This window comes from Nicotiana tabacum, chromosome 7, assembly GCF_000715075.1.
Source record: "Nicotiana tabacum cultivar K326 chromosome 7, ASM71507v2, whole genome shotgun sequence".
In the NCBI taxonomy this organism is placed as follows: Eukaryota; Viridiplantae; Streptophyta; class Magnoliopsida; order Solanales; family Solanaceae; genus Nicotiana; species Nicotiana tabacum.
Window position 1 is genome coordinate 97661782 of NC_134086.1, and position 72089 is coordinate 97733870.

The 72089-nt window shown below is 38.1% G+C and overlaps 1 protein-coding gene across 1 annotated transcript; it reads left to right on the forward strand.

Moving 5' to 3' along the window:
- Positions 1-45225: 45225 nt before the first annotated feature.
- LOC107763046 (uncharacterized) lies at positions 45226-46247 on the forward strand. The gene has a single exon (XM_016581467.2). It carries the CDS (start codon positions 45368-45370, stop codon positions 46085-46087), a length of 720 nt encoding a protein of 239 aa, XP_016436953.1. The 5' UTR covers positions 45226-45367; the 3' UTR covers positions 46088-46247.
- Positions 46248-72089: the final 25842 nt, after the last annotated feature.

The following is a 72089-nucleotide window of genomic DNA, read 5'->3' on the forward strand; positions in this document are numbered from 1 at the left end:
ACATTAAACCAAGTAGGCCCCATTTGCAAGTACAAGCTAATTTCCCCAATAGTGGACCTTTGGGAACCGTCAAAAGCTTTGACGTTGATGGCCTCGTCCTTGATCTCATGTAGCCCCTTTCCCAATGTTCTGAGTGTTACCAACAGAAAAATATTAAGGTTGGAACCTCCATCAATCAGGATCCTAGTGATAAAATAATCTTCGCATTGCACGATGATGTGCAATGCTTTATTGTGACTCAACCCTTCTGGTGGCAGCTCATCTTCATGAAAAGTGATCTTGTGACTTTCCAATACCTTCCATACCATGTTTTTCATTTCTCCTCCGGTGATTTTGCTTGGTACATATGCCTCACTCAGCATCTTCTTATATGCATCGGAACTTGGCAGCAAAGCTAGGATAGAAATATGTGCCAGTGTTTTGTTCAGCTGATCAATGACTGAGTATTACTTGTCTTGTATCTTTCTCCAGAGATCATCGAGCCCGGTTTTAGTGATGGTCGGCCGACCAAAGGCCTACATACTCGACTCAGCTAAATGCTCCGGAGTATAAACCCTGCTGGTTCTTGTCAAACCATGTGCCGCAACTGTTTCCCCGAAATTAGCTTTCCCTTTCCTTCTTGCCTCGGTTGTGTAATCCCAAGGTATGGCATTTGTATGGAACGGTGTTACGGCCGACATTTCTACTGGAATGGGCACCTATAATCCGAATGGATCATGTATGTTGGAGGGTAAAACCGCAACTTCAAACAGTGCGGGTGCGTTTGATGGAGACCCAAACTCGACCTCAATTGGTGTTGGTGTCTTTGCAGGGGGTGGTGCTTCAAACTCAAGTGGTACAGACATGTTTACCTTGGCATCCCTAGAAGGTTGAGTATGGACTACAATCTGATTAAGGGTGACTATTGGCTTTTTTGGTTCGTCACCTTCTGTGATTAAACCGATCGATCCTTTATCCTCTATTTCAATCATGGGAACACCTCCACCCTTATGGTTCGATAGAGGGTTGTTGACAACATTCAGAGTAGGCTCCTTTTCCACACTTCTCTTGTTATCAATCAAAGTCTGGATCTTGACTTTCAAAGAGCGGCATTCATCAATGGTATGCCTTTTATGCTGGAATGGTATGCATAGGATTTATTTGGATTGACCCATTGAGAAGGGTTTTCAGGGGTTATAGAATGTATAGGGGTGATATAACCAGGAGCTTTGAGCCTTTCGTATAGATGGTCAATTGGCTCAGCAATGGCGGTATACTATTTGGGGGGTCTGTGGTCAAAATTTGGTCGAGGTCTTGAAAGGTTTTAACGTGTGGGAGGTGATTGATAGTGGGATGGCTGAGCATTGTAGGCTTGGTAGACATGTGCGGGTTGGGAATATCTGGGTGAAGTAGGTTGATATGTAGGAGGTGGGGATGATTGATAAGTGGGCGGTAGAGTTTGGTAAGAGGGTGAGGGTGCTTGGTAATTCAGGGTAGGCTGATATGTGAGTGGAGGTATCGGATAGGCTTGGTATTTGATAGCGGATTTGGCTCTTTGTGCAACCATTATGGCACCTATGTCCCTTTTCTTGGACGTACCGATAGACTATAAAGCCTTATTAGTAGCTTGAAAAGCATCAAAGGTTGTAACCATACCACTTTTGATGCCTTCCTCGATCCTTTCCCCTTGATTGATGATGTCGGAAAATTTCTAGCTCTCAATCAACATCATCCTTTCATAGTACTGCGGGTCTTGAGCCCGGACGAAAAACTTGTTTATTTGTTCTTCTTCTAAAGCCGATCTAACCTTAGCAGCTTCTGATCTCCAATGAATAGCGTACTCGTAGAATGCTTTCGTGGTCTTCTTCTTTAAATTCTAGATGTAAAACACATCTAGTGCATTTTCTGTGTTGAACCTGAACCTGTCCATAAAGTCGGATGTCATACTCACCCAGTTCGACCATTTCTTTGGGTCTTGGCTAATATACCAAGACAGAGCATCTCCTCTCAGACTCCTCATGAAAAGCTTCATGCGAATCCTTTCGTCTTTCCCTACTCCGACCAACTTGTCGCAGTATGTTCTCAAGTGGACTCTCGGATCCCTTGTAGCATCAAACATCTCGAACTTAGGAAGTTTGTACCCCTCGGGTAGTTTGACATCCGGTTGTATGCAAAGATCTTCGTAGTTCAACCCTTTTAATCCCCTTACTTCCTTTGACACCCTAAATTCGACTAGTCAATTTCTTGAGTTTTGCAGCCAGGTTCCTGATGAGTGAGTCTTTATCATCAGACTTGGGTGTGCTTGAGATGGGTTGGGTAGAGTGTGGCATGGTTTCCACGTAGATGGGGGTATTATGATGAGCGTGGAAATGGTCATTTGTGGAATTCAAAGGTTCAGGGATGAGCAGTGTAGTATTGTTGGATGTGTGGCAAGTATTGCAGTGGTGGTGAGGAGCGAGATGGTTTTGTGGTTTTGGGATGTTTTGGGGAGCTGTGGGGTTCTAAGCGTTTTGAAAATTGATAGCTGGAGTGGTGAGGGAAAATGACAAGTTTTCCAGATTCCGAACCTGATCAAGTTCCTCCTGAAATTTCAACAGTTTCTACTCGAGTTGGGACGCACTTTCTTTGGAGACCTGAGCACCATGAGTGACCTCTACCCATTCAGTTGAGTTTTCCTTTCTGGTGTTGTTCAAATCTTCCATCTTTTCTTTGTTCCTACTTCTGATAGGACTAGGAGGAGGAGTGGTTGGAGGGCCCTTTGATCTTGTGGAATATGATGACGATGCCAGAGTGCACGAACTAACCTTTGGGGACGGGAATAAATAAACAAAAAGTAAAAAAAAAAAAGTAACAAGTCAGTGAGGATTATAAGAAAATGTTGCGATATTTAAACACATAGTGCAAGAATGTAAATCGTGTCCTATTTATGAACTTCTTTGTGCTCGATGTAGGCCTAGTGATAAGTTGATTTGGAGAACTTAGAATGCTAAATGCCTTATTTTATTGATAAAAAGTAGACGAATTCCAAATCGACACTAAATAAATAAGAAATGAAAATCACTAATGGCCATGGGCCTTATTACATTTCTTAAAGCAAAAGAACAAGCTCCTATCTACTTTGTCCCAGAAGGACCTTCCTCAGGTTGAATGCTCTCGTTGATCAGATCCTCCAGTTCGCATAGGTTCACCAGTAAACATGCCTTTGATAGGTATTCTCCTTCATTTCCCTCGGCGATCTAGTAGTCGGTGACTCTCCTCCTCACTTTTCCTTCCAATTCTAGTAGACCGTACTCTAGATATTTCAACTTTTCGCTAGATTTGGCGGCTCTCTTTCCACTCGTTGATTTGGTTTTTTGATGGAAGACTCCTCCACCAGTCTAGCAAGAGTTAGGGGATTCTAGCCATACCAAAACTGGGCACCTCGTGCCTCATTTTCTGCAAAACAAAAGGGTTAGGCCTTTACCCCTACTAGACTCGACTATTTAATATCAACAATTAGCATAAACGCATCTAGTTCTCCAAATAAATGCATAGAACGTGATGATGTCCGTTTGGGTTTTAGGGAAACCCAGTGGACTTTGGACAATACTATCTTAAAGGATCATTATGTGGACAACGTAACTGACCCGGCTAGGTTTGACCATGATACATGCACAGTTAAGGGGGAAAGACACGGAACCGTCGACTACACCGTTAATAGACTGGTTTTACCGCAAATATGCCTTTTCCGGATTTAGGGGGTGATAATATTGGAAGAGCGTAACCACTCATTATAAGCGTTGCTATGGTATTTTGTTTGGCACGAGTGGAATATGACGTTGAGCATGATTATGCAATAACTAAAGCAGATTGTCACATATTTGCACGTTAGGAAAGCAGTAAATACAACAGTTTTTCATAACTTAAAGCGGTAGTAAAGGAAAGCAGTAAAGGAAAGTAATAAAGGGAAGAAACAAAAAGACAAGTCAGTTTTGCATTCGAAAAGGAAATTGAATCTTAAAAGAAATAAACAAATAAGTGCGCATAAAGAAGCATAAATTCACAATAATAGTCTGAAATGGTAAAAACCTAAAAGTCCCAAGCAGAGTCGCCACGCTGTCGCGCCCCCTTTTTCTCGCGAAACTGGGTTTATGACATTTGGGAGGACAACTCGTTCCCTTTCGGGAATTGGGTTTGAATTGAATAGTCGCCATCTAATGATTTAAGTGCATTAGGACACTAAGAAAGGTCTGATCTGAACAACCAGAGATTGGGTAAGGGCTTGAAATTATCCCAAGGGGAAGGTGTTAGGCACCCCTCAGGATGCACTAGTATGGTTCCCGGCCAGAAAATTATTGTGAATTTAAGCGCAAACAACACGTAGGCGAATAAGACTTCAAATAAGAGGGGATTTTGCACATGAGGGTTACAAGTAAGAAAACTAAAAGAGTTGACTTTGAAGAAACAGTTTAAAAGGTTTAAAAGGAAGAAACAAAAGAAAGGAGGGGGTCCTAGGTTTATTAATAATATGGATCACCCCACACAACATCTGGTAATCACTCCTCAGTGAAGAGCTACACGTGATGTTACCGCGTGGTCATCATATCCATATCTACCCTTCCCGCCCTGTTTAAGGTATTAAAGCGCGGAATAGTCTCGTTTACTTATTGCATGCTATTACCCACCCCAATCCTATCAGTACCGGAGGCATTTGAGACTACTTATCCTAAAGGGGAGGGATATTGGGCTTACTTGTGGTTTCAAAAGGTAAAAATACTAAGGCGGCAAACAAAACATATATATCAAGTATGGGGAAGAATATAAACAAATGAAAAATCTCAAACAGACCTCCTTTAAACAAAGAAAGCAAGCAAATAACATGACTTACACATACTATTTAGGGCCTGATTAAACTTAAGGGTTGAGGCAGTTTGATTTATCACATAATTTAGATAAGAAACCCGAATCAGGACTACCAGCTGGTTGTTGTTAATAACAAAAGATTCAATTTATAATCTTTTACCCTATGGCTTGCCTAAGTGTTATATGAAAACCCTATAGGCGTGATATCTATAGACTTCAAGAACAAGGGATATGAGATGATTACATACTGATTTAAGAGAATGTGTTAGTTATTAAAGAAGGGTGAGTTTTAGCAAACGATCATAAGTTCTGCAACTGGTAATGCATCATTATTGTCGGTTTTAGACTTATAGGTGAGTGAAACAGTTCAGACTAGATTAATAGCTCTTATAGGCATGCTTTCTAGGCGTTGTTGATTTAAACACTTTCATAGACATAGCAAAGTGCAGAAATCCTATAGGCATGGCATCTAGGTGCTGAATTTCGTTTAAAGCCTATGAACATGATATCTAATTGCGGTTGATTATTTAAGACCTATAAACATGTTTTCCTAATGAGGAATGCATATGCAAGATTCAGAAAGAACCTATAGGCAGGATATCTATATGATATGCAGAAATTCAGAAATTCTTATAGGTAGGATATCTATATGATATGCAGAAATTCAGAAATAACCTATAGGCATGGTATCTATATGGTAATGCAAGATTCCTATAGACATGGTATGAGAATGCAGAAATTCTTAGAGACATGGTATCTATATGAGAATGCAAGATTCCTATAGACATGGTGTTTATATGAGAATGCAGGAATTCATAAACTCTTATAGGCAGGTTCTCTACCCTTTTTTGCATACATAGTTACCCCTCCCTTTTCACTAGCTTTCCCCGAGAGTTTTATTACAAAGTTATTACATCCCAGAAAGAGTAAAGTAAAAAAAAATACAATTAGAAAAAGTACAACCAAGGAGAGCATGATTCAGACTTCTTGTTTGAAGTATGAAGTAAACCAACTCCAAGAGATCTTATTTCAAAACCTTTCTCTGATTTGGATGTGTCAGAGTTCCCTAAGAGCCTCATATGGACTCCGGGCAATTCTCACAACCAAATACATTATAGATGAAGACATAGTATAGTGTGGAAGGGCCAGCCCCCAAATGTCCAAGTTCAGAGGGAAATCAAGTTCCTAAGGCAAGGCTGACAAGCGAGGGCAGAACTTAGAGACTAAGAGAAGGTGCAAGTGCAGAATTCTGAAAGGGGGGAAGGGAAACAGTTTACATTAATACACATAGGGGTATAAGGAATGGGGAGGTGGTAAATAGGAAAAGACATGCTAGTGGGCATACCCTGCAATGGGAAATGCTGGCACACCCATAAGCCTGTTAGAACACATTGTTTAGAGGTTAGGATCCTCTAAGGGATCAAGTTCAATCCATAGACAATAACTTGCATATTGCCATGTTTTAAACTGTAACTCAAAGCACATAAAGGGAAATAAGGGCGATGATTCATAGCAGAAACAGGCAGTAGGACATAAGCATACTAATTTAAATGTTGAACTCTACAGAAAGTAGTAAAGTAGACATGGATACAAAGACTGTAAATAAACACATTGTTGTAGTGCTGAAGCTTAAATGAGGACATATCAGTTTCAAAGAAAACAAACAAAGAAAAGTAGTAGGTCTTGTAAACAGGCCACAATGCAGACAAGAAGAGAAAGTTATTGTAAGAGAGTATGAGTTCAGAAGGATTTTGATGTCCTCTTTTTGAAAAGGGTCGTGCCTTTGATAGTGTGAAAATCATGAAGAAATAAGGTAAGAAAATAGTCAAGGAACTGATTGTCAATCAATTACACAAGATATCCTTTAATTAATGGATTCAGATTCAAATAGGTAAAAACAATTTAAAGAAAGAAAAATGAATAAGCACTTTGTGCACAGCATGCAATTAAAGGTAAATACATAAAGGTTATTTAAGGACAGAATTTCTGAAATACGCGGTTGCGCAAACAAGGCAAGAAAATCAATTAACAGCCAGTAAATCAAAGGTCAATGATCTTGTATGAATGAACCGAGTCAAAAAGATGGGAAAGGTTTTTTATCTTAAGGGAAATCAGCAAACAATGGAAAGGGAATCAATCATACCTATTTAGAAGGAATTTGAATCATTCACGAGTTGAAAGCCTTTTTAGAGAAAGATTCATCAAATATAAAGAGCACACAAACACATTGAGTTGGAAGAAAATGTTGTGACATTGCAAAAATCAATAAAAAATCCAGTGAAGAAAGAGTTTTAGAAGAGTTTAGCCAAAGGTCAGAATCATATGCAAACACGGATGTCCAAACGAGGTTTAGAGACTCGAAGTTGGTCCAAAAGAGTTAGGGGTTCTAAAATAAAAACCCTAGTTCAATTAAATCACATAATCAAACTTGGCAGAACCCCCGAATTCTAGGGTTTTCACCTTGAATCAAGTACATAGATGAGAAGGCATGTAATCGAAAAAGGCTCAGAGGTTTCAGTTCTATGAAACCTCTTGCATGTTTCTTTCAGCAGTAGAAACTCATAGCAGAATTCAAAGAAAAATAGAGTAGAAGAAGATAATACGAAACATAATAGAGAAGACTGATAAGAACAGTAGAAGAAGCATGCTAAGAAATTTTAGAAGAAACTTTAAACAGAGCTCAGTAAAAGGAAACTTAAGAACTTAGTAAGAAAATACAGTAGCAAAAACATATAAGAACACAGTAGAGAAAGCATACAGTAGAAGAGCATACGAGAACATAGTATAGGAAAATACAGCAGAAGAAGCACGTAAGAACATGGTAGAAGAAAATACAAGAACCCAGTAGAAGCAAATACACATAAAAGGAAAAAGAAAGTTAGAAAACACTTAAATACTTTCAGAAAACCCTAGATCGGAAAAGAAGAATTTTGAAAGTAGTTTTTTGAAATAAAAGTCAGGAAAACATTTAAGACCTTAAGGAAAGCATGGATCCGGAACAAATATAAGGGAATCGGAAAACCTCGAAGGGTTAGTGTTTCAGAAGAACCCTAGAAATGAGAAAGGCTTTAAAAAGTCACTGATCTGAGTCGGAGAGGTCAGGATCGGGCTCAAACAACCATGGTACGCCAGAGCAAGGCCGGAGATGGCCGTGGAACCTCAAATCCACAGAGGTCTGGGTACAAACCTTCAAGGTCAGGCCTTGAATCTTCAGAGATCAGGTGTGTAAGAGCAACAGGAGGTAGGTATAAGACTCTCATAGCCTTGGAAGCCATGGATTCTGGTGGCTTTCAGGGTGGAAGCGGTAAGAGGCGGCTAGGGTTCTAATAAGACTTGAGAGAATTTGAGAGAGTGGAGGGTTTCAAGGCGGATACTGGTGACAAAATGATTAGGGTTGGGGGGGTTTTGGCAAATTAAAAAGAAAAGGGAGAACATGAGTCGTTGATCTGTTAGATCAACGGCTAGGATTTAAAGGAGGGTTGTGTGGGTTATTTTTTAAAGGTTTTGGGTCGGGTAATTTTGGAATTGGGCTGGGCAATTGAAATTGAAATTGAGTTGGATTAGGGGTGTCAAATCTGGCCAAAATCGAAGTAAAAGCAGGTTAACATTTAAATAGCCATTTTTCCTTATTTATTTTATAAAAAATAGTAAAATAATTTCTGCAAAAAAAATTAAAGGTACTAAATTAATTAATAATATATAAATATTAGACTAAAAATATTGGAGCTAATTTTGTAGATATAAACGCAATTTAATCTTAAAGTAGGCTAATATTGCAATTATATGCAATTTAGCTTTTTTTTAAAATACTAGATAAATTTGTAAAAATGTGCAAAAATCTTACTAGCTATATTTTAGTATAAATATGAGAATCCAATAAATGAATTATGAAAATGCCAATTTTGGGAATACTTATTGGGTTTTTCTTGATAAAATAGGGCAATAAAATTGATTTTAAAATCTTTAAAAAATTGAAAACAATAATAGGACCTTGGGACATACTTATATATGTATATACATGCTATTTTGAAAGGTATTTTACAAATAAAAAATATAGGAAAAAATTAGGTATCAATAGCTGCCCCTCTTTACCCGAGAAGGATGAAAGAGTTGTCGGGTGAAGATATGATGGCCAATTTGACCGAACGGAATGGTTTGAAGAATTTTACCGAGCTCTGGCTCCTAAGCTACCTACATATCTCTGGTGTTACAAGAATCAGGCCATATGTAGTTCAGGATCCGTCGGCGGAATATGCCCATGGAGATTTTTCAAGACGGACACGATATTTGCGTTGGGATGGATGGTTAAAGTCTAATAGGGCAGCGGGAACTGGAGCAGGATTGCTCCTATTGAGACGGTCGTTGCTTGCCGGTTTACCTGCAAATAAGCAATACAAGTGTATATTGTGCGGAAATTTAAATGTGATGCAAGTTCCCGTTGGACCATGAATGTTGTCTTTGGACGTTTAGGATGACGTCCTCAAACCATGACGTCCTGGGCCATGAAGCGTATGATAAGGGATTCGCATGCCATGAAATGATGCTCTCGGGCTATGAGAATGATGCCTCCAAACTATGACGCCTTTGAATAATGATATGCAAAAGATAAAAGGGGTCCTCAAGCCAGGCATGGCGTTCTCGGGCTATGAAAATGGTGCCTCCAAACAATGATGCCTTTGGACAATTTTGGCGATCTTTCAGCCCATGGAATGCAGTAAGTGGTGATCTTTCAGCCCATGAAATGCAATAAGTGACGATCTTTCAGCCATACAAACATAAAATAAAGCAACAATATTTTAGCCATGCAAGTGTGAAGATGGCGATCTTTCAGCCATGGAATGCAGTAAGTGGCGATCTTTCAGCCCATGAAATACAATAAGTGGCGATCTTTCAGCCATGCAAGTGTAAATGAAGTGGCAATATTTCAGCCGATGCAAGGCGTAAATAAGGTGGCGATATTTCAGTCATGCAAGATGTAAATAAAGTGGCGATATTTCAGAAATGCAAGATGTAAATAAAGTGGCGATATTTCAGCCATGCAAGAAGTAAATGAAGTGGCGATCTTTCAGCCGATGCAGGATGTAAATGAAGTGGCGATATTTCAGCCATGCAAGATGTAAATGAAGGTGTATGTTCAGCAAAGGGAAGTCGTCCTTTGGACTAGCCTGATTGGGATCCCGGTAGTTGACACAGGCTCTTGACCTTCCCATCCTTCTTAGGCACCGGCACAATATTGGCTAACCATGTCGGATATTCTGCTACCCTGAAAACCTTAGCTTTGACCTGCTTAGTGACTTCTTCTTTGATCTTCAGACTCATATCAGTCTTGAACTTTCTGATCTTCTGCTTTACCGATGGACATGTCGGATCAGTTGGCAGTTTGTGGGCCATAATAGATGTACTCAAACCAGTCATGTCATAATATGACCAAGCGAATATGTCCTCGTGTTCTCTTAGAAATTCTGCGTACTCTTTCTTTTCTGACGGTAATAAGTGAATGTTGATTCGTGTTTCTTTGACATTTTCTGCATCTCCCAGGTTAACAATCTCAGTCTCGTCCAGGTTGGACTTTGGCCTATTCTCAAAGTTCTCGACTTCTTTAACAATCTCTTCTGGTATATCATCTTCCTCTGAATCTATGTCTGTTTGTTGCGTTGTCTCGTTTCATGTCACAGTCATTGGTTCATCAAGATAGGTAATAGTAATGCTATATAAATAAAGTAATGAGAAGAAATAATAAGAGTAAGATTTGTAAGGAAACCGAAATGCTTTGATAAATTTGATAACTGTTTTGAACATTGGAAGATCTTATTGCGAAAATTCAAAATGCAAAAGGAAAATCAAATAGTAAAAATAAAAGATAGTGCATGATGCTTTGTTCAGCCTTGCTATCCCGAGGCTTTCCAGGCTCTGGTGGTTCTGATGGTCCAATTGTTAAGCATGCTCCTCGACTTATGGCCTGTATGGAAGGGCCTTCCACCCCCTCCTCCTCGAGAACAACACAACAGTCCATATCATCGTCTTCTAGGAACAAATTCCTCTCTGCTTCCGGTGCTTCTTCTTCATCCGACCCATAGATAATATCGGCTGGCTGGAAAGTCTGCTCCAAATGTGGTATTGGCTACTCCAGCGGGTAGTATGGCACGCGCCATAGTAGCGACCAGTTGTTGAATTCCTCCCAAGTATACTCATATCCCAGACCGAAAATGGTGCCATGTTTCTTTAGTTTGATAGGCTTGGCTATTCCTTGGAGGTTATTGCCAAGTCCCTTGCCAGGTTCATATCCGCTCCAGTTCAATATGCTTTCAATTTTGTTGTCCCACCATTTGTCTTTGTCAACGGCGTTGACTCGCTCGATGTGGTGCTAGGTTTCCCCGCCTACCTTTCTTCTTTCTTCGATTGCTGGGATGGTTTGGCGACTGTATATGGGATTGCTACCGTTGTCGTGAATGATCACCTCTTGGTGATTCCACTCAAACTTCACTGCCTGATGTAGTGTTGATGCTACAGCCCCAGCGGCATGAATCCACGGCCATCCCAATAGCAAGTTGTAAGATGTTGGCACATCTATTACTTGGAAATCGATATCGAACCAAGTAGGCCCCATTTGCAAGCACAAGCTAATTTCCCCAATAGTGGACCTTTGGGAACCGTCGAAAGCTTTGATGTTGATGGCCCCATCCTTGATCTCATGTAGCCCCTTTCCCAATGTTCTGAGTGTTACCAATGGAAAAATATTAAGGCTGGACCCTCCATCAATCAGGATCCTAGTGATAAAATAATCTTCGCATTGCACGGTGATATGCAATGCTTTGTTGTGACTCAACCCTTCTGGTGGCAGCTCATCTTCATGAAAAGTGATCTTGTGACTTTCTAATACCTGCCCTACCATGTTTTCCATTTCTCCTCCGGTGATTTTTCTTGGTACATGTGCCTCACTCAGCACCTTCAACAAGGTATTCTTATGTGCATCGGAACTTTGCAGCAAAGCTAGGATAGAAATTTATGCCAGTGTTTGGTTCAGCTGAACAATGACTGAGTATTCCTTGGCTTGTATCTTTCTCCAGAGATCATCGAGCCTGGTTTTAGTGATGGTCGGCTGACCAGAGGCCTACTTACTTGACTCAGCTAAATGCTCCGGAGTATAAACCCTGTCGGTTCTTGTCATACCCTGTGCCGCAACTGTTTCCCCAAAATTGGCTTTCCCTTTCCTTCTCGCCTCGGCTGTGTAATCCCAAGGTATGGCATTTGTATGAAACGGTGTTATGACCGACATTGCTACTGGAATGGGCACGTTTACTCCGAATGGAGCATGAATTTTGGAGGGTAAAACCGCAACTTCAAACAGTGCTGGTGTGTTTGATGGAAACCCAAACTTGACCTAAATTGGTGTTGGCGTCTTTGTAGGGGGTGGTGCTTCAAACTCAAGTGGTACAGACATGTTTACCTCGGCATCCCTAGAAGGCTGAGTATGGACTACAATCTGATTAAGGGTGACTATTGGCTTTTTTGGTTTGTAACCTTCTGTGATTAAACCGATCGATCCTTTGGGATCCCAATCATCCTCTATTTCAATCATGTGAACATCTCCACCCTTATGGTCCGGCAGAGGGTTGTTGCCAACATTCGGAGTAGGCTCCTTTGCCATAATGATCTTATTATCAATCAAAGTCTGGATCTTGTCTTTCAAAGAGCGACATTCATCAATGGTATGCCTTTCATGCTGGAATGGTATGCACAAGATTTATTTGGATTAACCCATTGAGAAGGGTTTTCATGGGTTATAGAATGGATAGGGGTGATATAACCAGGAGCTTTGAGCCTTTCGTATAGCTGGTCAATTGGCTCAGCAATGGCGGTATACTATTTGGGGGGTCTGCGGTTGAAATTTGGTCGAGGTCTTGAAATGTTTTAACGTGTGGGAGGTGATTGATAGTGGGATGGCTGAGAATTGTAGGCTTGGTAGACATGTGTGGTTTGGGAATATCTGGGTGAAGTAGGTTGATATGTAGGAGGTGGGGATGATTGATAAGTGGGCGGTAGAGTTTGGTGAGAGGGTTAAGGTTCTTGGTAATTCGGGGTAGGCTGATATGTGAGTGGAGGTATCGGATAGGCTTGGTATTTGATAGGGGATTTGGCTCTTTGTGCAACCATTATGGCACCTACGTCCCTTTTCTTGGACGTACCACCAGACTGTAAAGCCTTATTGGTAGCTTGCAAAGCTTCAAAGGTAGTAACCATACAACTTTTGATGCCTTCCTCAATCCTTTCCCCTAGTTTGATGATGTTGGAAAATTTCTGGCTCTCAATCAACATCAGCCTTTCATAGTACTATGAGTCTTGAGTCCGGACGAAAAACTTGTTTATTTGTTCTTCTTCTAAAGCCGGTCTGACTTTAGCAGCTTCTGATCTCCAACGAGTAGCGTACTCGCAGAATGCTTCTGTGGTCTTCTTCTTTAAATTCTGGATGTAGAACACATCTGGCGCATTTTCTGTGTTGAACCTGAACCTGTCCATAAAGTTGGATGTCATACTCACCCAGTTCGACCATTTCTTTGGTTCTTGGCTAATGTACCAAGACAGAGCATATCCTCTCAGACTCCTCATGAAAAGCTTCATGCGAATCCTTTCGTCTTTCCCTACTCTGACCAACTTGTCGCAGTATGTTCTCAAGTGGACTCTCGGATCCCCTGTACCATCAAACATTTCTAACTTAGGTGGTTTGTACCCCTCGGGTAGTTTGACATCCGGTTGTATACAAAGATCTTCGTAGTTCAACCCTTTTAATCCCCTTACTTCCTTCGACACCCTGAATTCGACTAGTCAATTTCTTGAGTTCTACAACCAGGTTCCTGATGAGTGAGTCTTTATCATCAGACTTGGGTATGTTTGAGATGGGTTGGGTGGAGTGTGGCATGGTTTCCACGTAGATGGGGGTGTTATGATGAGCGTGGAAATGGTCATTTGTGGAATTCAAAGGTTCAGGGATGAGCAGTGGAGTATTGTTGGATGTGTGGCAAGTATTGCAGTGGTGGTGAGGAGCGGGATGGTTTTGTGGTTTTGGGATGTTTTTTGGATATGTGGGGTTCTGAGCGTTTGGAAAATTGATAGCTGGAGTGGTGAGCAAAAATGACAAATTTGCCAGATTCCGAACTTGATCAAGTTCCTCCTGAAATTTCAACAGTTTCTGCTCGAGTTGGGACGCACTTTGTTTGGAGACCTGAGCACCATGAGTGACCTCTACCCGTTCAGTTGTGTTTTCCTTTCTGGTGTTGTTCAAATCTTCCATCTTTTCTTTGTTCCTGCTTCTGATAGGACTAGGAGGAAGGGTGGGTGGATGGCCCTTTGATCTTGTGGAATATGATGACGATGCCAGATTGCACAAACTAACCTTTGGGATGGGAATAAATAAACAAAAAGTAAAAACAAAAAAGTAACAAGTCAGTGAGGATTATAAGAAAATGTTGCGATATTTAAACGCATAGTGGAAGAATGTAAATCGTGTCCTATTTGGGAACCTCTTTGTGCTCGAGGTAGGCCTAGTGATAAGTTGATTTGGAGAACTTAGAATGCTAAATGCCTCATTTTATTGATAAAAAGTAGACGAATCCCAAATCGACACTAAATAAACAAGAAATGAAAATCACTAATGGCCATGGGCCTTATTACATTTCTTAAAGCAAAAGAACAAGCTCCTATCTACTTTGTCCCGGAAGGACCTTCCTCAGGTTGAATGCTCTCGTTGATCAGATCCTCCAATTCGCATAGGTGCACCAGTAAACATGCCTTTGCTAGGAGTTCTCCTTCATTTCCCTCGGTGCTCTAGCAGTCGGTGATTCTCTTCCTCACTTTTCCTTCCAATTCCAGTAGACTGTACTCTAGATATTTCAACTTTTCGCTAGCTTTGGCGGCCCTCTCTTTCCACTTGTTGATTTGGTCATTTGATGGAAGACTTCTCCACCAGTCTAGCAAGAGTTAGGGTATGCTAGCCATACCAAAACTGGGCACCTCGTGCCTCATTTTCTGCAAAACAAAAGGGTTAGGCCCTTACCCCTACCAGACTCGTCAATTTAATATCAACAATCAGCATAAACGCATCTAGTTCTCCAAATAAATGCATAGAACATGATGATGTCCGTTTGGGTTTTAGGGAAACCTAGTGGACTTTGGACAATGCTATCTTAAAGGGTCATTATGTGGACAACATAACTGACCCGGCTAGGTTTGACCATGATACATGCACAGTTAAACAGAGTAAGGTTTCCATGGGGTTTTAGACTGGTACCCTTAAGCGGACAACTTAAGGGAGCACGTTAGGAAAGCAGTAAATACAACAGCTTTTCATAACTTAAAGTGGTAGTAAAGGAAAGCAGTAAAGGAAAGTAATAAAGGGAAGAAACAAAAAGACAAGTCAGTTTTGCAATCGAAAAGGAAATTGAATGCTTAAAAGAAATAAACAAATAAGTACGCATAAAGAAACATAAATTCACAATAATAGTCTGAAATGGTAAAAACCTAAAAGTCCCAAGCAGAGTCTCCACGCTGTCGCGCCCTCTTTTTCTCGCGAAATCGGGTTTATGACATTTGGGAGGACAACTCGTTCCCTTTCGGGAATTGGGTTTGAATTGAATAGTCGCCACCTAATGATTTAAGTGCATTAAGACACTAAGAAAGGTTTGATTTGAACAACCAGATATTGGGTAAGGTCTTGAAATTATCCCAAGAGGAAGGTATTAGGCACCCCTCTGGATGCACTAGTGTGGTTCCCGGCGAGACAATTATTGTGACTTTAAGCGCAAACAACACGTAGGCGAATAAGACTTCAAATAAGAGGGGATTTTGCACATGAGGGTTACAAGTAAGAAAACTAAAAGAGTTGACTTTGAAGAAACAGTTTAAAAGGTTTAAAAGGAAGAAACAAAAGAAAGGAGGGGGTCCTAGGTTTATTAATAATATGGATCACCCCACACAACATCTGGTAATCACTCCTCAGTGAGGGGCTACACGTGATGTTACCGTGTGGTCATCATATCCATATCTACCCTTCCCGCCCTGTTTAAGGTATTAAACTGCGGAATGGTCTAGTTTACTTATTGCATACTATTACCCACCCCAATCCTATCAGTCCCGGAGGCATTTGGGACTACTAATCCTAAAGGGGAGCGATATTGGGCTTACTTGTGAATTCAAAAGGTAAAAATACTGAGGTGACAAACAAAACATATATGGCAAGTATGGGGAAGCATATAAACAAATGAAAAGGCTCAAACAGACCTCCTTTAAACAAAGAAAGCAAGCAAATAGCATGACTTACACATACTCCTATAGGCAGGTTATCTACCCCTTTTTGCATACATAGTTACCCCTCCCTTTTCACTAGCCATCCCCGAGAGTTTTATTACAAAGTTATTACATCCCAGAAAGAGTAAAGTAAAGAAAAAATACAATCAGAAAAAGTACAGCCAATGAGAGCCTGATTCAGACTTCCTGTCTGAAGTATGAAGTAAACCAACTCCAAGAGATCTTATTTCAAAGCCTTTCTCCGATTTGGATGTGCTAGAGTTCCCTAAGAGCCTCATATGGACTCCGGGCAATGCTCACACCCAAATACATTATAGATGAAGACATAGTGCATTGTGGAAGGGCTAGCCCTCAAGTGTCCAAGTTCAGAGGGAACTCAAGGTCCCAAGGCAAGGCTCACAAGAGGGGGCAGAACTTAGAGACTAAGAGAGGGTGCAAGTGCAGAATTCTGAAAAGGGGGAAGGGAAACAATTTACATTAATACACATAGGGGTATAGGGAACGGGGAGGTGATAAATAGGAAAAGACAGGCTAGTGGGCATACCCTGCAATGGGAAATGCTGGCACACCCATAAGCCTGTTAGAACATATTGTTTAGAGGTTAGGATCCTCTAAGGGATCAAGTTCAATCCATAGACAATAACTTGCATATTGCCATGTTTTAAACTGTAACTCAAACCACATAAAGGGAAATAGGGGCGATGATTCATAGCAGAAACAAGCAGTAGGACATAAGCATACTAATTTAAATGTTGAACTCTACAGAAAGTAGTAAAGTAGACATGGATACAAAGACTGTAAATAAACACATTGTTGTGGTGCTGAAGCTTAAATCAGGACATATCAGTTTTAAAGGAAACAAACAAAGAAAAGTATTAGGTCTTGTAAACAGGCCACAATACAGACAAGAAGAGAAAGTTATTGTGAGAGAGTATGAGTTCAGGAGGATTCTGATGTCCTCTTTTTGAAAAAGGGTCGTGCCTTTTATAGTGTGAAAATCATGAAGAAATAAGGTAAGAAAATAGTCAAGGAACTGATTGTCAAACAATTACACAAGATTTCCCTTAATTAATGGATTCATATTCAAATAGGTAAAAACAATTTAAGGAAAGAAAAATGAATAAGCACTTTGTGCACAACATGCAATTAAAGGTAAATACATAAAGGTTATTTAAGGACAGAATTTTTGAAATATGTGGTTGCTCAAACAAGGCAAGAAAATCAGTTAACAAGCAGTAAATCAAAGGTCAGGGATCTTGTATGAATGAACCGAGTCAAAAAGATGGGAAAGGTTTTTTATCTTAAGGGAAATCAGCAAACAATGGAAAGGGAATCAATCAGACCTATTTAGAAGGAATTTGAATCAATCACGAGTTGAAAGCCTTTTTAGAGGAAGATTCATCACATATAAAGAGCACACAAACACATTGAGTTGAAAGAAAATGTTGTGCCATTGCAAAAATCAATAAAAAAAAATAAAGCGAAGAAAGAGTTTTAGAAGAGTTTAGCCAAAGGTCAGAATCATATGCAAACACAGATGTCCAAACTAGGTTCAGAGACTCGAAGTTGGTCCGAAAGAGTTAGGGGTTCTAAAATAAAAACCCTAGTTCAATTAAATCACATAATCAAACTTGGCAGAACCCCCGAATTCTAGGGTTTCCACCTTGAATCAAGTATAGAGATGAAAAGGCAAGTAATCGAAACAGGCTCAGAGGTTTCAGTTCTATGAAACCTCTTGCATATTTCTTTTAACAGTAGAAACTCATGATAACACAATGATATCAAGTAACACACAGAACATAGTAGCAGAATTCAAAGAAAATAAGAGTAGAAGAAGCTAATACGAAACATAATAGAGAAGAATGATAAGAATAGTAGAAGAAGCATGCTAAGAAATTTTAGAAGAATCTTTAAACAGAACTCAGTAAAAGGAACTTAATAAGCAAACTTAAGAACATAGTAAGAAAATACAGTAGGATAAACATATCAGAACACAATAGAGAAATCATGCAGTAGAGGAGCATACGAGAACATAGTATAGGAAAATACAGCAGAAGAAGGTAAGAACATGGTAGAAGAAAATACAAGAACCCAGTAGAAGCAAATACACATAAAAGGAAAAAGAAAGTTAGAAAACACTTAAATACTTTCAGAAAACCCTAGATCGGAAAAGAAAGATTTTGAAAGTAGTTTTTTGAAAGAAAAGTCAGGAAAACGTTTAAGACCTTAAGGAAAGCATGGATCCGGAACAGATCTAAGGGAATCGGAAAATCTCGAAGGGTTAGGGTTTCAGAAGAACCCTAGAAATGAGAAAGGCTTTGAAAAGTCACTGATCTGAGTCTGAGAGGTCAGGATCAGGCTCAAACAACCATGGTACGCTGGAGCAAGGCCAGAGATGGTCGTAGAACCTCGAATCGATAGAGGTCTAGGTACAAACCTTCAAGGTCAAGCCTTGAATCTTCAGAGATCAGGTGTGTAAGAGCAACAAGAGGTAGGTATAAGACTCTCACAGCCCTGGAAGCCATGGATTCTGGTGGCTTTCAGGGTGAAAGCGGTAAGAGGCGGTTATGGTTCTAAGAAGACTTGAGAGAGTTTGAGAGAGTGGAGGTTTCAAAGGCGGCTACTGGTGACAAAATGATTAGGCTTGGGGTGTTGGTAAATTAAAAAGGAAAGGGAGAACGTGAGTCATTGATCTGTTAGATCAAAGGCTGGGATTTAAAGGAGGGCCAAGTAGGTTATTTTTTCAAGGTTGTGGGTCGGGTAATTTTTGAATTGGGCTGGGCAATTGAAATTGTGTTGGAATAGGGGTGCCAAATCTGGCCAAAATCGAAGTAAAAACAGGCTAACATTTAAATAGCCATTTTCCCTTATTTATTTTATAAAAAATAGTAAAATAATTTCTGGAAACAAATTAAAGGTACTAAATTAATTAATAATATATAAATACTAGACTAAAAATACTGGAGCTAATTTTGTAATTATAAACGCAATTAAATCTTAAAGTAGACTAATATTGCAATTATATGCAATTTAGCTTCTTTTTTTAAAATACTAAATACATTTTTAAAAATGTGAAAAAATCATACTAGCTATATTTTAGTATAAATATGAGAATCCAATAAATGAATTACCAAAATGCCAATTTTGGGAACACTTATTGGGTTTTTCTTGATAAAATAGGGCAGTAAAACTGATTTTAAAATCATTAAAAATTTGAGAAAAATAACAGGACCTTGGGACATACTTATGTATGTAATACATGCTATTTTGAAAGGTATTTTATATATAAAAAATACCGGAAAAATTGGGTATCAACATCCCTAACACATATATGACAACTATAACTATCTCAACTCTTATCTGACTAATTCTCAAGGATTACGATGTCGTATCTGCGAGACTTAATTCCCTATGTTGGGGTTCACTAGGTTTATCTTAATTCTCAAAGATTATGATGTCGTAGCTTGCATGATCCGCTGATTTATCTGTATCCTCTTATATAGACATAACTAGGCCATTTCTGAATCAACTATTAACTATTTGTTGGTCCATGCTCATATTTATATTCTGCGTAATCTCTCTTGCGTTATGTCCTTTGTCTTAACTTACCTCTTTCACTGGCTCCTTATGTATCAAGTGTCAATTCACAGTTATTTATCAATAACATCCTAGTGGGGAACCCTTACCGCCTCTCCCCGGTATTGTGTTTGCATAATCTTCTGGAGTCGTAATATATCTGTTGGATCTGAATAAATGCAATATCATTTCTTTTGCCCTTTTTACCGCATACTTCTTTTACTATTCCATAGTTACTTGAACGACTTAACTCTGACTAAATACCATATCACACCATCTTCCACTCTTTAAGGGAGTAATAACACCATATCACACCATCTTCCACTCTTTAAGGGAGTAATAATACCATATCACACCATCTTCCACTCTTTAAGGGAGTAATAACGTTTAATGCTTTGAAGATTTACCAATAAAATATTTTACATGTTCATCTTCGGCATCTTTTCACGTCTTTACTGACTCTTACTTGCCTTGTTGTAACCCTTCTATGCCAAGGATATCTAAATTCCTTACGCACAATGGTGACACCTAGTGTAATTGGCACAGTTAGTCCCTTAAGCTTAACTATATTCATAGTGCTTGCTTTAGGGAAGCATACTCTTGAATGACCTTAAAAGGTTATTCTTCTGTTGTCCATCCTATTTTTACCAGAACACGGTCTCAGAAATTCTCATGATGCCAACTATTATCAAATCCTCTGGTCCATAATTCATGTTCGGTTTATCTTGTTTACTAGCCTATGCTTATTGTTATTACTCTGAGGGGGTCTAACTTAGCCTTCTGGTAATTACGTTGGAGTCGCCAACTCATTTTCTTAAAATAAGGATATAACTTCATGGATTATACTCTTTTATTGTCTCAAGGCTTGTCACCTATTGTAGTTTTCTTCACTTCACCATAGACTATGTCATCCTACTATATTTTGATTTACCGTTATCACTCATTTATCATACCTTACTCATAATGCTTCATTTATTCTCTCCTTATTCTCCTGCTAATATTTTGATCTATCACATTATTCTGAAAACTTCAACAAAACATTGTTTCACTCTTAGCTCATCTGGCTCAATCCACCATTTTGGGTTACTCTAACCCAAGCTGGATCCTGATATCACATCCTTCTCTTAAATTATATATGTTAGGTCCCATAGACATAACTGAGATGGGTGTGGCAAATTGTACATACCTCTACTTCTATTGAAGGTAACTTAGAATCCTTATATTTCTCCACCTAAATTGGATATTCAGATAATCTTCATTAACTGGGTACCTAGTACCCCTCTTCACCTTGCTTCTGTTACCTGTTGAAACTTATACTTTTACCTTATAATACTCCCATGGCCTACTATTTTTAGGGTATGTTAGATATTCCCGTCTTAGGGTATTAAGTAGGAAATTCACACATCCGGTATGCACGATTTGATAGGGCCTCAAACTGGGCCACATTGTCAGGAATTCTCTCTCTACTAGTGCCCTTACCTGTTGTTCTTGAAACTGAACTGATAATATAATAACTGAAAGTAACTGGGAGTCAAAGATGATCTGAAGATATGCTTACATGATGACACTGACTTAACTCTCTCAATATAGCAATTAAATAGATGTCCAGCCCTATAAGGCTCGGTACATATAACTGCTCTACCGTAGTAGGCTTACTCATAGGCGCTCGGACATACTAGGATTTGTATATAGGTCACTATAGGCTACTTCATAGGCGCTCGGCCATATTAGGCTCAGTATATAACTTACCATCTTATTAGAGGTTGCCCAATAAGGACCTGCCCACCGAATATAGCTCGGTGGTAGTGAAAATATTGTAATACTGAATATATATGGACTCTCTGCTCTCTTGGCTGAAAGACGACAATACTAAACTAAATATAAAGTCCCGATATAGGAGAATACTGTAACTTATGAGACTAGGATAATGTACATAACTTTAGGAATACGAACTTCTCTTTATGTCTAGTTATCAAACACATATAGTTATGGGATCATGCCAAAATAAAGGAAAGGTTTAGCCTTAACATATCTTATCAAACCTATCCAAAAACCACGTTAAAGTTGTCTCGTTCCACCTTAATCTACAACAACAATAACAATACTATAATCAAGTTATAGAAGGTATAACTATCGCACAACGAACGACAAATAATTTTATAATAAAACGGGAAGTAACTCCTCTATAATTTTTGCTTCCTCCCAATTTGACATAACACCAAAAACAACAAGAACACAATAATAAAAACATGTATACATCACTTTACAACCTTATATCCATCACAAAATACCACAAAATATCCCACACAGCCTAATCAGTTCATACACAAAACGACAACCCTAGTAGTGTCAAACAACCTGAAAATGTAACAACGAACGATCAGACAACCACCCTGCCATTATGTGGTATTTCTCCACACCCTTTCTCCTCCCAAACTCCATAAAAATAGTAGCAAAAGAGACAACCCAACAGCAACACAAAACAACCTACAAAATAGTCCCACAAGTTCAGCAACGCAAAACTGATTTTTCAGTTTACTAAAACACGTTTCGAATTGTCTTTTCTTTCAAGTTGAGGAACACAATAAAAAATACATAATTAAGCCTCTTATCCTATGAAACAACCATGAATTCAACATAAAAATATGTTTACAACCAGCCAATTGTGATGCAATAACAAACAGCATACCACTCTTTCGAAACTTGCTAGGTTTAGCCTTTACGATTGAGTTACAACTCGTACAAACATATATAATAGGAGGAGACGCATAAATTTATCTTGCAATTCATAGAACCCATGAAACCTATCCCTTCTTCATCAAAAATCAGTCCCCCAATGCGGCCACAATAAGGAGAAAGAGAAACTAGCAAGTTGTTTTCGGCACTAGAATCACATTGTAACACCCTAAATAACCTAGGATTTGTGTGAATTTTTGGGGAGGAGTTGTAGGGTTTCAAACTAGTTTTCTTGGTCTGAAAGATGAATAAAATTAATGAGTTAATAAGCCCTTAAAAGTCCCATTTTGGCCGACTTTAGGAGCTTTTAATTGAGGCCTATCCTTTTGGTAAGTAGGTGATTCACTTACTTGTCACCTAAGTCTGTGCAGTCTCGCAAAAACGCAAATATCTCTCTAATCCAATGTTATATCAATGAACGATTTAATCTGTTGGAAACTAGATTCATAGATATTCAATTTGATAGGTAGATCATCCCATAATTTCAAGTATATTGGGAGAAATGATCACCTAAATTTGACCTAAGTTTTAGCATATTTATGAATGTAACTTGTGATGATTTTGCCAACTTTTGTTCCACAACTCGCTTGAATTCAAAACATAACACACGACTATCATAAGACTAAAATAACTCATAACATAACCTTCTTATCATTTTGAGCACACTAGTCTCACTCCAAAATTACATGTTATAACATTCCCAACTTGTCGACTTTCGACAAAACATATTTTCTTAAATTCGTTCAGCTTCTAAGCCTTCCAACCCTCTTGGTACTTGCAAATCATGATCTTAAATATTTATAACCTCCAATTTAACATGGTTAACTTACTTTATGTACTTACAAAGATGATCTCATTTCCGAGCTTATATCAATTGGCTTACGAAGTAATCTAACATACAAAAATATGGGATGTAACAATTCAGTCCTTAGCTAACAGGCTTGTGAGGTCGAATATTTTAGAGCCCAATCGAGTTCTTGCATATGTTGTGGCTCAGTCTTTATTACTTGAGTGGATCAAGGCTTGTCAGTACAATGATCCGCACTTGTTGGTTCTTAGAGAGACGGTAGTACAGGGTGGCTCCAAGGAGGTTACTATCGGTGAGGATGGTGTTCTGTGACTCCATGGTCGCCTATGTATTCCTAATGTTGATGGCTAGAGGGAGAATATTCTAGATGAGGCGCACAGTTCTCAATATACTATTCATCCAAGTGCTACGAAGATGTACCGCTACCCGAGGCAATATTATTCATGGGGTGGATGAAGAAGGACATAGTTGAGTATGTAGCGAGATTTCTAAATTGCCAGTAGGTTAAGTATGAGCATGATCACGTACAAATGCACGACTCTAAAGAGGTACGATATGGTCGTTTGCAATAATAAAACGCAATAAAGAGTCGGGATCGAATCCTCAAGGACCTAAGATGGGAATTATTAGTATATATTTGGAATAAGTAAGTGAAGTATCTAGATTGCACTTACACAAATAGGTTTTTTGTTTCTACTTCTAAAATTAAGCTAATGATTGCAAATTTTAAGATATAAAACTAGAGATAATTGTTCTTGCGGGTTTTTTCAAAAGTATAAAAGGTCTAGAGCTGTGACCATGACCTAGGTGTTTGCCTAATGGGATAAAGATATTTATGCTTGTTTTGTTAATTGGTGTATTATAGCTCACAACACTACGTTTCCCACTTGATACATCTCGATCAGAGAGTGATTTTACCTAGTTTGGTTTTCTCAAGAGCAAATGGGTATCTACCAAAACGGTTGGTAAAAGCTCAAGACGGTTTGTTACTATCTCTAGATTGAACCCTTTAATTAGGTTAATCAATCTCTCAATTGACCCAATTTTTTGTTAGCTAAGTTATCCTAGACTAGGTCTCTCTTTCTCAAGAAGAGACTAAGTCAAATAGGCATGAATCAATATTTGCAACCATTAATTCTACAATTAAAGCATGAACTAAGCTAAATAATAAACACCCAATCATAAACAAGCACTAAATTAGATACCCATAAGGTTTCAACACTAGGGTTGGGTCATAACCCTAGTAAAAATTGAGCTGCTCATAACGGGTGTAGAAGAAAACAAAGAAGAAAAGATAATAAAACTCATATTAGAAGATTAAAATAGAGAAATATAATGTTAAATTACCAAAATAAGCTAAAGTTTCCTAAAATAGCAAAGAGAAATGGCTACAGTACTTTAGAGATTCAAAACTTGACCTAATTTCGTGAAACACATCTATTTATACAAAGATTAAAATCTCGGACAAAAATTCCCCTTGGGACATTCTGCGGCCGCACAATTCCATGTGCAGTCTACAGATGTCTTCATTTAACAGGAACTGAAGCTCTGCGACAACACAATTCTGAACTGCGGCTGCGAGACACTTCTTCTACGGTTCGCAGATTTAGAAATGCGGCCACAAGGCATTCTTCTAGGGCTGCATAATTTTTGTGTAGTCCGTAATTCTCATAAGCTCTGGACTTGGTCTTTTTGCACACTCTCTGATCTTCAACTTCTAACACATTTTTGCGGCCGCACAATTCATGTGCGGTCCGCAATTTGCACAATTCTCTACAAAAGTTGTTCTTCTTGTCTTGCGGCCGCAGAAGGTACTCTACGGTCCACAAATTTCTTCTGCGGACCGCACTTTTATGTTTTTGTGCCTTTCATTGCCTTGTAATTTGGAAACTCCTTTTTTAGTCGGATTTCATCTCGGGAGCTCAGTTTCCATCATTCTTGTAATTTTGCACAATTTGATCAATTTCAGGAATACAATTCAATGCTTTTAGACTAAAACAAAAGCTAAAAGGCACTAATAAGCAGTCAAAATCCCCACTTATCAAAGAACTAGAGGACAAGGTGGCCTACTCCAGCAGATGGTTATACCAGAATAGAAGTGGGAGCGCATCACTATAGACTTCATAGTTGGGTTGTCGCGGACGTTGAGGAAGTTTGATGTCATTTGGTTCACTGTCGATAGGCTAACCAAGTTGGCACACTTTATTCTGGTGGTGACTACTGACTCTTCAAATAGGTTGATGTAGATTTACATTTAGGAGATTGTCTGATTGCATGGTATATCATTTTCTATCATATCAGATATAGGCCTTCAGTTCACTTTGCATTTCTAGAGAGTAGAACAGAGCTAATTAAGTACCTGAGTAGAGCTCAGCATGGCCTTTCACTCGCAGACTGACCGGCAGTCAGAGTGGACCATTCAGATTCTAGAGGACATGCTCAGAGTGCGTGTAATTGACTTCTGATGGAACCGGGATTGATTCTTGCCCTTCGACAAGTTTATTTATAACAACAGTTATTAGTCCAGCATCGAGATGGCTCCATTTAAGCCTTTATATGGTCAGAGATGTCATTCACCCATCGGATGGTTTGAGTCTGGCAAGGGTAAGTTATATGGCATTGATTTAGTAAAGGATGCCTTGGAGAAGGTTAAGTTGATTCAGGAGCGACTTCACACAATGCAGTCTAGATAGAAGAGTTAAGCGGATCAGAAGGCGTGTGATTTATCATTTATGGTGGGCGAGAAGGTTCTCTTGAAAGTTTTGCCGATGAAGGGTATCATGAGGTTCAGAAAGAAAGGCAAGATGAGTCCGAGGTTTATTGACCCATTTGAGGTGTGAGGCAAGTTCAGGAGGTTTCTTATGAGCTTGCTTTGCCTCCCAGCCTATTGGGTGTTCATCCGGTCTTTCATGTGTCTATACTCTGAAAGTAACACACTGATAGGTTGCACGTATTAGATTACAGCACGGTTCAGCTAGATGAGAGTTTGGGTTATGAGGAGGAGCCAATCGTCATTATTGACAGGCAAGTTCGCCAGTTGAGGTATAATAAGATTGTTGTAGTCAAGGTCCAGTAGAGGGTTCAACCGATCGAGGAGGCAACTTGGGAAACCAAGGAGGACATGCAGAGCAGATATCCACAGCTATTCAGCACTCCAGGTATGATTCTAGATCTGTTCGAGGTCGAACGTTTGTTTAAAAGTGTAAAATGTAACGACCCGACTAATAGTTTTGCTTTTTAGATCCTCATTCCCCTAATTAAGACTTCCTACATGTTCTTTTACTATTTTATGACTTGTGGGGATAATTGGTTTGGGTTTGGAAGGGTTCGGGTTGAAATCAGAACACTTAGTTCCTTAATAGTGGTCTAAGGTGGTCAAGTTTGACTTGGGTCAACATTTTTAGTAAACAATATTGGAACCAGGATTTGATGGTTTCAATAGGTTTGTATGATAATTTTGTACTTGATGTGTCTTTGAATCGAGGTTCGGGTGACCCGGGGATGTTTCGGCACTTAATGTTGAAAGTTAGTTCATTAAAGGTTTTCTAGTTCTTTAAATTTGGTTTGGAGTGGACCTTGGTGTTATCGAGGTCCTTTTGGGATTCTGAGCCAAGGAATAGGTCCGTATGATAATTTATGACTTGTGCCTAAAATTTGGCATCATTCCGAGTTGTCTAAGTATGTTTCAACGCGTTCGGAGTTGGTTGAAATGAGTTTGAAGCTTAGAAGTTGATTAATGAGGTTTGAGGTGTGATTCTTGATTCTAGTGTTGTTTTATATTTTCAAAGGCTTCAAGTACGTCCACGATGTGTTTATGGACTTAACGGTGCATTTGTATAGGGTCTCGGGTGGCTAAGGTGTGTATCGGACCACCCAGAGCATGTTTGAACTTGGATGAACACTATTGGTGCGTTGGTGTGCTTCGCGATTGCGAAGATGGTCCTGCGATCGTGAAGAAGGAAAATTGGAGGTGCAGCTTATTTTTCTATGCGAATGTGAAGAAGGGTCCGCGATCGCAAAGGTTGGCTTGGCAGTGCTTCGCGAACGTGGAGGTCCAACCGCGATCGCGAAGAGAAAATGGAGGAAATTGGGCAGGAGGCTTTTAGCCTACACTAATGTGACTTGGGGATCACGAACATGGAAGGCCGGGCAGTGATGTATCGCGAATGCATCCGTCGGGACGTGAACACAAAGAAGGTTTTTGGGCAGTGGCTTTTTGGCCTTCGCAATCGTGAGGCATTTTTCGCGATCACGAAGAAGGGATCAATGGGCAGACTTGATTTTTAATACGGGACTTAGTCCATTTTCTTTAATTTTTCACTTGGTCTTGAGTGATTTTAAGAGCATTTTGTGAGGGAGTTTCATCAACATCAAAAGGTAAGTGAACCCTAACAATTCTTCAGTTAAATACACGGATTATGAGTAGATTTAACATGAAATTAAGGGAAATATTGTGGGATTTTGTTGGAACCTATGGTTTGGTAAATATAAAATTTGACCACGAAAATTGATAATGTAATTGGGAATAAATTATATATCTGAGTTCGTGAAGTTATGGGTAACAATTTTATTCAAAACATTTTGATATCCGGGCATGTGGGTCCGGGGTGCTTTTTATGGACTTCCCGAATTTGGTTGGGAAATTAATTTAATAGCAAAATTATGAACTTTTGAGCATATATTTATTATTGTATATGACTTTTGATTAGTTCCGGAGTCCTCGGTGTCATTTGAGGAGTTCTAATGAGGTTGAAGAGCCAGATCGAGGATTTGAAATCAAGGTAAGTCTCTTGCCTAACCTTGTAAGAGGGAACTTATCCCCTTAGGTGTATTAATGGTTATGTGATACTTGTTGTGGGGAAATACGTACATACGAGGTTACGAGAGTCTGTATGTAGCTATATTCATGATATGTTCGGGTAGACTTAGATTCATAGCATGCCTTTAATTGTGCTTTTTATGCCTATCATGTGTGTTAATTTTCTTTATTATAACTGAGATAAAGGATTTTAATAAATATATCGACTTATCCTCTTACTTTGGAAAAATTGGACAATATTTGATAAACTATAGATCTGTGTCTTCTCGTCTCGTATGTGTTTCTGCGAACGAGGTAAACTTCTCTACTCTTATGGGATCTGTCTATTCACCTCGGCAGTGTGGTAACACTACTCTTATGGGATCGGGTCATTCTCCTCGGCATGTTAGTTTAAGGCCCCGTAAAACTTTTCTAGAAGTCGTGGTTTCATGGTGCCGAGAGAGGCTAATATGTTTGGGGAAGCAGAGTTGATAGGGTCAGACCTCGTTCATCAGGCTATGGAGAAGGTTAAGATCATTAAGGAGCAGCTGAAAACTACTTAAGGAGAGGTTGAAAACTACCCAGAGTGGTTAGAAGTCCTATTCGGATGTGCGTCATAGATATTTGGAGTTGATAGAGGATTATTGGGTATTCTTGAAGGTCTCCCCGATGAAAGGTATAATGCTATTTGGTAAGAAAGGGAAATTGAGTCCGAGGTATGTCAGACCGTACAGGATCATTCAGAGGATTGGTCAGGTGGCTTATAGGCTTGAGCTACCCTCAGAAATGTCTTTAGTCCACCCGGTATTTTATGTATCTACGTTGAAGAAGGTAGTTGGAGATCCGGCACTCATTATTTCAGTTGAGACTATTGAGGTTAATGAGGAATTGACTTATGAAGATATTCCAGTTTCCATTAATGATAGGCAAGTCCGAAAGATGAGAATTAAAGAAATTTCCTCCACGAAAGTGCTATGGTGAAACCATTAGGTTGAAGAGGCTACTTGGGAGGCCAGGGAAGAAATGAAGAAGAAGTACCCTCATTTGTTTGAATAGCTATGTAATTGTTTCTATAAAATTGTTCCCTATGAATTATGTGTCACTTGTACAGTTTATTCTAAGGTTGTTCCTTTCTGGTAATATATTGCTTATGAGGCCACCATTGGTGTTGTTTTCATGTTATGTTACGTCGTTGAATTATGTATATATTGTTAGGATTTGTTTCTAGGAATCTCTGACAGGTGGATAGGCCCAGCTACAGGGGAAACGCTGGCAACATTTTTGCATATTTATGGAGTTAGTCAAAATTTGATACCACTAGACGTGTGAAATAATAATTCGGCCACGGTGGATGCTAATGGTAGATTTGACCCTCATTCGAGGATAATAATCCTAAGTAGGGGAGGATGTAAGGCCCCATACAATTTTACTAGTACCCGAGGTTTCATGGTACCGAGGGAGGCTAATGTGTTTGAGGATAGTAGAAATTATTCGCGACGAGCACAGTGCGTCAGGGAGTTGAAGAAATGATTTTCGTAGAACATGGCATTTATGCGATCCACTATGTGAACGCAAAACCATTTTGTGGATCGCAGAACGGCCGTGGAGTGAAATAAAAAATTGAACAAATTTTGAGGACCATTATGCGGTCACATAACAATTTCGCGGGCCGTACAATCCATCGCAAAACCAGCAAGAAGATTTCTAGAGGGAGATTCTGCGGCACATTATGCGACCGCAGAACTGGTCTGAGGGCCGCAGACCCGCTACAGACCTGACCCGAGCAGCCCAGTTTTGGAGAGTGATTTTTGTAGTCCCTTGTGCAGACCGCATACCTGTTTTGCAGTCCACTATGCGACTGCAGAGTTAAGATCGGGAGGTCCATTTTTCGATATTATAACCCGATCCTATTTTGATAAATAGACATAAAGGACCATTTGTCAAGAAAAAATTTGATATTTTTAGAGAGAGTAAGTGCTATAGAGTGAGAGGAGAAACCCCTAAGCTAATTTTACATCAATCCTTGCTCAAGAATTAGGGAATTCACAAGGAAAACTTACAAGGTCTTCATCTAAGAGATAAGGTTCCATACCCTAGTTTTTAATTTCGAGTTTGGGGATGAAGATGGTTAATGGGGAGTGTGATTCTTGGGTGTGAGATGTTATTTATGCATGCATGTACTATCAAGGTTTGTAGGAAGGTTGTTGAGCTCAAGTGGCTAGACTTTGGGTCATGGTATGAAGGAATCCACTATAGGAGGACCTTGAAATTATAATGCCCACCTATTGTTTGATAAAATGCTCAAATGAGCTGAAACCACGAATATCTTCCTAATTTGCATTCAATTTTGTTATGTCTCAAAATAGATTGGGATTGCTTGGATTTTTGGAACATTATAGTAATTTAAGAAAAGATTAAAGTGAGGTATGTTGGCTAAACTTCTCTCTTAGAATTGAATCCCATGATGTTCTCGTAAGTCTCAAGTATGATGTACCAATTCTTTATTTCTCATATCCCGAGTTATTCAATATAAATTGGTCTATCTCGAATAAATTTTGTGCCGAAAGATATATGTTCAAAATGTGTTCTAGATTCTCTTATCATGTTATGTTATCCTTAGAAAATGTGTTCAAAGTATGGGTTGTGTATTAAAATATTATGACCTAGAGTCATATTTCAAATGAAAGTTATTATGCCAAACTGTGGAAGAAATCTCAAGTTGCTTAAGACTCTTAATTTCTCATATATGTACTTAAAGTCGTGATTGGAAATGATTTGTTGTTTATAACCCATGATGATGTTTGAAAGTGAAAGAGCTGAGCATGAAATACGGCCAACATGCCAAGAATGATATTACATTTGGGGCCACTAGTGCCAATTAAATGAAGAGATGTGTAAAATATTATGAAATGAGCTGAAAGTCCTTTAATTAATAAACATTTTTGGGAGTATCATTTGTCATTGAGAAAGGGTATGTTGAAATAACCTAACCTCGAAACTACATGTGCCGGTGTAGGAATGGATTGTGATTATTCTCCTTATTTGGGATGAGATTGTTGTGATGAGATTATTCCCCTTAATTGGGATGAGATGATTGATAGAAAAGGGTGATGTCGATTCACATGGCATTGTGATGAGACGGCCTAGTCGATCGGGCCGAGATCAAATGCCATGCCGCAAACATGGTAGTGATTGTGCTTGAAATTATGATTAAGATTGTGATTGTGATTGAATGACATTGGGTGAGACGCCCTAGACGATCGATCCGCGATTGGACTATGTGCTAAATACACGGTGGTATATCGGTACGAAAGATCTCCCAACCTAAAATATGGAAATTTACTTGGAAACTTGTCTTGTTCCTAACTTGATGTTTTGGTATTGTTTGAGACTTCCATTGATTCTATAATTGTCCATTCTTGTATTATTACTTGTTCCATTGAGAGGGTGTTCAGTCATACATACTAGTGTTATTCCATATGTACTAACGTCCTTTTTTCCAAGAGAGTTGCATCCTTAACGGATGCAGGTGGTTCCACAGCAGGTGGCATTGATCAGTGATAGCGGTACACCCTCTTCCTAGCAAATTTGGTGAGCCCCACTTCATTTTAGGGTCATGTATCTTTTGTTCCTCGTGTATTTTGTTTGAGGCATAGCCGGGGCCTTATTGACGACACTTTCATAGTGCTCTTTTGTATCTATTAGTGGATCCATAGACATGGTGTGGTTTGTATATTGGTATTGGGAAAGTCAAACTAGTAATAGAGCGAGAGGGCAGCAATAAGGCCCTATATGCGGGCAACTTTGGTGGTTCTTCTGGTGGTGGTGGTGGTGGTGGTGGCTGGTTAGTATTTAGAGGAGGGTCATCAGGGCCATCCTAGTCCTTTGCTCAGTCTTTGGTTAGGTCACCTCCATCAGGTCCTAATCAGCAACAGTGGAGCCATTTCAGGCACAGTCAGGGCAACCGGGGATCCTACCAGCAAGGTCCGCTTGGAGGGAGATTTCAGCAGCAGCGGAGGATCCCATGCCCTAGGTGTGGAAAGATGCACTTAGGAATATGCTACATGGACCTACCTATATGTTACGGGTGCGGATTAAGGGGTCACATTCAAAGGGATCGTCGTTTGTCCCACCAGGGTGTGGGCAAGGCACGGCACAGCTGGCTAGTTCTACAGCTACCACATCCACATTACCTCTTCTAGCTCGAGGCACTCCAGCACCCACAGGGCGTGGTGCAGCTAGGGGTAGAGCATAGAGTTCGAGAGGATCCAGCTGTTTCTATGTTATGAGAGGTCGCCAGAGTTCAGAGGCTTCTCCAGATGTCATCACATGTATATTGACTGTCTAATCTCATGATGTATATGCCCTTATTAATCCTGGTTCCACTTTGTCATATGTCACTCCTTATATTGCTATGGAATTCGGGATAGAACCAGAATAGCTTCATGAGTCGTTCTCTATATCTACTGTAACGACCCAGATGGTCATTTTAAGAATTAATGCCTCAATCCTTTATTAACTGTTTTTCCCTTGTTTGTTTCTACTATTGTGAGTTGACAGGAGGATTTATTTGGAGTTTTAGAGAGTTTTGGGACACTTAGTCCCTAAATGAGAGTTTAAGTTTTAGAATTTGGACCGTAGTTGGAGCAGTGTGAAGACGGCCTCGGAATGGAATTCCATTGGCTCCATTAGCTCCGTTGGGTGATTTTGGGCTTGGGGGCGTGTTCAGATTGTGTTTTGGAGGTTCGTAGCTTATTTAGGCTTGAAATGCCGAAAGTTGAATTTTTGAAGTTTCTGATTCGATAGTGAGATTTTGATCTAAGGGTCAGAATAGATTTTCGGAAGTTGGATTAGCTGCACTGTGTGGAATGTGACGTGCGTGCAAAATTTCAGGTCATTCGGACAAGGTTTGATAGACTTTTTGATCGAAAGCATAATTTTAGAGTTTTTGGAGTTCTTAGGCTTGAATCCATGGTTAATTCGATGTTTTGATGTTGTTGTAGGTGTATTGAGGATTGGTATAAGTTTGGATAGTGTTATATAACTTGTTCGTGCTTTTGGTTGAGGTCCCGGGGGCCTCGGGATGATTTCGGATGGTTAACGGGAAGTTTGGAGTTGGGAATTTGCTGCTGAAGCTATTGAGTTTGCTGTCATAACCGCACCTGTGGCTTAAGGAACATAGGTGCGAGCCCGCAGAAGTGATATCACTGCCATAGATGCGGCCAAAGGTGAAGACAGCTAAAACAGTAGAAGCGGGAGGTGTGCCGCACCTACGAGACCGTAGATGCAGATTCTACGTCACAGGTGCGAAGAAGGGGACTTAAGTGAAAACCGCAGAAGCGTTTCCCTTGACCGCAGAAGCGGTAGCGCAGAAACGAGAATTGACCGCAGGTGCGAATAACCTGGGTCAGAAAGTATAAAAAGATTTCCTTCGCTAATTTGGCTTATTTTTCATAAATTTTCAACGGAAAGAAGTTTTGGAGAGCATTTTCAAGGGAGATTTTCATAGGGATTCATAGAGGTAAGGTCTTTGGCCCTTAAGCTCATTATTGTGGTGATATTTATCATTGTAAGCACAAAATTTGAAGGAAAATCAGTGGTAAATTGTGGGTTAGGGCTTTGTTAATTGGAGAGCTTTGAGTGGTGAGTTGAGGGACCATTTGAGGTCCGATTTTGGTACTTTTGGTATGAATGAACTCATGAGTGTATGAGGATTCTGAAAATGTAAATTTTACCCGATTCCGAGACGTGGACCCGGGGGCGTTTTGGTCATTTTTCCTAATTTTGCGTATTAGCTTAGAATTGATTAGTGTAATTAGTTACTTGAAGTTATATTTACATAATGCAATTGATTTGAATAGATTTGGGTCATTTGGAGTCGAGTACTCGTGACAAGAGCGTGGTTTCGGGTTGATTTTGAGTTGGTTCGAGGTAAGTGGCTTGCCTAACCTTGTGTGGAGAAACTCCTATTAGGATTTGGTATTGTTGATATTTGAAATGCCTTGTACATGAGGTGACGAGTGCATACTTGTGCTAATTGTTGAAAATCATGTTTTCATTAAGTAACTTTAATTGTGTTTCCTTTCTTGTTTATACTACTTGCAATTTAAGCATGTTGTTAGCTTAGGGAAGTATGTCTAATTGACTTAATTGCTTTACTTGCTCAAACTGCCTTATTTGAATTATGTGTTGCATGCTAGATTAGATATACTCGTTTTACCTTGGTATGAAATTTGAATTGAATTGTGTATTCTTCGTGTTGTTTCTATGTGTTTACTTTGGGACTACGGGACGGTATCCCGGGAGATCCCCTTGCATGTTTACTTTGGGACTATGGATCGGTATTCCGGGAGATCCCCCTGCACTTTTATATTGGAACTACGGGACTGCACCCGGTAGATTCCCCCAGTACTGAGTATTTACATTTGGGACTACGAATTGGTATTCCGGGAGATCCCCATGCACTATGAGTTGGACTATGGGACATCACCCGAGAGATCTACTAGATATTTATATTTGGGACTACAGAAAGTTATCCTAGGAGATCCTCGGTTGTTATCTCTGTCTTGAGTTGTATTCCTTTCTGTGATTATTTTATCTCAGTTGTAGTTGTTGTTGTTCTATCTATCTTGTGTTACTTCTTACTGTTGCACTTAATTATACTATCTTATTCTATATTATTATACCTTGTTTTTCATTTAAACTTAGTAGTGCCTGACCTTCCTCGTCACTACTCGACCGAGGTTAAGCTTGGCACTTACTGAGTACTGCTATGGTGTACTCATGCTTTTCTGCGCATATTCTTCATATGCAGATCCAGGTACTTTGACTCAGCCCTACTACCCTTGAGGTGAGGCGATTCTCCAGAGACTTTGAGGTATATCTGCCGCGTCCGCAGACCGAGGAGTCTTTTTCAATTCTCCCTTATAATATAAACCCTTCTGTATTTACTTTTGTTTAGACATTCTAGAGTTAGACACTTGTAGTTACTCAATAGCTTGTGATTTCATGAGATTCCGCATTTTGGGAATGTGTTTTTAGTTTGGGAGTCGTATTGTATATGCCGAGCGGCATCTTTAAACCTTCATTATGCTTATTCCGCAGTTTTTAAATTGTTTTATCGGTTGTTTTCCCTTTTTTCGCAATTGCTAGGCTTACCTAGTTGTACAGACTAGGTGTCGTCACGATAATTCACGGAGGGAGAACTGGGGTCGTGACATCTGCTCTGATTGGTGAGTCCATTGTGGCTGCATAGGTTTATAGGGATTGTGTTTTCACGATGCATGGTCGGGATACCATGATTGATCTCATTTAATTAGGGATGATTGATTTTGATGTAATAATGGGGATGGACTGGCTTTATTTGTGTTTTGCTAAGCTTGATAGTCGAGCTAGGATCGTAAGGTTTGAATTCACAAATGAGCTATTTATTGAGCTGAAGGGGGATGATGTGGTGCCAGAGGGTAGGTTTATTTCTTACCTTAAGGCCACGAAGATGATCAACAAGGGGTTTATTTACCATTTGGTCCGAGTTATGGACACTGATGTTGAGGCACCTAAACTTAAGTCTGTGCCAGTTGTGAATGAATTTTTGGAGGTCTTTCTGGATTAGCTCCCTAGGATCCCACCCGATAGGGAGATTGATTTTAGGATTGATGTGATGCCAGGCACGCAACCTATATCTATTCCACCCTACAGAATGGCGCCGATGGAATTGAAGTAACTAAAGGAACAATTGAAGGATTTATTAGAGAAATGTTTTATCCAGCCGAGTGTGTCGCCTTGGGAAGCACTTGTTCTCTTTGTAATGAAGAAAGATGGGTCATTGAGGATACGTATTGACTATCGGCAGCTCAAGAAGGTCACATTCAATAATAAGTACTCACTACCAAGGATAGATGACTTGTTTGATCAATTGCAAGGTGCCAAGTATTTCTCTAAGATTGACCTAAGGTTAGAGTATCAACAATTGAAGCTCAGGGAGCAGGATATTCTGAAAATAGCTTTCAGGACCAGGTATAGGCATTTTGAATTTTTGATCATGTCTATTGGGCTAACGAATGACTTTATGGATCTTATGAATCGAGTCTTCTAGCCTTTCCTCGGCTCCTTTGTGATAATGTTCATTGATGACATTCTTGTATATTCACGGAATCGAGAGGACCAACCAATCATCTTATGGTAGTTCTGCAGACCCTATATCAGCACAAGTTATATGCGAAGTTTTCGAAGTGTGAATTGTGGCTTGAATATGTCATATTGTTGGGTCATATCGTCTCTAGTGAAGGAATTAAGGTTGATCCTCAAAAGATTGTAGCCGTGAAGAATTGGCCTAGACCTACAACTCCAATAGAGATTTGCAGTTTCTTGGGATTAGTTGGGTATTACAGAAAATTTGTGGAGGGGTTCTCTACTCTTTCCTCTCTGTTGACTAAATTGACACAGAAGGCAGTTAAGTTCCAATGGTCAGATGCTTGCGAAAAGATCTTCCAAGAGTTGAAATCAAGATTAACTACAGCACCAGTGTTGACCTTACCAGAGGGTACAGATGGGTTTGTGGTGTATTGTGATGCTTCAAGGATCGGACTTGGGTGTGTATTAATGCAACACGCAAGGCGATCTCTTATGCTTCTAGGAAACTTAAGAATCATGAGAAAAACTATCCAACACATGACTTAGAACTTACGGCTGTAAATTTTGCATTGAAGATTTGGTATCATTATTTTTAAGTGGTCCACATGGATATATTCACGGACCATAAGAGCCTCAAATATATTTCAATCAGAAGGAATTGAATATGAGGAAGAGAAGATGGCATGAGTTACTTAAGGACTACGACATCGATATTCTATATCATCCGGGGGAGGCTAATATTGTGGCGGATGCTCTTAGCCGGAAATCCATGGATAGTTTGGCTCACTTGGGGGCATATCAAAGGCCGTTTCCCAAGGAAATTCATCGGTTGGCTAGTTTGGGAGTTCGTCTTGCGGACTCTAGTGAAGGAGGGGTGATTGTGCAAAATAAAGTTGAATTATCGCTTGTTGTGGAAGTCAAGGAGAAGCAATACGATGATCTGTTGATTGAGCAGTTGACAGAGGGGATTCATAAACATAAGACGATGGCTTTTTCTCTTGGCATAGGTGATGGTACACTAAGGTACCAAGGGCGATTATGTATTCCAAATGTAGATGGTCTCCGGGAAAGGATCACGAGTGAGGCTCACAAGTCTAGGTATTCCGTGCACCCAGGCTCTACAAAGATGTATCATGGTCTTAAGGAAGTTTACTGGTGGAATGATATGAAGAGGAATGTAGCGTACTTTATGGCAAGATGTCCAAATTTTCAGCAAGTGAAGGCCGAACACCAAAGGCCTAGTGGGTTGGCACAAAAAATAGAAATTCCAATGTGTAAGTGAGAGATGATCAATATGGACTTTGTGGTAGGACTACCTCGCACTTCTCGCAAGTTCAACTCAATTACGGTGATTGTGGAGCGACTCACAAAATCAGCACATTTCTTACATGTTAAGGCTACCGACACAATGGAACACTATGCTCAGTTGTATATCAAGGAAATAGTCAAGTTGCATGGCACTCCAATTTCTATTATCTCATATCGAGGGGCACAGTTCACGACTAATTTTTGGAAGAAATTTCAGCAAGGTTTGGGTTCTCAGGTGAATCTTAGTGAAATCTTCCATCCACAGACCGACGGGCAGGCAGAGTGGACTATTCAAACGCTTAAGGATATATTGCGTGCTTGTATTCTTGGCTTCAAGGGTAGCTTAGATGATCATTTCCCACTTGTAGAATTTGCCTACAACAACAGTTACCATGCCAGGATTCAAATGGCACTGTTCAAGGCTTTATATGGTAGGAGATGTGGATCCCTCATAGGTTAGTTCGAGATTGGGGAAGCAGAGTTTGATAGGGCTAGACCTCGTGCATCAGGTTATGGATAAGGTTAAGATCATTAATGAGCGATCAAAAACTACCCAGAGTCGTCTGAAGTCCTATTAGGATGTGCGTTGTAGGGATTTGGAGTTCAGAGGGGATGATTGAGTATTCTTAAAGGTTTCCCCGGTTTGGTAAGAAAAGGAAATTGAGTCGGAGGTATGTCGGACAGTACAGGATCATTCAGAGGATTGGTCAGGGGGCTTATAGGCTTGTGCTACCTCCAGAAATGTCTTTAGTGCACCCGATATTTCATGTATCTACATTGAAGAAGGTAGTTGGAGACCCGACAGCCATTGTTCCGATTGAAACTATTGAGGTTATTGAGGAATTGACTTATGAAGAGATTATAGTTTCCATAATTGATAGGCAAGTTCGAAAGCTGAGAAATAAAGAAATATCCTCCTGTGAAAGTGCTATGGCAAACCATCAAGTTGAAGAGGCTACTTGGAAGACCGAGGAAGAAATGAAGAATAAGTGCCCTCATTTGTTTGAATAGCTATGTAATCGTTTCTATGAAATTGTTCCCAATGAATTATGTATCACTTGTACAATTTATGCTAAGGGTGTTCCTTTTAGTAATATATTGCTTATGAGGCCACGGTTGGTGTTGTTGTCATGTTATGTTGCATCGTTGGATTATGTATATTTTGTTAAAATTGGTTTCTGGGATTCTCGGATAGGTAGATAGGCGGATAAGCCCAGTTACAGGGGAAACTCTGGCAAAAATTTTGAAAATTTAGGGAGTTAGTTAAAATTTGGTACCACTGGTGTATGAAGTAATAGTTGGGCCACAGTGGATGATAATGGTAGATTTTACCCTCATTCGATGACGAATGATCCTAAGCGGGGGAGGATGTAAGTCCCCGTACAATTTTACTTGAACTCATGGTTTTATGGTGCCAAAGAAGGCTAATGTACTTGAGGATAGTAGAAATTCTTCATGGCTCGCAAGCTCGCCGCGGTACGAAATGTTTTGGTTGTACATTGTATCGGGGAGTTAAAATGATTTTTCCAGAACATGGCTTTCTTTCGTAGACCACAGATCGGCCGCGAAGTGAAGCAGAAATTGAACCAATTTTGAGCACTATTATGCGGTCCATTATGAGGCTGCATAACCATTTTGCGGGCTGCACAATCCATCGCAGAATGAGCACGAGGATTTCCAGAGGAAGATTATGCGGCGCATTATGCGACCGCAGCACTAGTCTGCGAACAGCAAACCTAATCCAAGCAGTCATGTTTTGGAGAGTGATTTTTGTGGTCCCTTATATGGATCACATACCTGTTCTGCACTCCACTTTGCGACCGCAGAATTAAGATTGAAGGGTCCATTTTTCTATTTTATAACCCAACCTTATTTCGATAAATAGACGTAAAGGACCATTTGTGAAGAGAAAAACTGATATTTTTAGAGAAAGGAAGTGCTCTAGAGTGAGAGGAGAAACCTCTAAGAAAAGTTTACATCAATCCTTACTCAAGAATTGGAGAATTCACAAGGAAAACTCACAAGGTCTTCATCTAAGAGGTAAGGTTTCATACCCTAGTTTTTAATTTCGAATTTGGGGAAGAAGATAGTTAATGGAAAGTGTGATTATTGGGTGTGAGAGTGTTACTTATGCATGCATGTACTATCAAGGTTTGTGGGAAGGTTGTTGAGCTCAAATGGGTAGACTTTGGGTTGTGGGATGAAGGAATCCACCATAGGAGGACCTTGAAATCATAATGCCCACCTAGTGTTTGATAAAATGCTCAAATGAGTTGAAACTACAAATATCTTCCTAATTTGCATTCAATTTTGTTATGTCTCAGAATAGATTAGGATTTGCTAGGATTTTCGGAACATTATAGTAATTTAAGAAAAGCTCAAAGCGGGGTATATTGGCTAAACTTTTCTCTTAGAATAGAATCCCATAATGTTCTCGTAAGTCTCAAGTATGATGTGTCAATTCCTTATTTCTCATATCCCGAGTTATTCATTATAAATTGGACTATGCCGAATAAACTTTGTGCCGAAAGATATATGTTCAAAACATGTTCCGGATTCTCTTATCATGTTATGTTATCCTTCGAGAATATGTTCAAAGTATGGTATGTGTATTAAAATTTTATGACCTCAAGTCGTGTTTTAAATGAAAGTTATTATGCCAAATTGTGTAAGAAATCTCAATGTGCTTAAGTCTCTTAATTGCTCATATGTGTACTTAAAGCTGTGATTAGAAATGCTTTGTTATTGATAACCCATGATGATGTTTGAGAGTGAAAGAGGTGAGCATGAAATATGAAATACGGCCAACGTGCCAAGAATGATATTACAGTTGGTGCCACTAGTGCCAATGAAATGAAGAGATGTGTAAAAGATTATGAAATGAGTTGAAATTCCTTTATTTAATAAATATTTTTGAGAGTATCATTAGTCACCTAGGAAAGGTAGGTTGAAATAATCTAACCCCGAAACTACACGTGCCGGTATAGGAATGGATTGTGATTATTCCCCTTATTTAGGATAAGATTCATGTGATGAGGTTACTCCCCTTAATTGGGATGAGATGATTGATAGAAAGGGTGATGTCGATCCACACATCATTATGGTGAGACGGCCTAGCCGATCGGGTCGAGATCGTATGCCATGCCGCACACATGGTGGTGATTGCGCTTGAAATTGTGATTAAAATAGTGATTGAGATTGTGATTGTGATTGAATGTCTTTGGGGGAGACGGCGATCGTGAGGTCCATTATAGCACATACAGCATCAAGGCACTAGTGTCTCTATCGGATGGATGTTCATAATGTTTTTCTCAATGAAGAGCTTCAAGAGAAAGTCCATATGCACATTCCTGAAGAGTCTGCTAGACAGGGGGAGTCCCAGAAGGTGTGCAAATTGCAAATTTCCCTCTATAGACTTACACAGACCCCAAGGCAGTGGAACTTGAAGTTGATTGAGGCTTTACTGCAGATGGGGTTCAGACAAAGTCACTTTGACTATTCTCTGTTCATTAAGAGAACAGGTCATGACATAGCAACCATCTTAGTCTATGTAGATGATTTGTTGATCACAAGCAACTATCAAATCATATTGGATCAGACTAGCAGGGACTTGCAAAATAGGTTTGAGATGAAAGATCTTGGTGAGCTCTAATTCTTTCTAAGAATTGAGTTTACTATGTCTGAGAAGGGCATTGTGATGAATCAAAGAAAATATGCTTTATAGCTCATTTCTGAATCATCATTGAATGGAGCTAAACCTACAGGAACTCCACTAGAGTTGAACCAAAATATGGTGTTTGTGGACTATGATACTTGGCTGCAAAGTGACAATGCAGCTGCAGATGAGAAATTGAAGGACCCTCGTATCTATTAGAGGCTGGTGGGTAGACTACTATACCTCACCATGACTATACCAGACCTGGCATTTGCAGTCCAAGTTCTTAGCCAATATATGCACTGCCCAGAAACATCTCACCTAGAAGTTGCTCTCAGGGCAATGAAATATATCTAGGCAGAACCTGGCCTATGACTCTTAATGCCTACAGAAAAAACAAGCAAGCTAACAGCCATTTGTGACTCAGATTGGGGGGCTGTGTGGAGACAAGGAGGACAGTGACAGGCTATCTAGTGAAGTTTGGTGGTGCTCTTATCTCCTGAAAATCCAAGAAGCAAGAAACTATCTCTAGGAGCTCAGCTGAAGCTGAATTTAGAAGCATGGTTTCATGCACTACGGAGGTTACTTGGCTTGTGGGGTTGTTCAAAGAGCTAGGAATTTATGTGTATTTACCTGTTCAATTGAAATGTGATAGTAAAGCTGCAATACAAATTATTGCAAATCCAATCTTTCATGAAATAACCAAGCATATAGATATAGATTGCCACTTTGTAAAAGAGAGGATCATACATGGTCCAATCAAAATTGAGCATGTATCTACAAAGGAGCAACTGGTAGATTTACTTACAAAAGGCCTAAGCAAAGCACAACATGATTATCTACTAAGGAACCTTGGAGTGAAGAACCTGTTTCAACCATCAACTTGAGGGGCAGTGTTGAACAATGAGCGTGTGAAGGCAATGTTCAAGCTGTAGTTACAACATTCCAGCTAGGATCTAGCTCATCTTAAGTTAGTTAAGATATTAGAGATGTATGTGTAATAGTTAGTTAGTTAGTTAGTTATAACTATAACTACACTCTACGTGCAGTAGTTAGTTACATATTTTTATTTCCCTCCGTTCTTGGAAATACAGAGCATTTCTGCTTTCTCTCCACTCTGATCTTCTTCTCCTTCGTCTTCTCTCTAGCTGCAAACTCCATTTCCATGGAAGTTATCAAAAAAAGAAAATAAACAAAAGAGAGGCACTGTCACAACAAACTTTTTTACCTTTAAAAAGTAATAATTTTGTTAAGATTTAGCTTCTGTTAGCTTCAAGGATCAAAAGCACATATTTGAGTTAAGTAAAGGTTAAATGTATTTAGTCGAATAAAATAGGGACCAAAATCAGTATTACCCAATAATTCAGGGACCAAAAATGTTATTTCCCTAGATGATATAAAAATACTCTCTGTTCCAATTTATACGGTAACATTTCTTTTTTAGTCCGTTTTTAAAAAAAATAACAACTTTCTAAATTTGAAAATAATTTAACTCAAACATTTTATTTTACCCTTAATAAGAAATTTTTAAAGTCATATAAATATCTGTAATTTATTTTAGAACACAAGTTTCAGATGTCTTTCTATCTTTTTTTAAACATCATATCGATTCAAACTTTGCGACATAAGGAGACCGGAGGGAGTATGTTTTAATTGTCATGTATGCTTATGGCGAGTGGTTTAACGCGAAAAGACATTAACGTCTAGTATTATTATAATGGGGCATAATCATGGAGTATTTTTATACTCTGTATAATATTGTTTTGTGCAACAGGTAGTAATAAAGAACAGTGATAATATACATCAGAATAACAAAGAGACGATCATTTCTGAAATATTCGGATCCATTTTAGATCACGAAGATCTTTATTGCGACCTTCAAAATGGAAATATTTTGGCGTAGCTTAGCTTGACATATCAGTATATTCTTTTGGTGATAAAATGAGCTGCCAAATTTGTTGAAAGGAAAAGCTTGCCAGATCTCTTTTAAATTAGTAATTGTATTTCTGTATCAGCTCTTCACGGTTTCCACTTTCCTGTATATAACTCCTCCTTATATTTAATTTGACAGCTCATTTTTCACCAAAAAGACAAAAATAAAAATACAAATAAACCAATCTCTGGGCCTGTTTTTCAAATAAAAAACGTTTCTGCTCGGGATTCAATAGATTATGTGAACGTGTAAAGATCTTCCTCTAGGTCTAAAATTAATGGATCTGCATTCAAAAAATAGTGTTAGTACTTTTGTCGCACTTCATGTCCATATTCACATAGAACTGTATTTTTTAATTCCCTTTGATGAAATAATTCATTTCTTAATGGGATATATCAGTACTTAATTTTCTTGTTTGGACTGTTGTTACGCATTGTATCGCATCGTATTGTTACTTTAAATACAATGTTTGTTTTGATTGTTACTTAAATTTTATTGTATCGTATCGTAAATCCACCGTTACATAACGATCAAATGTGTCACTTTATGTAACGATCGATTTGGTGTTGTCGCGTCGTTACCTTGTCTTTTTCTCTCAATCTTTATTATTATTAAATTATTTTATTTTATCATTTACCCTATCTTTTTATATATAGTAATTTTACCTTGCATCATAATTTTTCTTTACAATATTGCAAGTTTATTCTTCATAATACTGGTGCGTGATATCATGAAACGATGGCAAACGACACAATCTATCCAAACATTATATTTATTAAACGATACAGTACAATACAATACGTTACGATACGATACATTATGAAACGATACGTAACAACCATCCAAACAAGCTGTTATTTACACTGCACCTAAAAGGCATAACATGCAGCTACTTAAAAAGCAAATTTCACGGAAACTCCTACCCACTCTATTATTGATGTGACACACTTTCCTTATTAATCAGTTTCAAAAAGAATGATATATTTGTATGTTTGAAAAAAATTACTTTTCATTACACCTGTAATAAGAAGTTTTTATAGTCAAACAAATTAAAGGTCCCACAAAAGTTTTACCCTAAGACCATCTCCAACATTATATTAAATATTACACCAAACCTATTTTGGTGTATTATTTGGTATACCATTTTGGTGTATGAATAGTATTACACCATTCATCAACACCATTATTATTCATAAATATTTTTTTTATTATATAACACTTTTAATTTAACATATTATAAATTTTACTTTCTTCATTAGGTCACTAATATATATAATTATTTTTATGTAATATCTTTATAATATTAAATTACATCTTAATTTTGGTGTATATTTTTATAAATTAATTTTCGTATATATTATCTTTATATATTACTATAAGTTAATTCTATTACAAGTTATAATTGTATAAAAAATATAACCATCACAAAAATAAAAGGTGCAAATATAAAATATAATATGTTTTTAATAAATAACACAATATTCATTAAATAATATAAAAATAAACATTTAATAAATTAGCTAACACTGACAGTATATATCCAAAATAGTCTAATATTGTGCAAACTATTCGCGAGCCACATTCTCAAAAGAAGAATATCATGTCGAAAAAATGTTGAACGTGCATTCCGAGTTTTACAATCTCGTTTTCAATTATTGCAGGGTCGTAATTGGTCTTTTAACTATATTTATGGTTCTTTTAGCTGACATTCCCTTTTTTTCTTTTTTGAACTTTCATAAAACACTACAGCTTAAAGTTTAATTATCATACATAACTATAGTTTGCCTAATTATCATTTGTAGCTAATGTTCAATTATTACCAATTTGTATCACTTGTATTCGGATGCACGACAAATATAACATGCATAATGTATAATATTTGGTTATAATTATATTATTTAAAATTTTATGATTTAAAATAATTTTATATTAAATACATGGTTATATAAGAAAGGAATATGAATTATATGTGATGAATATATAAAAAGTTAATAATATAATATAAAAAAAAGAGGAGAATATACAAGGTATATTTTTTTTTGATGTAAAAAATAATGTAATGAATTGGAGTTAATTTGTATAGTGTTGATGTTTACACCATTTTGGTATTAAAAAATCTTTAACAGAGAGAGAATGCAACATAATTAATGAAAAACAGGAAGATACGATCTAGTGCAATAGACCAAAGCATATATAAATAGATGTGGGTGTCAACCTTTTCGTTCATCCACAATTGGTAACCCCTAGTAAGGTAAAAGGAGCAAGAAAACTACATTCATTTTCATCCAAAACCTTATTATGGCAATGGAAATGAATCCAGCTGACGAAACCTTGTTTTTCTCCGACTCTCATCTCCTTGAATCGATAAAGCAACATCTTCTTGACGATTCAGATTTTTCTGAAATTTTTTCGTCGATGAATTCTAGCAACGAAATATTGCCTAACAGTCCTAGCTCAAGTTTTAGCAGCTTCGACTTCGACTGCAGCTTCCTTAATTGGGATGAAAACTCTGAGGAAACATTAATACCAACTGATCAGAATCCTTCACATGAATCCCATGAAAAGTACTCCGAGTCCGAGGAGAAAACCCAGGGCCCTGGGGTGGCGCGTGAGAAAAACGCGCCGCGAGATTGGACGCGGTACATAGGAGTGAAACGGCGACCGTGGGGGACGTTTTCGGCGGAGACAAGAGACCCAAGTAGGAAAGGTGAAGGTGCAAGGCTGTGGTTAGGAACTTACGAGACCGCAGAGGATGCAGCGTTAGCTTACGATCAAGCCGCTTTCAAAATCCGCGGCTCGAGAGCTCGGCTCAATTTTCCTCACTTAATCGGCTCAAACATGCCTAAGCCGGCTAGAGTTACAGCGAGGCGTAGTCGTACGCGCTCACCCGAGCCATCGTCTTCTTCATCCACCTCATCATCAGAAAATGTACCAAGGAAAAGGAATATAGATGTGATAAATTCCATAGCCAAAGCCAAATTCCTTTGTCATAGCTTGAATTTACAGAGATTAGCTTAATTATGTGAAAGGAAGGGTTCGCGTTCAACATTAGAATAGTCTCAACAACCCAAAAAAAAAAAAAAGGCAGGGCAACTAAACTTTTAGTTAATTTCTCCACTCTATTTTGTTGCCATTCTTCAAATGAAATTGCTTGACTGATAAATCACTTTTTGTTCTATCAGTATATATATGCACTTCATTCAAATAGACCTCCAGCCTTCATATTTTTTCTATGCTGATCATAAGTGAGACAAGTTAATAAACAGAAAAGGTAAAAAGTCTAAATCGGCCCATATACTTTCACTCCATTACACTTACCTCCTCTTAGTTTAAGATGTTACACTTACCTCTCTTTGTTTTGAATTTCTAGTAAAAATTCTTTTAACCTACATATTTTTAATTTTATAAAATTGTGATACAATAAATTTTCACTGTCTAAAATTGCAATCATCTTTTTAGAAAAAAATTCTACAATAAATTAACTGGCTGAATAAAATAAAAGAATATATTGTTTGAAAATTCTTCAGTCTTTTGAGGTTTTTTGGTGGTGTAATAGATCTGAAAATAGAGTTATAAGGCTTAACTGAACTTCGTAATTTTGATGTAGGCCGTAAATTTATGTGTAAAAATTATTAAATATTATTGAACTCATAAAATTAAAATCCTAAATTCGCTCTGTAAACAAGAGCCCTAAAAATGTTTTTTTTAAAAAGTATTTTTTGGTGAAAAACAGTTTGCATTTGGCTAATTAGTAGTATTTCTGAGCAATAATTAGTGTTTGACCAAGTTTTTAAAAAATTGCTTCTAAGTGTTTTTTCTCAAAAGTGTTTTTCAAAAAAGTATTTTTAGTGAGAAACTATTTTTTCTACTTCTTAAAAATTCTTTCTACTTCTACTTAAAAACACGTTTTTGCTTCTAAAATATTGATCAAACACTTTAACTTTAAAAAAAATACTTAATAAAAAAAAAAAGTACTTTTAACTTTGGAAAACTTGGCCAAAGAGACTGTAACGGGTGGATCTAGCCTTTATCACACCTGTTTGCTATCTTCAATGCCATTTTACTAGCGAATTGTCAATCGTTTCAATCAAGCAAACCTTCAGTAGTTTAATGCAACATGAAAGGGCAATTTTGTCATATCAGGCCTTTTAAATTCTATAATAAATAGGTAAAAAAATTATTATAAAAAATAAAAATAAGGGAGAAAAGCATAATACCTCAACCATGAGGGAAGTCAAGGTGATAAAAAAATAAGTTTATTGGTCATCCAAAAACAATACCATCATATTTTTCTTAAATCTTTATCTCTTGGTTAATAGTTTCATAAAACATACATTTACAAAATTAACTTTGTATCCTTGCCATGGTAATTTAAACCAATCTGTCACAATGGCGAAGCTAAGAGTTTATTTAAGGGTATTTAATTTGAAAGAAATGAAAAAAATTCCGACAAAAAGTGTTTAATATATGTTAAATATCTTTAAAACGTAATATTTTATTTATATATACAATACAATTTTTTGATGAAGGGTGATCAGTTAACCACCCTTATAAGTATGTGGCTTCGCCACTTCACATGTAGATTTAAAATTTTAAATTCGCCAATGAGAAGAAGTATATAATAAATATATAATAGGAATAACCTAATGTAACTTGCAGGGTTCGTTTTGCTGACACGTGGTAGCAAATTTCAAGCTTCTTATGTATACAATTATTGATTAAAATTAAGCATCCTAGTTGGATTACAGTAAAAGCAATGAATATCTTAATAGTTATTCATAAAATAATAAGTAACTATAAGTGACAGGGACTTATGGTTCACTCATTTTTTTATGCTATATACCGGGGTGGTAATTTGAGCTTAAATCCATTCAACTTGCCCAATCTATCCAGAGATTAATAGGTTGGACTACAAACATATTAGCTTATGAGTTAATTTAAGCTGAACTCAAGTTAATAAATTATTTTTTATAGCTCATTCTGACCCATTAAGCAGCCCAAATACAACCCATGAACACTCAAAACAAAGGGATCTCAACTCAATTTATCTAGAAATTTACTTAGTTGCCCCAATTTTACTTTTTCTTTTTTTTATATTTTATTGTTCTGTTCTTTTATTTTCTGCATCACCCACTCACCCTACCCCCCACCTCCCCCACCCCAACCAATCTGTCACACATTGGCGAAGTTAAGAATTTACTCAAGGGTATTCAAATTTGAAAGAAGTGGGAAAAAATCCGAAAAAAGTGTTCAATAGGTGTTATATATTTCTAAAATGTAATATTTTATTTATATACATAATATAATTTTTCGACGAAGGTGATCAGTTGACCACCCTTGTAAGCATGTGACTTCGCCACTTCACAGGTAAATTTAAAATTTTAAATTCGTCAATGAGTAGAAGTATATAATAAATATATAATAGGAATAGCCTATTGTAACTTACGGGGTTCATTTTGCTGACACGTGGTAGCAAATTTCAAGCATCTTATGTATACAATTATTGATTAAAATTAAGCATCCTAGTTGGATTACATTAAAAGCAATGAATCTCTTAATAGTTTTTCATAAAATAATAAATAACTATAAGTGATAGGGACTTATGGTTCACCCTTTTTTTTTATGTTATATATAGGGGTGTCAAGTTGAGCTCAAATCCATCTAACTCGTACAACTCGCCCAGAGATTAATAGGTTGGACTACAAGTATATTAGCTCATGGGTCAATTTGGGTTGAGCTCATATTAATAAATTATTTTTTATAACTCATTTTGACTCATTAAGCAACTCAAATACAACCTATATATGAAACTCACTCAAAACAAAGGGATTTTAACCCAACTTATCTAGAAATTTAGTTAGTTGCCCCAATTTTACTTCTTTTTTTTTGTTTTGTATTTTCGATTTTCTGTTCTTTTTTTTTTTCTGCAGCACCCACCACCCTACCTCCCCCCTTCCCCCGGAAACCCCCTCAAAAAATTTTTGTTTTCCGTTTTTTTGTATTAATTTTCTGGTTTTTTGTTTTTATGCACCATCCACCCACTCCCTAACCCCCCCCCCCCCCCGCCAAGCAAACCCCCTTAATTTTTACTTTTTTTGTATATTTAATTTTCTATTTTTATTTTTATTTTTTCGCACCACCCACTCCTCCCCCTCCCCCGCACCGCGCAAACCCCATCAAAAAAAATTTTACTTTTTTTGAGAATAAAAGGGGAATTTTTTTGTTTTTCCTGATTTGCTAGAATGAACAAGTAAAAATAAAAATATACTATATATATATATATATATATATATATATATATATATATATATATATAGTGTTAGTTTTCACTGTTACTCAATCAGTAAACAGTGTTAGTATCTAAGAAGGTTTATATCCGACAAAAAGAAAATCCTAATTATGCGTATGAATGTAATTGCTTATTCCTCCTTCAAAATTGACGCACAACGCAGTCGTCCAATAATCAGTCCTATTAAAATATTTTGTTAAATCTCTTTTTGTAACTTGTTCCAATTAAATTGGTTTAATTGTTATTTAATGTTAAAAAGAAAAAAGATAAGGGCATATGGATGATTAATTTCATAGATAAAATATGCTAGTCGTAGCTCCATTAAAAAATAAAAAACATATATAATACGTTTGATAACGACGAGGTCATTTCTAAAAAAAAACATTTAGTGGATAAATATGGATGTGTTATAAATAAAATTTTATTTATGGTGAGTGTCTATATTTAGAGAGATTCTAGGATTTATTACTTGGTGGCTAAGTCACTCTCTCCCTATAAATAGAGGGTTCTATTTCATTTTATTCATCTCAAAATCAATAAGAATTCTCTCTCCCTACTTTTCTCTGCAATACTCTTCTTCTTCTTTTATTATTTTATAATACGTTATCAACACGAGACTCTAACCAATTGAGTAGAAGCTTTGGGATTGAGCATAATGATTGTCAATTGTTCCATGAACTTTCTTCATGATTAAATTTTGGATCTAAGGTAAGTGTTTTACTTTAATTTTCTCTTTTAAATTCTTGACATTCTATAATTTGATTTTAAATACAAGCAAATATGGATATCTCTCAAAGCAAAATTAGATCACAATTCAATTGTAAAAATATTTGTTTAATTGACTCATGTACGACACATATAATATTCAAAGAGAAGAAATATTTCTCTTATTTAAGTATGTGTAAGGCAGATGTTACTACAATTTCTAATAGTAGTAATCTAACTGAAGGCTCTGGAAGAGCTACTATAACTCTGCCTAAATGAACAATCTTATCATAGAGAATGCAATATTCTCCTTCAAGTCCAAGAGGAACTTGTTGAGTTTTAAAGATATCCGACGAAATGGATATCATATTGAGACAATAGATGAGAATAATCTTGAATATATCATCATTACCAAGAATGTCTCTGGCCAAAAGAGGGTTATTGAGAAGTTCCTATCTTTATCTTGTGGCATGTATTGGACAAGAAATAGTGCAATTGAGGCACATTCTATTGTAAACCAAAAGGTTACTGATTCCAATACTTTTGTACTTTGGCATGATCGATTGGGACACCCTGGATCAATTATGATGAGATGAATTGTAGAAAACTCAAATGGGCATCCATTAAAGAATTTAAAGATTCTTTTAAATAATGAATTTTCTTGCACTTCTTGTTATCAAGGCAAGTTAATTATTAGACCATCACCAACAAAGGTTGGGATTGAGTCCCCTGCATTTTTGGAACATACACAAAGGGACATTTGTGGACCTATTCACCCACCTAGTGGGTCGTTTAGATATTTCATGGTCTTAATAGATGCATCTTCTAGATGGTCTCATGTGTTCCTATTGTCATCACACAACCTCGCGTTTGCAAAATTAATGGCACAAATAATTCGATTACGGGCACAATTCCCTGATAATCCAATTAAGTCTATTAGACTTGATAATGCTGCTGAATTTTCATCCCAAGCATTTAATGATTATTGCTTATCAATTGAGATAAAAGTGGAACATCCTGTAGCTCATGTTCACAGTCAAAATGGTCTTGCAGAGTCTTTAATTAAACGTCTGCAATTGATAGCAAGACCATTACTTATGAAAATGAGGTTACCCATTTCTGTTTGGGGTCACACCATTTTGCATGTAGCAATGCTAGTTCGTCTCAGACTGACAAATTATCATAAATATTTCTCGTTGCAATTAGTTTTGGGTCATGAACCTAATATATCCTATTTAAGAATTTTTGGATGCACAGTATATGTGCCTGTAGCACTGCCATATCGCACCAAAATGGGGCCCCAAAGAAGGTTAGGAATATATGTTGAGTTTGAATCGCCTTCATATTTCGCTATCTTGAAACATTAACGGGGGATCTGTCACGATTTGCAGACTTTCGATTCGATGAGACACTTTTCCCAAAATTAGGGAGAGAAAATGGTGAAACCAAACCAGAAATTTTGTAGAAAAATCCATCATTATCTCATCTTGATCCACGTGCCTCTATTTGTGAAAAAGAGGTGCAAAAGATTATTCATTTGCAAAAAATAGCAAACCAAATGCCAGATGCATTTACGGATCTGAAAAGGATAACAAAATCACATATCCCTGCAGAGAATGTTCCAATCCGTATTGATGTCCCTGTTGGACGATCTTCTAGTGTCATAGTTAAAGTCAAAAGCACGCCTAAAACGTAGCAGGTCATTAGAATCTAAGGATCGAAATCCTAGAAAAAGGAAAACAAATGATCAAGATGACATTACGAAAGAGTCTCACGAAGAAATCCACGATTTATTAAATTCTGAGATTCATGAAGAAACCACTGAGCCTAAGACTCAAGAAAATAAGGAACTATCAATAAATCCAATGGATGTTGAGATAAATTTGAATCAAGTGGATATAGTGGTAGATTATGTCTTTGCATATAATATTGTATCTAGCATTATGCAAGATAGTGAGGATCTTGAACCTCAATCTGTTGGAGAATGTCGACAAAGACGCGATTGGCCAAAACGGCAAGAAGCAATTCAATCAGAGTTGAATTCACTTGCAAAACGTGAATTTTTTGGGCCTGTAGTCCAAACACCTAATGGTGTTAAGCCTGTTGGTTATAAATGGGTCTTTGTACGCAAGAGGAATGAGAAAAATAAGGTATAAAGATATAAGGCACGCCTTGTTACACAAGGATTTTCACAAAGGCCTGGTGTCGATTATTAAGAGATATATTCACCCGTTATGGATGTTATAACGTTCCGTTATCTCATTAGTTTTGTTGTCCATGAAAAGCTTGACATGATTAATGGATGTGGTTACTGCCTACCTTTATGGCTCACTTGATAATGAGATATGCATGAAAATTCCCGAGGGATTCAAAATGCCTAATAATTCAAAGTCCCGGGAAATATTTTCAATTAAATTGCAAAGATCATTATATGGTCTAAAGCAATCAGGACAAATGTGGTATAATCATCTTAGTGAGTACTTATTAAAGGAAGGCTATATAAATGATGCCATTTGCCCATGTGTTTTTATAAAGAAAACAACATCGGAATTTGTTGTACTTGTCGTATATGTTAATAACATAAACCTTATTGGAACTCCTATAGAACTCCAAAAGGCAATTGATTATTTAAAGAAGGAATTCGAGATGAAAGATCTCGGAAAGACAAAATACAAATATTGAACTGCAAGTGTTAGTTCAAAATACAAATAAGAGAAAATGAATGGGGTCGTACCTTAACAGTAATATCATTTTAGGTGAGTTACATTCCAATTGCTCGATAATTGTTCCTCATTCATTGTTCCGAGCTTATAGGATCCTCTCTCGATGACATCGAGAATTTGGTACGATCCTTCCCAGTTCAGACCCAACTTCTCTTCGTTCAGGTTCCGGGTGTTCTGTATGACCGTACTTAGTACTAAGTCCCCAATATTGAAGTATCGAAGGTTGGCCCTTCGATTATAATACCTCTCGATTCGTTGCTTTTGAGCACCCAATCGAACAAGGGCGGCTTCATGACTTTCATCCAATAGCTCCAAGCTCGTATTCATGTCCTCTTCATTTTATTCCTTTGTTGCATATCAGAATCTGATACTTGGCTCCCTGAGAATGGAGTAGCCCCGGTACTGGACTTCGAGGTCGTGCGATATGCCCAAAGGACTTCGGGCAAGATTTCCTTCCATTTTGCGTTGGCATCAGTTTAACCTTTTCTTAAGGTTTTGGATTATGGTTTTGTTGGTCGATTTGTCTTGTCCGTTCCCACTAGGGTGATAAGGTGTCGATAAGATTCTTTTGATCTTATGATCTTCGAGAAACTTGGTCACTTTGCTGCTGATAAATTATTTTCCGTTGTCATATACAATTTCGAATGGCATCCCGAACCGACATATGACGCGATCCCAAATGAAGTCGATGACTTCCTTCTCCCTGAACTTCTCGTACGCTTGGGCTTTAACCCATTTAGAAAAATAGTCAGTCATAAATAAGATAAATTGAGCCTTACTTGGTGCCCATGGAAGAGGGCCGACGATACTCATTCCCCACTTCATGAATGGCCATGGTAACAAGATCAAATGCAGCAGTTCCCTGGGTTGGTGAATCATCGGAGCATGTCTTTGGCATTTGTTACATTTTCGTACGAAATCCCTTGCATTTTTTTCCATGTCGATCCAGTAATAGCTGGCTCTAATTACATTTTAAACCAATGATTCGGCGCCTGAATGGTTTCTGCAGGCGCCCTCCTGGACTTCCCTCAGAACGTAATCGGTATCTCCCAGTCACAAGTATATTGCTAGCGGGCCATTGAACATTCTTCTGAACAGGTTCCGTCCTCGGACAGGATAAATCGGGCTACCTTTGTGCGCAAGGTCCTCAATTCTTTTAGATCTAAGGGTAGTTTCCGGTTCAAATAATCTACGTATTTTTTTCTCCAATCCCAAGTTAACCTTGTAGAGTTTATTTTGGTGTGACCTTCTTCCACTACCGATCTCATGAGTTGTACGACTACCCCAAAATTAAGCTCGTCACCTCAACCGACAAGCCTATGTTTGCAAGCGCATCGGCCTCGCTATTTTGATCTCGAGGTACATGCTGCAAAGTCTACTCTTTGAACCGATATAATGTTACATGTAACTTATCTGGGTACCTTTGCATTCGTTTTTCTCTAACTTCGAGCGGTCCATTAACTTGGTTCAACACAAGTACTTAGTAACACTTAGCTTCTATCACCTCTACCCTCAAGCTTTTGGCCAATTCGAAACCTGCAATCATGGCCTCATATTCGGCCTCGTTGTTAGTCAATTTCACAGTTCTCTTAGATTGTATAACTATATTGCCTGTAGGTTGTTCAGTATGATGCCGAGTCCGGACCCTTTTACGTTCGAGGCATCGTCCGTAAAGAGGGTCCATATTCCCGAAGATGTCCTCGAGTTTACCAATAACTCTCTTTCGACTTGGGGTATTAGGGTCAGCGTAAAGTCGGCCACGAAATCTGCCAAAATTTGAGACTTAATGGCTGTCTGAGGTCGATATTTTATATCGTACCCGCTGATTTCTACGGCCCATTTGGCCAATAGTCCTAAGATTTCGTGTTTATGCATTATATTTCTTAATGGGTCAGTTGTCACAACACATATAGGATGGCACTGAAAATATGGTTTCAGTTTCCTAGAGGCACTTAGTAAAGCGAGCGCCAATTTTTCTAGGTAAGGATACCTAGTTTTAGCCTCACCTAATGTCCGGCTAACATAATAATTTGGAAATTGCATACGTTGTTCTTCCCGAACTAAGACTCAACTTACCGCTATTTCCGATACTTCTAGATACAAGTATAGTTATTCATACTCCCTCGGCATGTGAAGCAGCGGTGGACTCGATAAATATCGCTTAAGTTCTTCCAAGGCCCGTTGGCATTATGGGGTCTATGTGAAGTAGTTTTTCTTCTTTAGTAACGAGAAAAAATGATGGCTCTTATCGGAGGACCTCGAGATGAATCGCCCTAGGGCGGCAATGTTCTAGGTTAGCCTTGCTACGACATTCACATTGTCCACTACCGTGATATCCTTAATAGGTTTGATCTTGTCGTGGTTGATCTCGATTCCTCGGTTGGATACCATAAACCCGAGAAATTTACCTGATCCGACTCCAAACGTGTATTTTTTTAGATTTAGCTTCATGTTGTACTTCTTCAATATACTGAAGGTTTCCTGCAATTGCTTTAAATGGTCCTCTGCTTGTAAGGACCTAACTAACATATCGTTAATGTAAACTTCTATGGATTTCCCTATTTGTTCTTCGAACATTCAGTTTACTTAGCGTTGGTAGTGGCATCGACACTTTTTAATCCAAATGGCATTACATTATAGCAGTATATGCCATATTTAGGGATGAAGGAGGTCCTGATCATCCGGGTTCATTCGTATTTGGTTGTACCCAGAGTAAGCATCGAGAAAACTGAGGATCTCGGGGCCGGTTGTAGAATTGATAATGCGATAGATGTTTGGCAAAAGGGAAAGAATCTTTGGGGCATGCCTTATTTAAATCTTTATAATACACACATATTCTTAGTTTGTTCCCTTTTTTAGTGACTACTATTACGTTTTCTAACCATTCCGAGTATTTTACCTCCTGGATGGACCCTATTTTAAGTAGTTTAGTTACCTTGTTCTTGATGAAAACATGATTGTTCTCAGACTGGGGTCTCCTTTTCTACTTAATTGAATGGAATTTTCGGTCCAGGATTAGCTTGTGAGTAGTGATCTACGATGGGATCCCTGTCATGTCGAGATTGGACCAAGCAAAATAATCCATGTTAGCTATAAGAAATTGAATGAGTTTTTTCCTCAGCTTGGGAGTTAACCCCATGCCCAGGTTTACCTTCCAATCGGGCTGGTGTTCGATCAGCATGACCTGCTCCAGCTCTTCGATCATTGATTTGGTAGCGTCAGAATCATCGGGGACTATAAAGGATCGAGGAACCCCGTAATCATCATCTTCGTCAATCTTCTTCTTGTTCAATTGGGTCGAGGCCAACATCGGTGATTGCTATTTGGCTTTCTGTTTGCTTTTGAACTTGGCTCCTTTATCAATGAGAGTGTTGATATCGGAATTACTTCATCGATGGCAAACATCTCCTTTGCGGTGGGTTGCTCCCCATAGATCATTTTAATCCCTTCTGGTGTTGAGAATTGTAACACCTGGTGAAGGGTCCAGGGCACACCCTTATGTTGTGGATCCATGGTCTCTCGAAAAGGGCATTGTACCTCATGTCCCCTTTGATCACATAAAACTTGGTCTCTTGGATGGTTCCAGATGCGTTTACCGGTAGCGTTATTTCTCCCTTAGTAGTTTCGCAAGCCATGTTGAATCCGTTTAGCATTCGGGCTGCAGGTATGATTTGGTCCTATAGGGCATGTTGTTCTACGACCCTCGATCGAATGATGTTGGATGAGCTACCTGGATCAATTAACACATGTTTAGCTCGAGATTTATTCATGAGTACAGATATTACTAGTGCATCATTATAGGGTTGCACGATTCCTTCTATATCCTCGTCATTGAAAGACAGAGTTCCTTCTGGTATGTATTCTCAAGTTTGTTTCTCCCTCGTGATAGATACTTTGGTGCGTTTTAACATTGGACCTTGAGGAACATCGATCCATCCGATGATCATATGGATGACGTGCTAAGGTTATTCTTGCTTGGCTTGTTTATTACAGTCTTTGTTTCTGAAATGATTCTTGGCTCGGTCACTCAGAAATTTTCAAAGGTGCCCGTTGTTGAATAACCAGGCTACTTCTTCTCTCAATTGTTGACAATCCTCATTCTGTAGCCATGAGTGCCATGACATTTTCACATTTGATTGGGATCTCTTTGGGCTTGATCGGTTTGTAAAGGTCGAGGCCATTTGGTATCTTTGATACGTCCAATAGCCGATACAATGGAAGTTGCATCAACATTAAAGTTGTATTCTAATAATTGTGGTGCTTCTTTAGGTCCGATAGGCCTATTGAAGCCGTTCTTGCCCATGAGCCCTCGAGAGCTCTGGCCTCGATCACTTCTCCTTTTATTTCACATAGAATTTCTCCCAGACCCGTTACTTCTATGATCTCCATTATATGGATGGTATTGATCTCTATTCAACCTCGGTTCTTGGTCGATATTCCTCTTGATTCTATCGACGGGTCTAACAAGATAAACGGACCCGAAAGGAGCCCAAGTTGACCGTCTTAGACCCTGATCTTTGATTGTTACCAATTATGCACATCGGCCCAAGTGACAGCCGAGTATTCTATCAGATTCTGCTTCAACTGCTGCAAAGCCACCGAGCTTCGAACATTGAGTCCTTGGGTGAAAGCTTGAACAACCCAATCATCAACGACTGGTGGCAGGTCTATCCGTTCCATTTGGAATCAAGATACGAATTCTCTAAGCATTTCGTTATCCTTCTGCCTTACCTTGAAAAGGTTAGACTTCCTGGTCTCAACCTTGATGGCCTCGGCGTGTGCCTTTACGAAAGAATCTGCAAGCATTTAGCAAATGAGTCAATAGAGTTAGGTGGTAAATTGTGGTACCATATCATAGCTCCTTTTGACAAGGTCTCCCTAAATTTCTTTAGCAAGACATATTCAATCTCGTCATCCTCTAGATCATTCCCTTTGATAGCACATGTCTAAAAGGTGACATGCTCGTTCGGATCGATCGTTCCATTGTACTTAGGAATCTCGGGCGTGCAGAATTTCTTGGGGATCGGCTTGAGAGCTACGCTTGGGGGAAAAGGTTTTTGCACGAACGTTTTTGAATCCAGGCCCTTCAATATCAGTGTTGCTCGCGAGATTCGGTCGACCCTGGAGTTTTAAGTTTCCACCTTCTTATTGTTTGCCTCAATCATCTTTTCCCCCCGACTCAATTCGTTTTGTCAGTTTCCTCGAGCATCTTCATGATTATAGGATTGGTCCTCGGTTCTTTATCATTCGATTCCCTTGAGATCGATTCAACTCTGTGAACAACTTTCTAGGACGGCTAGGCTCAATCCTACTCGGCGGGCGATTCTGGTTCTAGAGCTAGGCTATCGTTGCTTGTTGAGCCTGCAACATTTCAAAAATCACCCGCAAGTTGATTCCGACATCTTCGTCGCCATGTGTTCTTTGAGCGGCAGATCGAACATCCCTACGAACACTTCCTTGGGATCAACAGCCGAATTTGCATTGATTGTTATATATGAGTTAACATCGATTGGATCCACAGCAGGGACTCCGTCGAGATCGATCGGGGGTACGTCGTTTCCTGGTGCTATGTTATTATTTTCGCCGTGGTGGCCGAAATCATTGTCAATGTGTAGGGGTACTGACGGAGAGTTCAACATTTTGGTCCTGGAATCAAAGATACTCCAAAGAATACGTATAAAATAGTGTGTGTTATGAAAGTGTGTACTAAGTAACCACTATTATCCTTAGCCCCAAGGTGAGCGCCAAACTGTTTACCCTCAAAATCGGATAACAATTGGATTTATACGCGGTTTTAAGGATACGTGATGTAACTTGATACAAATTAAGAAAACATATTAATATTGAAATTACTGATAAGGATATAAGTGCAAATCACACAAATTGAACAACCTTAGCCTTTGAGTTTGATCACCCCCGAGCCAAAAAATGCCTCAACTGATATTAGACCAGAACAACAAGATGACTAGAAATAATCGTGTATTGCCTTTTGATGTGTTTTAACATGTCCTTTACAAATGATCAAAACCTCTTTTATATAGTAGGGGTGTCCTACTCTTGATACAGTTCTATACAGGGTAAAAAAATCTCATGATTTGCTAATTAATTGGCCTTTTCTTGATACGTGCTGAGATTTCCGCCATGATCTCCAATCGATCGCGGATATTTCGGCCTTCCGTTATTTGGCTCGGCAAGTTTTTCTCGATCTTGTTCGGTCTCGATCTTGTTCCGTTTCGGGGTCGCGAGCTCGACGATCTAATTCCGCGCCTTGATTTGATATAACCCGAGCTCGAGCTTTGGCCTGCCATGTTTCAGTCTCGATTGGTCACACAATAGGCGTACCCAATTTCGACCGTGTACTCTCATGGCACCAGAAATTCACGAAATATAGGATTTAATGTCCATCTTACTTTCCTGCTTCCCTTATCTTTTCTTATTTGAAGAACTCTGAGAGAGAGAGATGGGTCACTGAATAGGGGGAGAGGAAGGATGAATGACTGATAGATTTGGGATTTCGAATTTGTTGAAAGGTGGTTAATTTCAAGAAACATCCCATAATTTATATATATATATATATATATATATATATATATATATATATATTAATAGTCTATTGTGCTTAATTATAGTAGTAATATGTGCTTTTAATATCTCCATCTTTTTATTACCATTATTATTAATAGTAGGAGTAGCAGTATGTGCTGGTAATATCTCCATCATTATTTTTATAACTAGTAAGGGTGTTATTTTTGTGTCAATTTAAATTTTTTAAATCAATTAGTTAAGGCAGTAGGCTGTATCTTTAATAAAATATGCTAGTCATATAATAGTTTGATAACGAGAAGGTCAGTTTTAAAAGAAAACATTTAACAAATTAGCATGAATGATTAATTTCATAAAATTTAGGGATAAATTTGGAGTACTTTTACCCTAATGACAATATACAAAGATGCTGGTGCGAGCGAGTACTAGGAATCAACATAATCTTAAAGTATATAGATTTTCTCTCTTGGCACAAGAAATTATTGAAATATAGGTTTAGGGTGTGTTTGGTTTGGAGGAAAATGTTTTCCTTATCAAGAGAAAGAGAAAACACTTTTCAAAACTCCTTCTCAACCTTCTCCACCTTATTTCCCATCCTCATCAACCCCCACCAACCCAACCCCAACCCAACCCCATCCCACTCCACCCTCACCCTCACCCTAAATAAAAATATTACTAATAGTACTTTCTTTTCATGTTATAGATAAAAAAAAAAATATTTCAACAAATGAGTATTTTTTTCATGATATAAAAAGTATTTTTTTCATTTTAACAAAACAATTACTTTCTTTTCATGATGTAGAAAAAGTATTTTCTTTCGTTTCAACAAAAAAGTAGTTTGTTTTTATGTTGTAGAAAAAGTATTTTCTTTTATTTCAACAAAATGAGTATTTTCTTTTTATAATGTAGAAAAAGTATTTTCTCTCATTTTGACAAAATGAGTACTTTTTCATGTTGTATAAAGAATACTTTTTTTTTCAACCAAAAAAATGAGTATTTTTTTTTGGTTATGAAGCACAAATTTCAACGTTATTTTTGAGTAAAAAAAAGTAAAGCAACACATTAGTTCTTTTGGGTTTGTGTAAATATTTAGAAGAATAATGAAATTTCTTGAAGAAAAATATAATTATGAAAACGTTGGGTATTTGGAGGGGAGAGGAGAGCACATGAAACATGGGGACTTGGGGAAGGGGTGAGTGATGAGAGTAGCATAAAAAAATATTTTCTATTCTCTAACCAAATACTAGAAAATATTTTTCGGAAAAAGTTTTCCACTCACTAACCAAACAAGGAAAAATAAGTGAAAAAACTACTTATTTTTCATGAGAAAATATTTTTCATGGAAAACAATTTCCTTCGTACCAAACACACCCTTAATGTCCATCTTACTTTTCTGTTTCCCTTATCTTTTCTTATTTGAAGAACTTTGAGAGAGAGAGATGGGCCACTGATATGGAGAGAGGAAGGATGAAGGGCTGATAAAATTGGAATTCTGTCACGACCCGGATTTTCCATCCTCGAGAGTCGTGATGGTGCCTACTAATGTGAGCTAGGCAAGTCGACTGTTTGAACAAATTACTTTTTTACCAATTTATATTCTTTAACAATTATAAAAGCAATAACGTGTAGACAGCGAAAATTACAATAAGCGGAAGAAATGCAGTAAACTATCCGAAATATGTATCTAATACAACTGTTTGAGCCTCGACCACCCAGAACTGGTGTCACAGTTTCACAGACGATCTAAGAAAACTACATACAAAGTCTGAAAAATAAAAGATACACTGTTTCTGAACTAAGTAAATGAAATAAGAGTAAAGAGATAGAGAGAGACGCAAGGGCCTGCGGACGCCTGCAGGACTACCTTGGATCTCCGTGTGGACTGAAGGCAGCCACCCAATCTACGGTCCAAAAGCTGCTGCTCCGAGATCTGCACACAGTGCAGAGTGTAGTATCAACACAACCGACCCCATGTGCTGGTAAGTGCCTAGCGTAATCTCGGCGAAGTAGTGACGAGGCTAGGACCAGACTACCAAATAAACCTGTGCCATTTAACTATATACAACGGAAAAAAAACAGTAATATATAGTCAAGTATGAGAGGGGTAACATGTTGCGAGGAACTATCAATTTAGAATAGAAAGACAACGGGCAATTAAAAGAAACAACATATCTCAGATATCAACAAAGAATCATGAATCAATAAGTGCACGACATCACCCTTCGTCCTTTTACTCTCGTCCTAACCAAAGCAATCAAGTAATGAAAATGTGCACAACATCACCCTTCATGCTTTTACTCTCGTCCTCACCATATAATCAATATAATAGGCACGGAATGGTACATTGTGCGGCACGACATCACCTTTCGTGTTTTACACTCTTTCCTTACAAATCATGCACGACATCACCCTTCGTGCTTTAACACTCTCTCACCAAACAATAGACGTCATCACCCTTCGTACTTTAACACTCTTCATCACCCAAACAACAATCACAAATAATAGGGCAAGGGAGTAAATGAAATTACAATAAGAATCCCGGCAAGGGAATAATAGTTCAACAATCAAGTCCCCGCAATGGAACAACATCACAAGAAACATCATCATCCCTGTGAGCACGTGATTTTCGCCCTATATGATAATCACTCCCAAAAATTCAAAATAAAACAATTTTCCTTTGTGTGCAATGTTTGTATTTTTGTGATATTTTTGTATAATTATTTGTATTTTTGTCTGTGCATGTTTATTTGTTTAAATTAATAAAAATATAAAATATGTCGCATTTTCATTTAGTATTTATTTAAGTTTGTTTTACAAAAATGAGAAAATCATAAAAAATAATGTACGTTGCATTTTTAGCATTTAACGTCTAAATTGTGCAATTTTATTTTTAATTGCTATTTAAATGTGCGATAATAGTTATTTGGAATTAATTAGTATTTTTTATAAGTTAATTTAGTTTATAAGTTAATTTAGAATTTTAGTTTTATTAATTAGGAAGTAAAAGAAAAGAGAGCAAAAAATATAAAAGAAAATCGGAATTAGGCCTCTTCTTCAATTTTGAACCACAGGCCCAAATATACCCAACCTTCCTCTACGACCCGGTCCATTCCAAACCGGGTCGACCCAGTCCATAACCCCAAAGACCCAACACCCCATTTCCCTATCTTTCATTTCAAAAACAAAACCCTAAAAAATTTTCACTGTTGAAAATACCATCCGCCACCTCCCCTTACCTTCACCTTCTTCTTCCCCATCACGACCACACACACACACACACAACCATGGGTGCTTCTTCTTCTTCTTCGCATAGCTACATAGCCATGTCAAGCTCCACCATCATCCGACAACACTTCTTTTCGCCCATGGCTGCCCCGTCGAGTTCGTCGTCGCCATTTTCTTCGAGCTCGAGTTAGAGCTTTAATGGATGCTGCCTCTTCTTCTTTTTCAGCGCACCCTCGAGCTCCATAGCCATCCTTGCTGCTTCACCTTCTTCTTCTTCTTCACTTCTTTTCCTTCATGCCCATGTCCATATCCATCCACCAACAACCCAGCTCGAGCGTTCATGGCTGAACGTCCACCATGACAGCCCAGCTGCCTCGACGAGCTCCTGCGTTGCGTCTTCTTCTTCGTCGCTACTGCTGCCTCGACGAGCTGTAGCTGCGTCTTCTTCATCCTTCACTGCTGCTGTTGTCCGCTGCTTCCTTCTTCAAGTTCTTCGATGGTCCGTTCGGGGTCGTCTTCGGCGTCGAATTGTTTTGGTGCGATAATCACTTCCGGACGGATTTGTTTTCATTCAAGTTCTTCGTCGTTCCGATCCGGTTAGTTGGTTTGAGTTTCATTTTGTCCGTAATTTTTTTGATATTTTTTGAATCTGAAATCATTAAATGTTTGATTCTTGTTCTTGATTTTTATTCAGTTGTTTCATTTTTCTTATTTATTTTTAGATAGAAATTGTTAGTTTAATTATAATGTTTTTAGATTTAAGTTGAAGTTCAATTAATTATTTCTTCAGTTTGTTTTATTAATTTAAAAGGATTTAGTTTTAATATAGAAAAGTGTTAGTTTAAATAATTTGAATCCGTCATGTTTGTTGTTTAATATAGATTTAATTCGTGTTCATTTGTTTGAAGTTCGTTTTTAATTCAGTGATTTAATGTGAAGTTATGTTTTGGTTTTTAATTTTTTGATTCAATGTATCTTTGTTATAATTTTGTTGGATTTAATTTAAAAAGATCAATTGATTATTTGAAGTTTAGTGATTTGAATATGTTTATTTGTTTTGTTTAAGCTTAATTCGAGTTTAATTCGAATTTGAATAAAACTTGCTTGTTATTGTTGTTGAATCTTTTCATTTATGTCCATACTTTGTTTGATTGTTCTTGAATCCGAAATTAGCATAAGTTTGATTTTCTTGTTTGTTGTTTATCATTTATGATTATTTCTTCAGTTTGTTTCATGATTTTGATTAGTATAATATAGAAATTGTTGGTTGTAATGTTGTTAGATTTAATTTTAAGTTCAAATGATTATTGAATATAGAAATCTGAATATACTTGTTTGTTGTTGTTGTTGTTGAATCTGAAAGTAGGTTTGTTTGTTGTTAAAAAATATTGTTCAATCAAAATAATTTTAGTTGTTTCTTGGTTGTTCATCATTTAGTTTGAATTTGTTGTTGAAAATTGTATAGAAATTGGTCATATTTGCTGTATTTTGGTTGAAATTGATTAGGTGAATTGGTTATAGCTGATGGGGGTAGTTTGGTAATTTGCAGTACGTTCAGGGGTAAAATGTTAATTTCAGTAAGGTTAGAGGGGTATTTTTGGAATTAAAATTATGAACAATTATTTATTTTGAGTGCTCTATCAATTAGGATTAAAATAATATTAAAATAATCAATAATGGGGGGACAAGATATAATGGTGGGGAATAATGCAATTGTTTAATATAAGCACGGGGACAAGATATAATGGGGTATTTGTTTAATGTAGTGGGGGACAAAACATTAAGTAGTGGGATTAAAAGGGGGATGAGTGGGAAGATAGTGGGTTTTATGTTTAAAAAATGTTGAAAGATGGGGATAAATAGGGGGACTTGATCAGATTATAAAGAAGGAGACAGAGAAAAAAAGAGGGCTGAAGATTGAAGAGAGAGAAAGAAAAATTCCGAAAAATATTAAGACTTTCAAAAAAGAAAAAAAAATATACAAAATAAAAAAAGGGCTGGAAATTAAAAGAGAGAGTAGTATACACCTGATAAATATTCTGATATACGGGTTCAGAAATTAAGGGTTAAATATTAATTAGTCTTTCAAATCTGAAAAGATTCCCTTGGCTTCTGTCCGTTGTTTGTTGTCGGTGTTTCTGGATTTTTATCTTGATTTTCAAATCTGTCACTGAGATTTTCTGTTGACTGGATTGCTGGTTATTATTGTTGTTGTTGTGTTACATACTACATTGCTGACTTTCTTCTTCTTATATTGGCAATACCAGGTACACAACTGTAATCTTGGCATTTTGTAAGTTGAAATGAAGAATGGGATTTTAAATTTCTAATTTAGCTTTTTTTTTTGTATTTAGGTTATTTCATGTATTACTATTCTGTAAATCACCGTCGTTTTGCATAACTAGACATATTGTAGCGATGTATTAAATAATGCTTTTCTTTAACCTGATTATTAGGTAGTATATATTTAAGCATGTTCATTACTGATTAAACTGTCTAATAATTAGAATGAGAAGAAAATAACGTAAAAATGACTTTATTAAATCTGTTTGGCAAAATTAATTAATTTCACTATTCATATGGGTTTTAGTATCACCAACATTAAGTTAATCGAAATCATGTAGCTAAATTTAGTTAAAACATGAGTTTAAATTAATTTTGCGAATCAAGTATTAGGACATGATTTGAATTAAAACAAGGTTAGTTAAGGTTAAATTAATTAAATTTTAGAAATACGCAATAGTAATCAAGATTGTTTCTAATTTTCAGTAGTTGTAAATAATTAATTTCAATAGCTCAAGTCATCTAACAATATGATTTTAATCCGGTTATGGGATAATTAGTTTTTTTTTTAAAAAAAAAATATTTGACAATTCCATATTGTATTTATAATTACAATTTTAGTAATATTCCTTTTCGTTAATATTTGTTTTAAACTGGTATTTAATATGTTATTTTTAAGTATGTAAAGATTGATTTTATATTTATAGACAAACTTAATAATAAAAAATATAGTCATTTTAAGATATTCATAAAATAAGGGAGGATTTCGCTAAAAAAAAGTAAACAAATATAAACAATACAAAGTATAACCGTAGTCTTTAGGCGTGTATTTAATAAAGGTATTTTCTTAAATATGAGTGTGCATTTATGTAACTCAAATCCCAATCTTGGCGGAGTCAAAATGTGTCAACAAATCACGTGTACACTGGTTGTGACGTGATTCGAGATGCGTTTTCACGACGTTGCAATTCTTGTATAAAATAATAATAATAACAATAATGATAAAAGCGGGTCAAAGTTAAATTTGCATATAAGTCCTTAATTGTTAAAAAAAATCAGATAAATAAGCCAAATATAATAGTTGAGTGACCGTGCTAGAACCACGGAATCCGGGAATGTCTAACACCTTCTCTCGGGTTAACAGAACTCCTTTATCCGGATTTCTGATTCACGGACTGTTAAACAGAGTCATTCTTTCCTCGATTCGGGATTCAACCGGTGACTTGGGACACCATAGATCTCCCCAGTGGCGACTCTGAAATAAATAAACAAATCCCGTTTCGATTGTCCTTTAATTGGAAAAAACTCCTTCACCCCTCGCGAGGCGGAAAAAGGAGGTGTGACAGCTCTGGCGACTCTGCTGGGGACTTGACCCAGAATCTCTGGTTCAGGGTTCAAGAATTCGAGCTTAGAATAATAGTTATTATTTGGCTTTATTTATTATTTGATTTTATTACATGTTTTGGCTTAAATCCGCAAAATGTTGCTTTTATCGCTTTGATATTATCTGAACTGTATATAAACTGTGCCGAAACCCTTCTCTTCTCATCTTCGGGGAGAAGCTCGCTGGTCGAGACTCCCTATTCTGTTAGTGTCAATACCTGAAATAAGAAAGAGGCCGGACAAGTTACAAAGCCGGACGATCTCGCGGGTCCCCGGTACGTAGCCCCTCCTCGACTCTAGTTGTCCACTCGGGTACACAGTCTAGAACAAATACCTAGATTATAAACCTAGAATAACTCAGCTTCATGCCGAATCCCTAGTAGGAACGCTTATCTGCATCATATTGCATTTGACTTAAGGGACTCAACACAGGGGTTGGGTCCGTCTAGGACTAGCAACCTGAAATGAAAAGACCATCCTGCTGCATCCTATTTGCTTTATGCATTTATTTGCTTTAGACTTGCATGCTGACCGGCTTTGGAAAATCAGGAATATTGGAAAATTTTGGAGAAAAAAAAAGCGAAGTAACAGTGTAGAGAATTAATTGCCTATTTTAGAAAGAGAAAAAAACAATAGTTTGTATTGCCATGAAAAATAAAAAAAAAAGTCTTGTTTTTAAAATATTTTTTTATTTATTTATTTGTCTACAAAAATGCCAAAAAATAAAAATAAAAAGAGTCGGGCGGTGAATGTGGTTTTATTATTTGTTGCAAATATATATATATATATATATATATATATATATATATATATATATATATAAATCCAAAAAATATTTTTCTTTATTTCCTTTCTAGAAAAGTTTTTTTTAAGCCCCCAATTTTCAAAAAAAAATACAAAAATATTTTCCACTATTGATTTCTTTAGAAAGTCTTTTTAATTGTTTTTTTTAAATATAAAAAATAAAATAAAAATATTTTCTTTTAATTTCTTCCAAAAAAAAATCAAATAAAAGATATATATTTTTATTCTTCTTTCAAAAAATTGAAAAGAAAATTCAAAATTCAAAAAAATAATTTTTGGAAGCATTTCTTTCATAAATTAAAAGTAAAATTCCAAAAAAAAATAAAATATTTTCTTTCTTCTTTAGAAGTTTTTCTTTCAAAATTCAATTTTTTTTTCTTTAGAAATCCTTCTTTGCAAAAATTCTCTTTTTCTTCTTTATAAGTTTTTCTTTCAAAAAAATAAAATAATAAATAATAATAATGAAAAAAAAAGTTAGTCTATTTACTTTATTCATGATCACCCGAACTACGCCGGTTTGATTCTCACAGGGTGTGAGATACGTAGACAACCCTCATCGGGTCCAACTTTCCATTTTGCAAAAACAACCAGAAAAGAAAAAATGACAAAATGTTGCCACTTTTATAAAAGAGTCAGGCGATGCCATGTTGCAAAAATAGCCGAACATTCCCTAAAGGGGCGCTGGAAGGCTGACTTTGCATAAGCACCTTTGGTCATTCTTTTACCTTTCGGCTGGTTAAATCCCTACAGCCTTAAAATCTTCATCCCTGAAGAGTCAAAAGGCCGTATTTGAAGAATCAGTTTTTCTTTTCCTAAAAAAATTAGGAAAAAAATAGGAAAATTAGTTTATGAGTCAAATAAAGATTTTGCTTTTTGTCTAAATCCCCTTAATAAATGTGCAGAATGAGCACGATTAGGAATTCATCTGAGGCCATTGTAAATGGGATCCCTTTGGACTTACGCATGTGGTGGAACGACTTAGAAGAATCAGGGCGAGATACAGTCAAGATGTACTTAGGAAACTTAGTTGGGTTACTGGACATTGTTCCGAGAGGGGACATTATAAGGGCGCTAATTTCATTCTGGGACCCAACACACAATGTATTTCATTTCTCAGACTTTGAGCTCACACCGACACTGGAAGAACTGGCAGGGTACATCGGGAGTCCCAAAGTCCCTATGAGAGAGCAGTATCTTATTGCACCAAGGACCGTGACCATACACAGATTTTTAGACACTGTGAAGATCTGCAGAGTTATACACAACCCAGAATTATCTGAAGGTTTTTGTAGTTTGGCATTCCTGTACGACAGATACGGTCATTTTGGAGGGTTCAACAATCCCGAGGGAAAGATCTGCAGCGGGGAAAACCAGCTGAAATGGGAAAGACATAGGTGTATTGCTTTCATGGTAGCCTTTCTGGGCCTTCTGGTATTCCCGAGAAAAGACGCGAAAATTAACATACAAGTCGCTGGGGTCGTCAGCACTTTGCTCAAGCAAAACAACAGCACTCTGGCACCAATGATAATAGCAGACATCTTTCGCGCTCTCACTGTTTGCAAAACCGGAGGAGGTTTCTTTGAGGGTTGCAATGTACTACTGTAAATGTGGATGATAGAACACCTATGTCATCGCCCTCAGTTTCTAAAATATGAGGAGTCACAAAAGACTTGTATAGAAGAGTTTTCCACAAGGGTCAACGGGTTTAGCCTGCCAGAAGGGGTCGCCGAATGGGTCACTCTGTTGCGTTCCATCTCAGCAAACCAGATAGAATGGGCATTGAGGTGGCTACCCATAGATGAAATCATAAACATGTCAGCCGCCGAATCTCATTTGTTGTTGATGGGTCTCCAAAGTATCCAGCCCTACGCACTATACAGAGTGTTGAGACAGTTGGGGCGATACCAAATAGTCCCAAAGGAAGAGGATCTCAGTGGCCAGGTAGTCGAAATCGGGCCTGGTGGGCAGTTCCCTGAAGCAGTCATTCGGAGAATCTGGAATGAATGTCAAACCCTGAAAGTAGATACTCGTGTACAAGACCGGGCCAAAGGCGAAGTGTCGCCAAAATACCTCACATGGTACAGAAGAGAGCTTGAGCACCAGAGACCAACTAAAAGAGCTCACGTCCAAGACTTTGTAGAATCATCGCGAGCACAATGGGGTTGGCTAGCAAAAGAGAAGGAATATCGGGTCGAGATTGGCAAGTTAAAACAACAATTGAGGGGCTAAAATACCAAAGCAGCTTGCAAATTGATGCTGATACAGGAGAGAAAAGCAAGTTGATTCAAGAGAATAAGGCCCTGAGAGCCCGAATCCGCCAAGACAGAAAGAATACCGGTGACCAACAGAAAAGTCGGTCCAATGAGAGGTTGATAGTAGAGTTGAGGAGACAGGTCAGCAAAAGCCGAGAGGATTTGGAGAGATCCGAGGCTTGCATAGCGAGAATGCGGTTCAGATGGGCAAAAGGTACAATGACACGGAGAAAACATCTACAACAAGTCATAAGGGATTCTGAAATAAGCATTGGACTATTAAGAGAAACAAACTCCACTCTTCAGTAGAGGATCTTTAAACAAATCCGAGATGCCCAAGCAGACAGAAGGCATTGTTATGATGTGATGGACAGAATGGAAGAACAAATGGAGAGGTTTCAGGATCGACTCGCCGACAATGCTCAAGTACTGGGACTAAAGAACCGACGAATAGAGCAACTGTTAGGGGAAAGGGATAACATCCGAGGTAGGATTGATGAGATTGGGCACTACATCTACATGAGATGCCTAGCATGTGAGCAAATACCTCGGGATACCCTTCTTGCCTCCATCATGGGCTACGTCCACCGGATCATGGATGAGTTGAAAAGCTTACAAAGGGATCTTACACCAAAGCCCGCGGAAAGGCCGAACGATGCCTCGCGGGAACCAAAATTCAAGGCTTTAATGTATCCCTAGTTCAAGTCTGCACTTGTTTGTTTTTTTAGAGTCTGTTGTCTACCCCTATGTTCTCTTCAAACATTATTAATAGTGTGGAATCTGTATTTTGTTTGTTTTCTTTCAAATAACAGTTTGTAAGAGCAAATTTGGGTAATAAAATGTAAAATTGGGTCTTTATTTTACGGATGCACGAACTACGCTTGGTCTGATTCATGCGGAGTCACGATACGTAGGCACTCTCTATAGGATTCGACGGTAATTAAAAAAAGGAAAAAGAGAGAGAGAAGAAAAAAAGAAAGGTCCCTGAAACACTCGAAAAAGGCACAAATAAAATAAGCCGGGATGATGCATGCGGTCGGAGCAAAAGCATGTTAGAAATGATTAACTGCCTAAGAACATTGCATCCCCCCAACGTGCAAATACAATATCTGTTAAGACTCTAACTCTAACACTGGCAAGTTTGTTGTTTTTCCAATCAATACCAATTAGTTTGTTAAAGCGTACTGGCACCGTACCATTATCAAACAAGATCAAAAGGGCCCATACCAGAAAGCATGACTGGTTCAGACAATGGTGTTGATTCGGAAAAGACGACAAATCAGATGCTGAAGGAAGCCATGGAAAAAATGGAAAAGATGAGGCTGGAAATGAATGAAATGCAGATAGCCTTAGCTAGAGCCCAAAAGGGGCAGGAACTACCTGTTACTCCTACTCTCCAACCAGGACACACGTCAGAATACCCCTCTCCCGGTCCTTCAACGAGTTTCCCAAGCCATCACTACTATCAGGGAAGAGAGGCCTATGATCCCCAAGCTCTACCACCCAATCAGAATCCTCCTCCACCAAATGTTCCCGTCTTTGTGGCGCCTGCCCCAGCCCCATTGCATAGATTGTCTAGCGAGCCTTTGTTTTAGGCTCACGATACACAATATTACCCCCCTGAACTCACATTCAAAGCACCCGAGCCACATACCTATAATCCCCACTTTGAGGTCCCGACGGAGATTGAAAAGCCGTCTAAGAGCCCAGAGCAGGACGAGGTGATGCGGAAATTTAAAAGCCTGGAGCAGTCCTTCAGGAACATGCACGGGTTAGGCAACCAGGTCAGCGTGGCTTACAAGGATCTATGCCCTTTACCTGACGTCCAATTACCAGCAGGGTTCAAGATGCCCAAATTCGATTTATATGAAGGGCATGGCGATCCTATGGCACATCTACGGGGATTTTGTAGCAAAATGAGGGGAGCGGGGGGCAAAGATGAGCTACTGATAGCTTACTTTGGCCAGAGTTTGAGCGGGTCGGCACTAGAGTGGTATACAAGACAAGATCCGAGCAGGTGGTACACCTGGGATGATCTGGCACAGGCTTTCGCAGGACACTTCCAATACAACCTTGAGATAGTCCCAGACCGTCTCACATTGCTAAAGCTTGAAAAGAAACCCGGAGAGAGCTTCCGGGAATTTGGGTTCCGATGGAGAGAACAGGCAGCCAGAGTTGATCCTCCAATGAGAGAGGGAGAAATGGTAGATTACTTTCTACAAACTCTAGAGCCGACTTACTTCGGTCACTTGGTGACGTCAGTTGGCAAATCCTTCAATGAAGTGGTGAAAATGGGAGGTATGATAGAAGAGGGACTTAAGTCCAATAAGATCCTGAGTTACTCGGCAATTAAGGCAACAACTCAGGCCATTCAGAGCGGCACGGGAGGTGCGCTCGGAAAGAAAAGGAGAGAAGAGGTCACGACAATAGAGGCAGGCAATTGGTCCAGATCTAGAGGTCCTTACCCTCATTACCAACCCAAACCCCATCATCTAAACTACTCACACATTCCAAATTACCCTCCACAACCCTACTATCCACCACAAGAACAACATTTTTCCGTCCATCACGCCCAAACTTACACCCAGCCTCCGGCTCGTCCGCAATGGCGTGAACCGGCTCCCCAACATACATATCTACCTCCACAAAACACATATCCACCTCCACAAAACATATATCCACCTCCACAAAACACATATCCACCACCGAGGGCCTACAAGAATCCTTCAGGGCCAAGCTTCCGCGGAAATCAGGCTTTCAGGAACGAAAGGATGCAGAAGCCAAGAGCATTCACTCCGTTGGGAGAAACCTAT

Bases quoted from the DNA above. Each gene is read 5' to 3' on its own strand.
- LOC107763046 (XM_016581467.2), top strand. From the start codon at position 45,368: ATGGCAATGGAAATGAATCCAGCTGACGAAACCTTGTTTTTCTCCGAC.